Source organism: Cupressus sempervirens, chromosome 2 (assembly GCF_028749045.1).
Source record: "Cupressus sempervirens isolate cs-2001-9-10 chromosome 2, ASM2874904v1, whole genome shotgun sequence".
Classification (NCBI taxonomy): domain Eukaryota; kingdom Viridiplantae; phylum Streptophyta; class Pinopsida; order Cupressales; family Cupressaceae; genus Cupressus; species Cupressus sempervirens.
In genome coordinates, this window is record NC_143119.1 from 479,970,160 (window position 1) to 480,042,248 (window position 72,089).

A 72,089-nucleotide genomic window follows, 5' to 3' on the forward strand; every position below is an offset into this window, starting at 1 on the left:
ATTTCAAGATCACTCAATATCTATTGATATTTCCATCACTTAGTAGCTACTATGAACTCAACATCAACTAGATAGTTTTCAGCTTGGCATCAACTAGTATTCCACTTAGCACACATAGGAAACATGTCATGCTTGGCAACAACATAAAAAACTTAAAGGTTTAACTTGAATTTTCAATAACATCTTGCATCTTTATTTATGCTAATGTAGTATTTTTTGTACTATCTCATTTGGAATTGATGTATAATATAACACTTGAATATCAATCCCACATACCTCTTGATTTCCTAGTTTGATGAGGTGTGATCACCTGACCCATTGGGTGAAGAGATGCCTTCTCCATTTGATGTGTTGCAATCATCTTTCTTTTTCCATGTCTTGTTCATCTCATCTTTGATGTGTTCAACATCCCCCTTGCCTTTGTCTTTATCAAATTCACAACCTAGTGCCTTTGAACTAGTTGGACAATGCCTACTCATATGACCAGTCTTTAAATAGTTAAAACATGTGGTTTGACGCAGCCACCTTTTGTAGTTACCACTGAAGTGTGTCCTAATACAATTCTTAGGAACATGTCCAAATTTTTGACAATAATGATAGCTATATCTTGTATTTTAATCCCAATTATAAAAGTTCCCATAGCTTCTTACCTTTGCTGACTTGTTTGATGACCACATGGATTTGGATCTACATTCAAAAGTTTTATGTCCATACTTTTGATAGTTGTAGCAATATCCTTCAAATATTTGTTTATGCATGGTCCTAGTTTTGCATTCATGTGCCTCATGGCATTGCTTGTTGCACTTATGAGTCATGCTATTAGGCTTGACATTTTGATTTGTATTCTTGCTCCTACACATATTAGTAGTATTTCCTTTCTTACCACAATTATGACATGTAGGTTTGAAGTTCTTACCTTTGATGTTCCTTTCTTCAAAAAATTTAGATGATTATCCTTCTTTAGTGCTTGTGTAACCCAATCCTAATGTATCATTCTTGGATCTAGTGGATTTAATTAATTTCTCAAAGTATTTGATGGCTTCATTGACTTGTTGAAACTTTTAGCAAACTCTTTTCTCTTTTTAGGTCACTCCATAATTTTTCATTTTGTAACTTCAATGTAGTTATCTCAATGTCCTTGACATTCAGTTCATAATTGGCATTCATCGTTTGACTTAGAGTATCCAATTAAATGTTGGAAATCTTGGTCAATTCTATTGACTTCTCTTCTATTCTATTAGCCAAAACTCTTTTTTCTTCTTCAATCATGGCTTTGTCTTCCATGGATTTCTTCTTCTATTCAACCACTTCACATACCAATATAGCTTGTGATTCTTGTTCTAACTTGAGATTTCTAATTTCCTCAGCTTGGATTCTATTATTTTCCATTAGATCTACAACTACTTCATCAAATTCATTTGAGTTTCCATCTACAAGTAGCTTAATAGTATCTATCTCTTTGTATTGTGTGTCATTCTCTACAATATAAATTTATTTCCTTCTCTTCAAGGATTTCTTTAGTTCCTCTCTTGCCTTATTCAATTGATTTAGTACGAGATGTATTTCAATCTCTTGGCTTTCAATAGTCTTTCCCAACTTGTAGACTTCCATTTCAAGATCATTCCTCAAAGCTGCAAAGCTTCTCTTTCAGAGAACTAGGCTCTAATACCAATTGTTGGAATTACAAGTAGAAAGAGTAAACTTCTGGGGGGGGTGATCAGTGGTTTAAACTTGGACCCATAAAACTATCACCATTCACTCATCATATGCATTCAATATGTAAATAAGATGTAAATCATATACATCTAAATCATGTAAGCAAGCACACACATAACGCTGTATATGATTATCCAAAAACCCTCCAAGTGAGAAGGTAAAACTAGGGCGGGGATGACACCCATAAATCTTCACTACTATAGTTGTAAAGTGTATCCAATTAAGGTTATAATTTTTTGACCATGAGTCATGGTCTACCCTATGAAAGGTCTACCTTGTTAAAGGCTTACAAAGACAATTAGGTCTCATCTTGTTAGAAGACTTCAACTTACAACTAAGTAAGCACCCTATTAAAGGATTTCATAAAACCTATTAGGACTACTCTACTTAAGAGATTTGACTGAAATCACCTGTTAAAATGTCTTAGCATAGATTCTACAATTGACACTTGCTTTCTTGATGATAGATCACCTCCACACAATGTCTAATTGATCCTTCATGATCAGATGTCTCAATGTTGTATCATTCTCTTTATCCTTTGTTATTCTCTAATTGATTCTACAATTCACTCTTGATTCTTAGTCACCTTCAATGCTCTACAAACTATCTTGTTTGCTCCTCCAATTTGACTACTCATCCATCCATTAAGAGTTTAAGGCTTTGTCCTCCTTAAGAAGACTTAGAAGGCTTAGGGTTAGGTATTAATCTACATATGAGATTCATCCATTTTTTTGCTTAAGCCTTCTCTTTTTCTGAATGGTTGCATACAATTGCATAGGGAATCCAAATATATATTTTTCCTTATCTCCAAAAGATTATAATCTATCCTTAAGTCATCTTTAAAAAAATTTACATAGTTTTTTGTGCCATTACAAACAAATATGTCAAAGCTATCTCACTCAGCTTATGAAGTCACTAATGCTTGGTGTTGGTGTTTGAAAATGCTGAACAGTTTTCAATTATCCCAATGAGAAATATGACACATCTAGGGGTAGGTAACTCCCATTTTCAACATGTCATTTCAAACACAAGGCCAACTATAAGGCATGACCCTTCTACTTCAGGCTCTGCTAAACCTAGGCAGGTAGACCTTGGATTCAATTGATACCATACCAGTGCAAAAACATATCCATGAATCTATTAAGCAGATGAAAAGCCCTCATTTCTCATAATGACTCATGTAATAATCACAGATCTACGGTAGCTAGGTGCAAATCTATGAAATTCATAAGCTGAGTGAGGGCATCACATTTAGGTTCTTCAACATGAAAGGGAAAGAACATTTGATTAATAATATTGAATTCAGAAAAACCCCTAATATGCAACAACAAAAGTGACCTTATAGCTGATCAATGCCTTAACCATTGGGAAAATCCGTGAATCAAATGCATACATATGGGTATCTAATACTTATTTATATATTCAGATATACAATCTATCTATTTACCTTGTAAATAAACATCTGTGCTCAATTTGAACCTCATTCTTACATGATATCCCCCTTAGTAAACTTGCAACCCTGTTGAATTCTCTGAAGCATTTACATAACCCCTTGGGTTATAAGAAACAATGAAACAACATACAGCCTTAAGGGACTGCAACTATGACCTAGGCTCTTTGTTCAAAGACCATAAAACATTGGAAATTCACTAAGACAATAGACGAGACTCAGAATGAAACTAATGAAATTCTTGTTCATTTGTATTCATTTCCTTTTAATAATACAACCAAATGCATGAAATGAAAACATGAAAACACCTAAAAGATCTAAACTATCTATATTATCCTTCATATTATTGTTCATACAAGAGAGAATATGCTGAAGAAAATGGTTTCACAATAAAACATTGGAACCCTGCTGGTATTACCTAGAGCAAATTGCCAACCCTTACAAAGAATAAAAAATAGAAAGATATAGGAGAAGATGAATTCCTAGATCTGATATGCAACTAACATCAGTCCACTTGGAATTCCATCCCTTGTAATTGAATAACCTCTTTCATCTTTCTACCCCTTTGATCAGATTTTTGTTTTCATCATTATTTGTAACTAATTCGCAAAATATCTCTTGTTCAATTATGAAAACCCTTTTGAGTCACCAAAATTTGATCTTCCTTGTGAAATGTTGGTAAAATCCTAATTCAATTAACTTGAAACTAGTTACATTCGGCCCCAAACTGCATTTTCACTATCTATTACTGATCTTGTAACTACATTTTCAATTTTGGCTCATTCCACTAAGAAGGCCCCAAATTTCACATTTCTAGATATAACTTGAACCCATGAATTCCTATGCACAAATGAACTCCATAATTGGAAAGTTTATCTTTTCACAATTCTAGCGATATATAATATCACATATGTAGCCTTCTAGAAACCCTCTAAATTTTAGTTTGAAAAATACTCCTCTACTATGAAACACAAGTCTGCACATCTTTTGAATTTTGAAATTTCAAAAATTTAAAAAGTTCTAAAGTTAAAACTTTAGAAAAATATCTTTTTGAATTTAAACTCTGAATGTATAACATTTGAGAAAATAATAAAATGACAATTTCAAAATCATTTTATTCTTTTTTTACCCACCCCCTTCAATTTTGGGGTCAACTAGGTTTGACTAGCCTTTTCCCTCTGATTGGCCTGCCAAGCCATCACATCATCACTGGGATAGGACCTACTTTGTCATCACCTAAGCGGGGCCTACTGACATGTGTCAGCATCCTGTAATCCCACATTTCTTAATTGGTGCGCATCTCCATTTTGCAAAATTGTGCTCATCATCAGATCTGCCATGTGGTAGCATCCTATGCTTCATCTTTGATCACACACTTGACTGCCACATCATCACATGAGGGACCCACTTTTCCACGTGTCATGTTCCTACATGCTTGCAATTCTTAACTATCCTAGAACTTCTTGAAGCGGGAATGCACCTATTGTTGATTGTGCCACTTGTCAGCATCTTAAACCTTCATATCGTTTGGTGCCACATCATCACATCTACGCATTCATTTAAAATTATCTTCAAGTTGTGCACCAGCTGGACATCCAATTCAGGCCCCACACTTAAGCCTTGCCTTTCCAAAAGGCTCTTTCTTTAACACATTGTATGTATTGAGCACTTTTCTATTTAAACATATAAAGTGTTGTTTGTTTTGCAAATGTGGGATAAACATTTGTAATCGATTTAACTTTTTTGTCTTTTACTCTGTGGCCCCCTTTTTTATTCTCCATTTTTTTTTTTTCTTGACTAAGACTCCCTCTCCAAGTAGATAATCAAAAAATCCACTCATCTGATCCCAAAACTGAATCAATTCTTTTTATTTTTGCTCCTATTGTTTAGCGCAGAAACTCTACCTTCAGCATGCCTCCTTTTGACTGTGTTCTCTCCACAAGCCACCATCCTCTATTATGCTACATTTGAAAGTCCCTTTAACCTGCATGGGCTCCTCTTTAAGCTCTGAATATTTAATGTGTGGGAATCTCTTCAATCCAACCTTTATGTGCAGGGTGTTCGATTATTTATCTTGGACTGCCTCTAACTGCAGATTGCTTCAATCTGATGTGAGTTTTCTTCATGTGCAGGAGTGGATCCTTGTTCAACTGTGCCTACCTTTTCCCTTAAGAAATGTGTTGGTTACTATTTAGGCATATGGCTTTCTTCATTCTTCTTAACATGCATCCTCTGTCTCACATCAGGCATAGGCTATGGCCATGATGTTTGCCTACAAGTTCTTCTATGTTTGGCTGTAGCTTCTATTTGCTAGACATTTTTAGTTTGACGTAGGAACTCTGCATACTTAGCATGGCTCTACTTTTGACCACTAGTTGTAGCTTCTATTTGGCATGGGCTATCTTCTTTCTTTAGGCATGAGATTCCTCTGGTCAGCTGCAACATTCTTCTTTTTTTAGTTATGCTTTTCCATGGTGTCTCCAAGTGGAGCTCCTCCCTTATATGCCGCATTTTTTATTTAGCCCATTTTCTTTCAAATGCATTGGGATCTATCTTACTTTGGTGCCTTCTTTTGATTTCAAGTTTGTGAATGAGAGGGTTTTGCCCCTTGTGTGAGCTTCCTCTTCACACAAGACACGCTCTTACTGAATCGACTCCTCTGTTCATGCACTTTAATCTGAACTTATCATGTAGAACATTGATATCTATGATACAAAATGCATTCCTTCTTGGCTAGATTCTCTCATTGTCCTTGAATTCAAAAGCTCAAAAATTCCCTTGAACATTTCCCTGAGGAATCCCCATGGGCAAGCTTCTAAATAAACATTGCAAAGACATCTAAATTTACCTTCCCATTGAAATATATGTTGTGCGTGGACTGCTTCACTTCACATTGCCTTTGACACCTAAATCTATCCAAATCATGTGAAAGTTGTGATTCTTTTTCTTTTATTTACTGTTCCTCATCAATAATGATATATTTTTAGTTCACCCTTGAAAACTTTTCTCAATCTCTCATAATGAACTCATATGTTATGACAAGCACATTAGACTTCATTGCACAAACCCCTTTCAAATAGAGTCACACTTGTTGATCTTTGCTGCCACATAATAAATGTAGGACAATGTAGGAAGCCAATTGTGCATTTCACTATTCCATTTGACCATAACTGCATTGGGAACAATTATGGGATGCAAACCATAATTCTCCTTGTACTCTATAAGATAAGCTATTTGATGCTTCAACCTTCAAAATGAGTATGGACATTGATATTTGATTCTCTTTGTTTTTTATATAATGACACATCATTTGATATTGAATAACCATGTTCCCATACCAATCAATTATAATAACTTTTAAACTAACTACAATCCTGAATACTTTATCAGCTTGCTAAATTTAGTCAAACCCCAAAGTGGGTTCGACTAAAAAAAAATTCATTTTTGGACCACTGAAATGTTGAATTGATCTATTTATCATCTTGAACTGATTGAAATTAATTTTGAGTATTAATTTGATCATTAAAAACTCATTTAACCACTTTTTGAAAACTATGAATTTGGTGCCAGGAGGTCCTTTGTTTGGCTTTGAAAATTGACCAAAACAGCTGACCGGGCTCTAAAAATTGACCAACTATTTTTTTCTCTACACACTTTCATCTCGTCAAATTTTGTCTCATGATGAATTTGAGGTCAAAAGATATTTTCTGTCAAAGTTGACCTCTCAGAACTATCTATAAGAAAACATGTCAGAAAATACTAAATTGCATTCGAATTTGGCTTTGAAAACTGGGTAAACTGACACTTGAGAAGATAAAAATTGGTGCATTGGTTCACTATCATGAGGTGAGTATAAATCTGGGATTTGGGCACATGAAAAATAATAGGACGCAAATGGAAATTAGTCAAAGTAGGCTACTTGGAATTGCTGATTGGAAACAATGAAAGAAAAGTGATTTTTGCAAATGGAATTGACCTAGAAAAGTGTGCATATGGATTCATTAAGATTTGAAAATTGACACACTTAAAGTATTTTTAGAGTACAACATAGCAGTACAATTCATTTAATCTCACCAATCATGGATCTCAAGTTATGACATCACAAACAGGGGTTCTAACAAATCTACAAATGCTGACACCAATAAAAAGTTATAAATTGCATTTCAAATCGTATTTGAAAACTGATCAAATAGATTTTTCATAAGCTGAAACTTGAAACATAAAAAGTCTCTAACCTCTACAATGCAACACAAGAGGAAATTTCTCATTTTGGTTAACTGGTCAAAAGTTATAACTCATCAAACAAGGCTTCCTAGAATTTTGAACCATTTGCAAATGCATGACATTGATAAACAACCAACTTTGAGGGATTCAAAACCTGGTCAAACGGACTCAAAATGACTCAAAATCTGACACATAGGTTCTTGGATATGGACACTAGACACTCCCAAAGTGATGAATCACAAAACATTTATGGGTGCAAGATATTCAGTTGCAAACACAACCTCTTGTTGCTATTTGACACTTAGGTGAAAATGCAGATACTAGCTCAAAACAAGACTTCATGAAATGGCTCGAAATGTCAGTTTATCATCATGGAACACTTAAATGCACTGAATGGAGGGTGTTAGAAATATTAAACACCTTAGGGGCCTCAAAGGTACAATTGGGTACAAATGCATTTAAAAGCGTTTATAGGGTTCAAATTGATTCAAAATTTCAAATAGATGCTCAAAATGAGAATGCAATTTTGAGTCCCAACACTTGGCATGTATTGCATTTCTACTCTTGACTCCACACCTACACTACTTGACATCCACTATTTACTTGGCTCCTAAATCACTCGGCAAGGTCTATCTGCTTGGCACTTAAGTGACTCGACACTCATTGCAACTTGGCATGGTCTAATATTTATATGTTGTGCTCGACATGTATTACTAGTTCAACATGAACTAAGTAAATGGCTTAAGTGTGTTAACACTCACTTATCAAAACCAATCTAAGATAATAAAAAAAAACTATAGAAGACCTTTGTTAGGTAGTGAATAAACCTAACAAATCCAAAAAAAATTGCTAAAGACTCAAAAATTGATCAAAGAAACTAAACAATAGTCAATTCTAGATAGGGTGATATTTTTTTGTTGACAGAGTATCATATGATACTTTTTAGTATATAGAGGCGATATTTTTCCTCTATGTAATGCTCCTCACAAATCCCATGTGATAGACTTTACAATACTGGTGTGACACTTTTCTAAATAGTCATGTGTTACTTTAACTAGTAAAGTATCATACTATAGTATTGGAAAATATTGCACAATACTAATAAAGTATCGCACAATAATTTTGTTTGCAGAGAAAAAGATGACTAGATGCAGCTAGAGAGTCAAGATACATGTGTTCCACACCATGATGGGTGCCCAAAATGTACACTAAGAAAGTGCACTCCTCTAAACCATTACATCCAAGGTATTAATCCATGGGTTGGAAAGCTTGAATTGTGGCTTAGAGCTCCCTAGTCATGGAGTGCAAAGGCATATAATACAAGCAATATGATAGCTCTTAGCTGAGCCTTAGAAATGTAGCCCTTGCTAGTAAACCATGAAATGGGAGATTCTTTACACAAGATCAAGAGTGCTACTATTACAAAACTCTCAAGTATGCAATGCAAAGATGAAACTATGCTAGAATGAGATGCACAATGCAACTATGCTAATAACATGAAAGTATTACCAAGCTATCCTAATTATAATAGGTGAACTATGCTATTGCAAAGGAAACTAATATAATGCAAATGAGGCTACACTAAAATGAGGATGCAAAAATGAGACAAGAAAATAAAAGTTCTCCACAAAATGCTTCAAGGAAACTTGTAAGTAAACCTGTAGCATAACAATAGCTCAAAATCATGATCCTTAGAGAAGGAGAGAGGTCTCCCTTTTAAAGATGTACATATAGTTCAGATTAAGATCAAGAAATGAGTGATCAAGGGTGGGAGTTGACTATTGGCATGATCCATGTGCAACATCATTTCCACCAATAGAAATGAGTTGACTTTTCATGCGAGACAAAGTCTTTTCTTTTAATTTGTAAATAGGAAAAAGGCTTATGTGTGCACATTAGAGTGGGTTGGAATAATGGGGTATTTTATTTAATTAAAATGGGACATGTTATTTTAATCAAATATGGACTTAGGATATTATAGTCAAACTATAGGTTAAAATCAAATAAATTGATTTTTAGAAATTTGGCCTAGGAAAATATTTGTATAATTTAGCCAAAATGCTAAGAAGAGGGCTAATAGTCTAGATGACCATTTTGAGGTGATTATAGTAGAGTATTTATTAATAGATATGGAATTTAGTTGAGTGGGCTTGGATATTGGTTGGAGACATGTTTGTGATGGTGATTTAGAGGTAGTATAATCTCAGGATCACTTGGTGAAGGTTGTTGAAGGATAATATGTGATTTATTCACTATCAGCCAACTTTTTGGTTGTATTATTTTGAGGTGTGTAAATGTAATGTAACATGTATTTTAATATCTTAATAAAATTCTATATTACTTATTTTACATTAAGGAAGCCTTAAGGCTGACTCAATTAGTTATTAGGACAAGGTATAAAGGAAAGGATATTTCCCTTGGTTGTATGAGTCATTTGTAATTTATGTATTGTTGATGATGATACACTTTTTATGAGATTAAAGAAGAAGATGATGATGAGAATGTATTGAGAACTTAAAAGGATTTTTATTGGAAAATGAATGTTCTTTATTGATCAGTTCACCCTTGGATATTTTATCTAAGAGCTTTGTTTAATTGTGGAATAATTCTAAAGAAATTTGGATAGTGCATTCAATCGACATCCTATCACCTCCTAATATAGTTGAAATCTTCTAGAAGGGATTCAAAGTATTCTAATAGGGACTCACGTGTATTGATTATATGTAATTGGCTCCTAACAAAGTTACATACTTTCACAATGAATTTTAATAAGAGCTAAAAATAGATGCAATGATAATAAATCAATCTAATGTATAAGATCTAAATATAGCACTGTCTTTCCTTGTAGATCTCTATTGTGTATCATCAAAGATGCACCAATCTCCTTGTTAACTTGGTGATCCCTTCACTCTCACCTCTTCCCTTGGTTGTTCCAATTAGCATATCATTATATCTCCTTTCTCTGTAATTTCTTCTCTCTCTAACTTGCACTTTGAATAACTCTATGTGTTATTTCACACACATTTCTCTTTCTCTTCTCCTTCTTCACTCAGAAAATTTCTTTCTTGGAACTCCTTTTCTATGTAATCTAAGCACTTATATCCATTATGCAATTTTAGAGCCCAAATACCCATGACAAAATTATCCCACTCGATTTAAAATTTAAAATTTAAATTCCATGTCTAGTTTGTTTATAGGAAACCTATGAACCCTACAATAGGGTCTAGATTAGAATCCTTACCAGTGTGTCTATGAACCTATATGTATCCTTTATCCTTACCTTCTTCAACCATTTCTCTCTTTTATTTTTTCACATCCATTCTAATCATTCTTATCTCTTGTCACATCCATGATGACTCACTCTGTTGATCTAGATCAATTATCCTTCACTCTTGTCTGTTGGTAGTGGTGTAAAATATATGTGCATATCAGTTTACTCTTCTACTAGTGACCATGTTACCTAGTAACTTCTTCTTCCTTCAACTAGTTTCCAATCAATGACATAACCCTTTATATTTTATAATCTGCATGCCAATGAGACTTGTCGGATGAATAAATAAAATCTTTGGCATCCAATAATTGATGCATAATGTCCCTCAAAAGTTCCATGAATAGAACATATGAGGGAGAGTATTCATAAGTATAATAGTGACTATTAGAAAGCTTTAAGATTGATATTTTTGGGTTGATGGTTTTTCATCATATGTTGTCATTACACTACTACATTTGACCTCATTTTTCTACCAAAATTTTCAACCATCAACTAAAAAAATTTAGGTTGGTTAGAATGTAGAAGGCAAAAATTTATTTTTCTTATATCTAAGCCCTGTGTTGGTCAAAATTTTGACCAACACGGGCTTAGATGTAAAAAAAAAAAAAAACATTTCCGTGGGTGTGGGTTCATTTGCATTTTGTTGGTTTTGATCGCAACAGGCATTGAGGGAATGGATATTGTTGATACAAATGTGTTTTCTACTGTCTAGGTAAGTGCAAACTTATCTGATCTAAACAACTTTACATGCATGATCTGAACAACTTGTTATAGACAAAATTGTGAGTTTCGATCCATACCTACAAAGTTAATATGTAGGTTCATGTGTTTATTAGCAGTTTTAAATCGAGGGTTTATTATTTTTGTTTTACCTATGTGTAATCTCACTGCAATACATTTTAAATTGGAGGTACAATCCCTAACTCTGTGAAGGAGTTTGAATAGCATGGGTTTTCTTACGTCCATAGTGGCACTCATGTTGGTGAATGAGATCTACAAACAAGTGCCATCTATTCTTATTGAAGTGATACATGTCAAAAAAATCCTTTGACACCCATGAGCTCTACCTTTTTCCCCAATGCATACAATCTTTGAAGACTTTTGAGGTAAACCCCTTCACATTTTATTTCAATTTGTTTAATTTTAATCTTGGCATGGTACGAGTCTAATTTTTCCCTACATTTACCACACCATAAATGGTGAAATTTTTTCTCCTCATCCATGAAGATCTTCTAGTCTTAAAACTATAGAGATTTTTCCATTTTTGCTTGTCATTTTCTGAATATTTGGCTTCTTTGTCTCTCAAATCACAAAACTATCAAATCATAACTATTTTGGCTTTTTTGGTTTCTGATCTGTAGGTTTGTCTTCATAATAAAATGCATATAGTAATGCCAATGAAACTTTATATAGATTATGTATACATGTAATTACTATTTTGTGATTTTAGAAAATTAAAAATTCAACATATTATTCTAAAAATCATGCAGAGTGATCTCTATTAGAATATATCCCTTAGGTACTATTTTGATTTTCTTTTCCTAAGAATCATTGAAATGACATGAATTAATTCTCTAGTGTTCCCATCAAGAATACTATGTAATGCAACATCGTGAGTATACAAGTTTTCTTAGTTTTGTATATTGCTTATCTTTGAAGTTTTGTATACTGCTATACTCTTCATTTAAAGTTGTATACTGCGTATATTTGAAGTTTTCTTTCAAATCCAAAATGAACTTGCATTACAAATGGATTGTGGAAATCTAATATTGTTAATTTTTCATGCATGTCTACTATGACTCATGTTGAACTTAAGGAGAAAGACCCCACCATAAACATCCAACTTGTTTAACACAAGTTCTTATCTTTAGTCTAGCAATGCTTTGATGCCCACTTCATATCTTCTTCTAGCTATATAAGTAAGAAGATCATTTGTGTCACTTTAAATAAGTTTTAATGGGTTGTTAAAGCATAGTTTCTCTGAAAGCATTATAATAATTGTGCTTGGGATCTTGTAATGGGTTTGAAGTCATGTTGCTACCATAGGAAGGATCTTTGGTGTTCCAGCTATGGATATTGGAGAGCAATTCCTCATCTTAACTTGGTTGGTAAGTAAAACTATCTTTTGTCAGACATAAATTTCACCCATTTTTTATGGTCTCTATATAAGCTTATTAATAGTTATGGTTTTGATATTTCTTCTTTTATGTTGTTTCATTTATGTGGTAAATATTTCACTTAATTTTTAGCTCTTTATATGTTAAGATTCTTAGATTTAACATTTATTAATATTTATCAGAGAAGAGGTTCAGATTCCATAATCTATCATCAGAATGATATCAAGTTAGAAAATAGAATGGTCTCAAACATTTTACTTTATTTTTAGTTCTTATAATGTTAAGATTCTTACATTTGTAAAATATTAGCTCATACTTCATAATCTATTATCACGTGAGTTTGAGTTTGAGTAAAGAATCAAATTTTATAATGTATCATCTGATTGAGATTAAGCTGAAGAAAATAATTGATCCTAAACATAATTCTTCTTGACAAATTTCTAATAAAATTTTGAAGTTTTATGTTAATCTATTTTGTGAGAGACATTATATAAAATTTATTATCTCAATAATCAATACCTCAGATGAAGTTTCTTATTGTATTATAAGAATAAAATGAAACTGGAAAAAAGATAACAAAATCTTGATATCTATAAATATTACAAAATTAGAATCTAGAAATCTTAGCATAATAATATTATAGAATTTCATAATACCAATGTTTTTCTCTTTTATAATTTGAGAGGTTTCTTTCAACTATTCTATTCTAGTCTTATTGACCTTGATTAGTTAACAGACATAATTTTTTTTTTGAAAACCTTGTGTGAACTTAAGAGTTTGCTTCCTATTCAAAGCTTTAGAAATGTGGAAAAAAATGTAGGAACTACTTGAAACCATGTCTGAAATGAGGTGCATCCTCCCTTCCTCAGCAAAACCACATCTTCAAAGTACCCTCAATAGTTAAAAATAGGTAGCTTTTTTAGTGTTCTTGAAATCTTAATTCCATACATGTATTCAAGTTTATGTGAAATGTAATACATTTTATATATTAATTAAACAAGTGATCCATGAAAGCCAAGCTACTTCCTGGTAGAATAGACAATACGATTGGAAAAATGATTTGGAACTCTTGTGTGAAGAAGAAACAAAATCAAATGGGCATTAATCAGAACAATCATACATCCAATAATTCATCAATTGCTTTGTAGATCAGAGGAAAAGAATCATCTTACACTAAGAGTAATATTGAAGATTGTTCTACTAATTCTGTGAAGGAGATGGACTTTCAAATAGAAAGAAATGGTTCTTATGATCTGAATATTTTACTAGAGTCAACACAAGATTTGAGTTGACTTAGAAATTACCAAAAGAAAAACTTCCATGGAATCCATATATAGATTTGATTCAGAAATTACCTTGTTAATTATTTAAGAAAGTATGTACACATTGTAATTGATTTCAATTGGGTGAATGATTAACTCAAAATTTGATTTTCCTTTAGAAGTAGTCTAAACTGATCAATAATGTTATATCCACATATTATCAGTTTACTCCATGACTAAACATTTTGTAAGTTCTATCTTATCATTTTATATCCACATATTATCAAAATTTTGGGAGTCAACTCTTAGTAAAAAGATAAACACTTTCTTTAAAAGGACAATATTATGTAAACATGAAGAAATTTCAATGTTTTTTGTTTTTCATACATTTTTCAGTCAATAAAATGTTGGTTATCAATTTTTCCTATACAGTATTGAAGTGGCCCATTTCTGCTTTTTATTAGCTCAGTCAAATGAAACATAAAAAAGAGGTTACAAGGTCAATTTTCATTGGTTCTTTAAAGTTTAGAATGATTTCCTTCATAATGTAGTGGTGACCTGAAATAGGAACACTTTTATCTGTCGCTCTTTATTACTAAATGAGTGCTAGTGTTTAGATGAAATTGAATAATTTGATAAAATATTTCTGAGTGGAGATTCATTGTATGTGTTTTAGGGATCAGGGAGAGTTCATTAATATAAGAACAAGGCACTGCCAAGTTGAAACAAAGAAAATGTGCCTTGCATTGATCTTCACTCTCGTCACTCTATAGAAAAAATTGGTTGTTAGTTAGATAGGCCTACATATAGCTTATGTGGGAGCTTTGCTTTCCAATTTTACAAATTTTGGTTGAAAATTTGTTACCCACATGCTTGAAAATTTATTTCTAAATAACTATTTTTTAGTTATTTTAGATTTTTTCTAAATTTGATTTTAATTTCTTTCTACTCTAATTTTCTCTTTCTCTAATTTTCCCCTCATCCTGTGTAATACATTTCCTTTGAACTAATTTTTTTCCTTCCCCATCGTGCTTTCTCCTTTGTACGATAGCTTGCATATAAGTCTCATAAGGTATGTCGAGTTTCAACAACTAAAAGGAGCTATTAAACTTGTCGCCAATTATTCTCAATACAAGTTGGTGTCGAGTTTCCTTTTTATTATTTTGCAGATCTATTGCTATTTATTTAATGTGCAATTGTGGAGAAATTTTTAGATCATTGAATTTTGTGTTTCTCAGGTTTTCTTACAAGTAAGAAACATTACTTGATTAAAAAATTCACAATGTCTTTAAGAATCCTATCAGTCTTCTTGATATGAACATTCCATCTGGTTTGACTTTCCTTTTAGCAAGTTGTTAATTGCAAGCTGTGATAAGGTGGCAAAGATCTTTGAATTGTATTAACTTGAATATTTTAGTTTTTTGGGTCAAAATATCTAGATCAAGACCCCATAATTCCACACATGAACTTCTTGGAGGGTGTCATACTAGTGACATATAGTGGTAACTAGAAAAAGAAATCTATACAGTAACAGGCATTCACTTTGAGTGTAATTATTCTAAATTCTCTTGTAGGATCACAATGTGCTATTTTTATAACATTTTGATCTATTGAAATAAGTTAAACTAAGTTTTTTTACATACAATTATGGTCATATAAATCATTTTCATTAACCTTTCCTTTTGTGATCTATGTGTATAGATACACATAACTGGATTGGCCTGTTTATAATAAAGACAAGAACAAGAAATTGTCCATTGCTTTCATTGAATCAATGAGGGAAGTCATTTAGAATGTTAGGCAGGTGACATGTTAGGAAAAAACTAATTATGTTAGATTAGTTTTTTTAGATGAACCATAGCCCTAGGAATTTGAGAGGTTGCAAGTTTTGAAAAAAGCACACAAGTATTGCATATGCTGGTGGATTAAGGTGGTTTTATTATGCTTTTCTCTGTTGGCACTTGTAGCTACTTTCATCATCTAGGGAATGCCAATTCTAATTGACCAAGTTTTGAAATGTTTTAACTCCTTGTGCTTTTCTTTGGAGATCTATAAAATTGACTTTTCATTTTCTTTTCATCATTGATAAATTTGGTATACCATCCAGCTTAATTGAGATGACATTATTTTTTGAGTACGTGTTATGATAGTTTTTTGACTTATCCACTGCAATTGACAATTTTTATTGACATAATTTAGATTTATATGGAAAATAATATGAGAATAAGCCAGAGGGAGGGAAGCATTGACATTTCTCTATGTGTGTTAATGGGATTGCACATTCATGTATGTTTGTAGTTGTTTCTGCCTATTTGGCTAAAAATGATTGTGAGTCACTATCATTTTCCAGGTGGTCTGTATATATTTGAAAGTTTTGGAGAAGTAGATGGAGGAGCAAGATATCTATAGTTTAGAATGATCCACATCTTTTGCTAGATTTTATGATCATTTATTTGTGACTAGCTAGACTAGAATTAATTTTGTTCTTGCATTAGTGTTAGAAGATAAATTACATGGATGTTACCTTTCTTTGCTCTAAAAAAGAAAAATTCTTCTCATAAAAGTCTTATCTTTTTCCTTATGGTAGGTGATTATACCAATCTTGGATTGGGAAGCAACAACTTTTAGTGTGAAAGCACTTGCATTTGTGCTTATTGGGTCAATGGGTTTGTTTCATATTTTTCTACTACATTTTGCACCTTCAATGTGGCTAGCTAGAATGACATTTGGATACAACATTGGATTCCTGATAATAATGGTAGGAACTAGTATTGGCATGTCCTTGCCTTACTTCATTGTGTCTTGTTGTGGTATTCACAACACACACCCCATTTCTCACCAGGAATGGGGACCCCCTACCTTTTTTTGACTCTCAAATTCACATTTCGAGAGTCAAAAAAGAGAAAATTTAGTTTATAAGTTGCATCAAAAATTTGAAAAAAAAAAAACCTCACCTCACCCATGCGCACATGCATTGAGGCATGTCACACTTTTTGTCATACTTTCATTGTTATTGCATTTTAATTTTTTTAATAATTTTAAAATCCAAAAAAATATATAAATTATAAAATGTAAATTTTTTTTTTTTTAAAATAATAATAATAATTTTTTTAAAAAATAATAATAATGTATTTTAGATAAAAAATGAATATATCCCCAAGGTGGACTTTTTATTTTCTCTCGCTTACATTTTTATTGTTATCCAATAACTAATCATGTTTTCTTTTTCTCGTGATGTGCAGGTAACATAATCAGATGGCATCCACATCCAAATTAACAGTGAAACTGGTTGTTTACAAGTTCCAAGGTGTAACCCCAAAATCAAGATTACATGATGAGTATGCTGAGATCAAAGATACTAACCTTAGACACATAGACTTAGGAGAATTCCTAAGAGTATGCAACAATTCAACACAAAGGTCAACCTTGGTGTCCGCATTGATCCAATCCAAATTAGTGAATGCGGTGTCACATCCTGTCTCGTTATACTCAGCTAAGTTGATCATGACCCTATCTCGGAATTTTGTTCTTGATGAGAGGGTAGTTAAGAGTGTCACTAGAGAAGTGGTCTTAGATTTTCAACCTAAAAAAATTGAGAGAGTTTTTCATCTTCCCAGAGCCGATTAGTTCATTAGACTTTCCTATGAAGCATCTAAAAGATGGTATAAAGATCATCACCAAGAAGCCATCGACATCATACATTCCTTGTACTTCATTGAGAAGCCCCCTTAGGGAAAGACAATTAGCAAAGTGGATATGACATGGGGGTACATGAAGGATGACATTCAATACTCTATTATTCTCCTAAGAAAAGTCATGGGCTTGCCTACAATAGGTTATCTTGCTCCTTTCGTCGTCAACTTCATTGAGACCATCAAAACATGCGAAGATACCACTCAATTCGGCCACTACACTTAGTGAAAATTTTTGTGAGTAGTTGAGGATGGTAAAGGACAAGAAGAAGTTCTATATGACTTCTTATTTGGTTTACCTACTTGCAGCGAGGGCAACAAGCTATCCTAAGTTTTACAAGAAAGATAGTATGTAGGACCCCAATGCATGGTCATACATAGTCTATCCTTAGTTGGTGAAGAAGAAGCTCTCACCACAGAGCAAAGAGTATAGGATTGTAAATGATGCCTTCATCTTTGCCATCATTTGATTCATAGAGGGGGGCTATGGGAAGAGATTGTCCAAGGAAGCCAAGGCACACATCACAACTCTCAGAGCATATTTCATCTAGTTCAGGATATTTACATACATTCGAGTAGGTGGTGCATCTAGCAATCCAAAGAAACTCACAAGGTACCCAAGTGACAAGTTGGTCCTAATGGAAATATCCTAGTAGATTGAGTCAGCTTATGAGAGGATCAAAAGACAATGGAGACCTTGTTGGAATTGGCCTTTTGTAGTAGGAGCATATCAGGTGAAGAGAAAGCAGGATATCCTAACTTTCAAGTGGGAATGGGAGAACTACCCTCTTGAAGAGTATAACTCTCCTTGGCCATTCTTTGAAAATGTTGGTAAAGTGGAAAACTTGGCAAGAAAGGAGTTCTATCATGAGGATGCCATTGAAGATCATTGAATGAACACCACAAATGACTATGATGTCCACACCAGAGACTATTGTAGGATGACTTTGTATCTAGTAGAAAAGGCTCTCCATTTGACCATCCCTGATGAGATAAGGCTACAAGACTCCAAGGAACTATTGGATCCCCTATTCAATATAGATAAAGTTGGTTAGAGATCCATTCTGAATGCAAAATTTGATAGAGAGGAAGGAGATGATATTAATCATCATTTGAATAACAAAGAGTTGGATTAAGAAACCCTTTCCACTTGATCCAATTCTAGATATAGTGATCTTCCAGGCACATGCTCACCCAGAAAGGGGTAAGGGAAGGAAAGTCATAGTTCCTATCTTTGCACTCTAGTCTCCTATTAGGCCAGAGACAGTCTACCAGCTTGATCGCCCAGTCGGATATTATCCCCCTCCTAAAAGGAAGGGAAAGAGGAAGAGAACCTCTCCTTAGAGGATTTAGATAGAACAGGTTATAGAACATGTGTCTTCTTGGTAGCATGAATAGAGCTCGCAAGAATCCAAAGGTATTGAAGCCTCTCAAATCCAAGATGAACCTCAGTTGCCTCCTATTTTGCCAAGCCAACCTGAAGAGGGAGAAATTCTAGAGACCTCTATTCCTCCTGTGCAGGAAGAGTTTGCTTCTCTAGTGGTTTTGAAGAGACAAAAGAGGATCAAGGTTAGGATGAACAAGAGGCAAAGAGTCTACAAGAGATTAGTACCTAATCCATCAGTTCCCAAAACCATTCTGGAGGAAGAAATAGATGAGGAAGAAATGGAATTAGATGAGGAGGAGGAACAAGTTCCTCTACAAAGGAGAACTCAGTTGGCAAAAGCCATAGAATTGGAGAGAAGGAAGAAGGCCATGAATACCCCACCACCCACCCAAGTAGAACCTATAGGACTCTCTTCTTCAGAGGATGAAGTGTAGCAATGGGTGAATGAGCAAAGGGAGCAAGGTGAAGATGTTCTCTCCATCCCAAATTTTGATTTCATGCCTATGAGTATGAAGTTAGTTTGGGATAAGATCAGAGACACCCCTACAGGTGAACTCCAATAGCAAGACTAGACACAGATGCCACTAGAGACACAGGGTCCTCATTTCACTCCTCCATCTCCACCACAGGTCACGATGGTAGATAAGGGTTCAATCGCTCCTCCACCTCCAAGTTCAGAAGAGGAACATGTTCAAAAGGAGCCATCATTACAAGAGCAACCTGAACCAAGGGCTACTGATGAAGCATCAAAAGAGGCACACATAGTATAATGTGTACAACAACCTTCTTATGAAGTTGAAGATCAAACTATAAGATCTACAGAGAGCGAGACTATAGAACAAGAGTCCTCACAACAAGAGACTCTGAGCAAGAGTGATAAAGGGAAGGAGGTAGTTGAATACATCCCTTCATCATCTACATCCAAGGTTGTAGAGAGACATATCCCAAGATGGTTTCAGAAAGAAATAATGAGAAGTGTCAAACATCAATTCTATGCTTTAGAGGATGACATTTGTGATATTGCAAAGATCTTGAATAAGCCTGAGTCTCCATTACATGATGCAATGCCATTTTTATTTGTCACTTCCATACAAAACCAAGACTTATTTGCACAAGTGGCTCACCCTCCTGAAGGTATAGATGCAAAAATTGTTAGTCTCGAGGACTATGAAGTGAAAAATATTATGTTGGGAAAGCCTACACAAGATACATCCTGACAGTTGATGACTATGGGAGTCAAAGAGGTTCTCAGTATCATTTAATAGGATGAGATTGAAATCAGAACACTTCATAGGCAAATTGAGATCTTAAAGGGATATCTAGCCAAAGTTATTGGTCCTCTTGGTCTTGAACACCCCGAGGAGACTTTAAATACCATTCTTAGAGAAGGGGAAAGTGTATGGCTCAATCCATTTTTGAAAGCTTGCTAGGAATGGTGGGATAGCCTTGAGGATAAAGGTGTCACTATAATTATAGGAAGTTTGAAGTTTTTGCATGCTATGTAAGAGAATGTGGATAAGATCATGGAAATTTTGAGGTAGGGCTTCAGTATCATGGATGAGGTACGGGCATGGAACAAAGATTTGCAAACTCTACAAGCCATAAAAGGGAAAAGGTACCGCATTCTAATTGATGTATATACCAAAGAAGAGTTAGACATGATAGATGATTGGATAGAGAAGATTGTGAATGGAAATAAAGTGATGGAAACATTGCATGATGAGATACATATACTCAAGGACCAAGCTTGAGAACAAATTTTGGAAGCAGAAAAGTTGTACAGTGATGCATGCTTGGACATCTTTGAGGATGAAGAATGAGAAAACTTGTTGCCAATTGAAATAGTAGTGGAGAATATCAAGAAGACTTTAGAGGAAGCATCCAGTGATGAAGATATTAGACAAGCCTTCAGGATAGAGGAAGCAATGTTAGAGTTGGACACCAAACTCAGAGATTTTGCAGAGACTTAAATTGAGGTGGACAACTATAGACAGAAGGTCAAGGAAAAGTATGATGCTTTAGATCTTCTAGATGCTGGTAAGATTACTAATATGATAGAGAAATTCAAGGGAAAATATCTAAACATAGTTTTGGGATGAAGATGAACAAAACCCAGAGCTAGAATTTCAATTTTGACAATTAGTAAAATTTTGAGATTTTGACACAATCAAGGTCCGCAACTCTGTAGGTCTGTAGCTTTGCAATTTAGAGGTGCACTAACAGTTGACTACTAGTTCCAAAAATAACACTTTTCATGTATCAGGAGCACATTTTGATGGCAAGCTAACTCTGACACACGCCTAGTGAAGGGCTAGCTTCTATTTTTGGCACCTCCATGCACTTCCACTTCGATTGATGGCTTCCTCCTACTTTCTCTCTCATGCTTTCATTTTTTTTCACATGTAAAGGGCTCATGCATCTAATTAATGAATAAAATATGGATGGAGTCCCTCTAAGCACTTGTTAGATTGTTAGTTTGTATATATTTAGTTTGTTTTAATGTTTTAAAAAGCATTTTATTGCATCAAGATATCTCTCACTCTCAACTCAAATTGAGGAGATGATTTCTTATAAATACCCCATTGTAAAATGTAACAAGGTCCACCATTATTATGCAATAAAATTATACTTTTGGTGCTCACATTTGGAGTGTAGTCATTCTTGCCTGAATGTGTCATTGTTTTGTGGATTTTATTCATGAGAGGGTGATTGAGCCAAAGGTTTATTGTGTTGTTTCTGGTAGTGCAATCTTTTAGTTCTAGTGTTTGCTATAGATATAAAAAAAAATATTGATGTAATGAGCTTGAGAAAAGATCACTTGATTGTGTCTACATAGCCTTTTGTCTTGCATGAGGGCACTTTTTGTGGCCTTGTGATTTGATGAGAGGTGAAATATCATATGATTATTAAAGTTTCTCACTGACAATTGCATCAGTGGATTCTAGGAAGTGTTGCTCCTGTTTTCATTGGTTTCCTACTGATTTCTTCAAAGGTTTAACTCGTAGTGTGTTGTGTTATGTATCTTATGTCCATTAAGGAATTTCAATTGAATCAAGTTATTTCAATTTCATGTTATTTGGTTTCAGTTTCATTATTTTCTTTACTAACCCCCTATTAGAATAGGACCTCATAGTAGCTACATTATTAGAGTTGCATTAATTGAAAAATAAGAAAATACAAAAATATTGTTCTCTTTTGGTGTGATATTTTGAGACAGCAAACATAATTACTTTGATTCTAAGGCAAAAGAGTTTTTAGAACCAGGAAAGGCCTCCTTGTGAACACTCACATTTATCTTTTACTGAGAAGATTTTGATATGTCGCAAGACAAATACTAAACCTTAGAGTGGATCCTTAAAAATATTTTCTTTTCAAGAGAGGAATTACGCAATGGATTCCAATCGTTGACCTTGTATAAAATGAACGCCCAACAGGTCTACCTTTTGCAACCAAATACATGTAAATTTATGCCCATCATCTTGTGGTTCCATGTTGAAAAAATTTAGTTGATAAAATATTTAAGATATTTTATAATGGTCAATATCTCTTTTCTAACATAGAAATGGCTTGAAAGGTGGCTTTAGAAATCTACATTAATCAAGCTAGTAGGAGAAGGAAACTGGTTCCATCAGTTTCAAACTGTTGCTCTTTTGAGAATCTCACCATTTCCTTGAATTATTTTTAACTATGCTAGTGTTGCTACAAATGTCAAGTATAGTCCATTCATAATTGGCTCATTTGTTGGAATTGTTCTTGAAGTGTTTGTTACAATCTATAGGTTAGAGGTCTTCATCATATGACATTAAATTTGATATTTAAGCATGCCTTTCTTGATCATTAGACTCATTCATGTAAAATCTTGCCTCGAGGTTTTGTAATTTCTTGTTTAAGTAATTTCTTATTTAAGTAAAACCCTAGTGGCTTCTTTGACATTCTAAAAAATTGAACTATGGTCTTTTTGAATTAAATGATTAGGGACATCCTAGATGCTATCTTTGGAGAGTTACTGAAGTTGAATTTTGATGTAGGAAAACCTTTGTTTGTCTAGATGGAGCTTTTGTTTTATTGTGCTAAATGTAGTATGCCAAAGGCAGTTCTTTCTTCCTTTGGACTAGGTCCAACAATGAAGGGGAGCTACAGGTGGTGTTAGAGGTTCTTAAGATAGAAACCTAGTTAGGCTATAAGATTGGAAGTTACATGGTATCATGTCTGAGGCTTTTCTTGTGGGTAAATGTTTTGAAGAAATTGCTTCTCTTCACTAGAATTGGGAGTCTAATAAAGCAGTAAATCATTCAGAAAATATGCAAATTATCTTGTTGCCCTTCTCCATGAGGATAAACTCTACAAGGATCACTAATAATTTGAAGGAATGAGATTGTCTCTCTTCCAATCTCTTAACAATTTATTTACCCCATGTCAAAAATTGTACCCCTAATTTTTGCTCCACCCTCATATTCATCCACCAATAATTTACAATGATCCAAAAATTCTTTTGGGCAAGTTGGAGGATTTCATAATTATTATAGAGTTTCTAAATGGCTTTTTTTCTCGTGTCACATTTATATTAAAGTGCCTTTAGTGTGTGAGATAGGTGGCTGCTCCAACTTGGAGTGTGTGAGTGGCTTTTTTGGAGGTGAGGCTTGTCTCTTGCTCTAGAATGTTTGAGCTACATTTTTGTGGTTTGATGATTCGGCCCTTTCAAAATGTTGATCCTCACATAATGGATGTCCTATTTGAAATCACCATCTATGAATACTTTTTTCATCCCCAATCAGCACACTCATAGGTTTGGTTAAGCTGGTCCTTGGACAAGATGGATTTGGTAGTGTGGGATTGTGTTGGACTAGAGCTTCTACCTAATTGGAGGCTAGGGTTCTAGATGCTAATGTGAATAAGCATATGCAAAATTATAATCGAGGTACTATTGGGAGTGGAAAATGTGTTCCTTTGTGTTAAGTATGAGGAAGCTTTAGTGGGTGCAAAGTTTGAGGTTTTCAATTGGCACCTCTGTGTAGGGAGTTTTGATCATATGCTCCCAAAATGAGGAGCTTGACTCTATTTCCATGATCTGGACAAGAATATTGATAGCTTGAGAGTTTAAAGAGTATCTTGAGGAAGGGATTCTTGGAAGTGGGGAGCCTTTTCATCTTGTCAACATCCTCCAGGAATAAGGTTACTCATATATGCTAAGAACTGGACCCTAATGGAGCCGAGTGTCTAGAGAAGGTTGGAGTATGGTTACAACGGTGATGTAGTTGTGCGTGCAGAGGATAGTCCTTTAGATTTTTGTAGTTTGTTAGTTATGTTGACTATTTTTGGATGCATGTGTGCATGGGTTTCTTAAAGTGGAAGGATTCATTGGCATTATAGTTTTAACTTTCTTGTCTAAAGTAGGTTGGTTCTGGTGTAATTTTACCATGTAGTGTTGGAATAAGATTATGTATTGGTAATTGACAAATTGTTAGCATTGAAAACTTTGCATGGGTTTCTAGGATAACCAATTTTTTATTGTAAAGTTATCTTTTATATTGTTGATGAGGGCCCAAATAGAACCCTCAATTTACTGATAAAAAACATTATTTACCTTAATTTATTATCTTGACTATTATAGATCTAAGATATCTAGGCATAGCTGATATATGGCTCCATTTCATTCTTGTGGAGAAACTTAAACCATTACTGTATGGTTCCCTTTCACCTTCCATTTAGTCATATGTTTAACTGTGCTTTATGAACTTTTATCTCCTCCACATTTGGTGGGAAATATTTTCTTTTCCTGTCATGTTCTTTATGATGGTAACCATCCCCTCATCACATCCTTTATTATAGTAACTATCTCCTAGGCTGCAAGCAGTTGCAATTCATGGATAATGTTATAAAAGTATGCTCCATTGCTTCCATATCTTCATCATCAAGCTTGAAATAACTATATTGGACACATTTGGTCTGATGGAAATGCTTGTTTTGACAATTTCAAGCATGTGAACCTATGCTTGCTGAAGTCTCCCACTAGTGCCCTTAAAGTTTCATTAGAACATTTTGGACTATTTATCTCAGCTAGATCAAAGGGTTTTGGGATTAGCAACTAGAGAGACCTGACTAGCAAGGAAAAATAATTTCTTCTTCTACACCTATTTCCTCTTCTTGAACCTTGCCAACTTCCCCTTACTAATGCTTCAATGTATGCACAATGATTCAATCTAGTGAAAGTTTGTTGGACTTAGCTATGTTATATGGTAGGGAATAATATGATGGCCTTTAGGTGGGATCAGACTATAGTTATTGACAATACAAACTAACATTTTAACTATCTCTCCTCCCTTATCTCTTTCTCCAAGCTTCCTAGGAATAAAGTCATGTACAAATAAGGTTTAGACTTTAGAGCTTATAAAGGGGAGTTAGTTTACCGACATTGTTGTAATTGTTTACACTTCATTCTATAACTCACGTATGGTAATTATTGACACTTCATTCTATATTTCTAGTTCATGTGATGTTGAATTGGCTCTGAGGGTGAAGCTTGTCTGAGGTAAGTCAATTGTATGCTTCTACTCATTTTCATCTTTAGCTTTGCCTTGAGATGTTTTATGTGCTACTACCATCATGAAAACCTTCTCTCCAAATGAAATAGTTGAGCGAGACCTATTAGAAACTAAAACAAGAAATAGGTATTTTTTTTTGCAACAAATAGATGCATTGCCAAATCACTTGAAATTGGGGATGGATATAGATCTATGTTTAAGAAAAACCCACAAAGAAGAAAGTGCAAGGCTAGAAGAAGCAACCAACAACCTATTTCCTCCTAGGGTTGTACATGTAGTAGTTAAAGAGGATATAATGCTACCCCTAATTGGACATTGAAAAATTTCCCAGTCCATTGCACTTAAATAAACAATGTTGACCAAGTTGAGATTAGAAATATTATTCAACACACTTTCACTTATTTTTCTGCTTCGGCTTCTACATTAGCACTCACATTGGGGATAGGATCCCACAACAAAGATGAAGATTGTTAGTCTATGGTGCAAGTTAATCGGTGATGAAGTGGACAATGAAGAAGTGCCCTCTCCACAGCCCTTACAACCACAATGTTGATCTCGTGGAGATTATAAACCTTATATTAATTGGTGGCTTTGACCCCAAAAATTTTGGTCATCTACATCACTCACATAGTTGATGGTGCCCTATGCATAAATATCCATTTGTTCCATGTTGTATCAAGCAATTGTTTCTTATCCAAGCCATTTAATTTGCAACCTTTTAAATCTCTACAAAGGCAAAGTTGGAGTAGGAAAAGTTTTCTTCTCAAAGGTGTCCTCTGATTGTAAAGTGTCCATTCCATTATCTATTGAACTAGATATGTCTTGTTTTTTGAACTGATAATAGAATGGATGCTTTATAATCAGAGGACACCTTTGAAAAGAAAATTTTTTCTGCTCCAACTTTATCTTTGTAGAGATTTAAAAGGTTGCAAATTAAATGGCTTGGACAAGAAGAAATTGCTTGATATAGCATAAAAAAAAATTCAACCAATGCTTGTTAGTTTTCTACCAAGCATTGGTCAAAATTTCCACCAACTAAAAAAAAATTGACCAACCATTGGTGGAAACTTCCACCAATGCTAAAAAAAATTGACCAAACATTGGTGGAAATTTCGACCAATGCCTATTAGTTTTCTACCAAGCATTGGTCAAAATTTCCACCAATCAAAAAATATTGATGAATGGATTGGTTGAAATTTTGACCAATCAAAAAAAAATTCAACAAATGGATTGGTTGAAATTTCAACCAACATTGACAAATTAGGACCACCAAAAATTAAAAAATTTCAATGAATGTATTGGTTGAAATTTTGAACAACCTATAGGTTGGTCAAAATTTTGACTAGAAAAACTTCAACGAACATCTTGGTCAAAATTTTGACCAACCTGGGTGGAAATTTTGACCAAAATTGGTCAAAAATTGAGTTCAAATTTACTACTGTTAATGCCAAAGGTGGAGATTGTTAGAATGAATTTTGAAGGTATTACAAAGGGGGATATTATTAGTATGTTTGGATAGATGATTGAGTGGTTGGAACATGGATTGATTTCTTATGTGTTTCATTTATGACTTAGTTTGTCATTGATGTCAACATATAGGTTTTCGAGTTAAGGCAGTCAAAGTTGCAAAGGCATATTTTTTCAGCAATGCCAAAGTATGCAGAGTTATGTTATGGGCTTATAATAATTATTTTTGATATGCCTAGATGCTATATCTATGTCCAAAGAAATGTATTTGAATTATTGCATGAGTTTCAATTGGATATGTGAAGAGTGATCAAAGGGTAGAATGTAGAAAATGGTTTACAAGTAAATCAATTGTATCTATTAAGTGAGATGGAATTTAGTTGAGCAAGCTTGGATATTGGTTAGAGACATGGTTGTGGTGATGATTTAGAGGTAGAAAATTCTAGAGTTCATTTTGTGAGGGTCATTGAAGGATAATGTGTGATTTATTTACCAGTTAGTTATCTTTTTGGTTGTATGATTTTGGGATATATAAATTTAATGTAATGTGTATTGTAATATTTAATAAGGTCCTATATTACTCATTGTACATTGAGGAAGCCTCAAGGATGACTCAATTAGTTATTAGGAAAAGGTATAAAGGAAAGGATGTTTTCCTTAGTTGTATGAATCCTTTGTGCAATTTCCATTTTTAATTGATGTATTGATGATTAGGATATGAATTTGATGAGATTAGAGTAGAAGATGATGATGAGAATTTGTTGAGAATTTCAAAGAAATTATATTGGCAAACAAGTTTCTATACTAGTTAGTTCACCCTTGGATGTGTTATCCTATAGATCTATTTTGAGGAACAGTTCTAAAAAAAATTGAATAGTGGATTCAATTGACTTCTTATAGCCCTAATAAGGTTGGAACAACTCCTAATAGGATTGGAATCTTCTAGAAGGAATTCAAAGTCTCCTAAAAAGGACTCAAATGTATTGATTGTATGTAATTGGAGTCACATACTTTCACAAGAAATTTTATATCAGTACAACATCTTCTGGGTACCATCCCCACCCCCACTAGGGTTTTCCCTCCATTAAAGGTGTCCCTAGTTTGTAAATCTTGTGTTATTATCTATGATTCTTATCTTGCAATTGTTGCATATATTGATTATTTAATTTGGATTTGATAAAATTAATTTAATTTGTGTAAGAGCACAACTGATTCATCCCCCACCCCACCCTTTCTTAGTTGTGTTGGTGGACCTTACTTTCTAACACAAAGGTCATAAATAATTAGGGGATACTAGATTATAGAGTAAAATTTATTGTAAAGTAAAGACAACAAACAAAGGCCATAAATGGTAACTCAGGGTCTATGTGATGAGAAAAAGAATGATTGGAGGAATAATAGAGGATAATTCTTATTGTGTGTACAAAAATGTGTTACACTTCTATAAACCATTAATCTTTACAATTCCCATGAAAGAGAGCATCTCAAGAGGTGGCTTATAGTTTCCTATATATTATATGCAAGAGCTATGAGATGGTGGCTCTTAAATGAACCTAGCTTATGAAAACCCTTGTGAAGTGCACCATAGAATGGAAGATTCAAAGAGTAGAGGCAAGAGTGCCAATATCCAAGAATCTAAAATTAAATTAAATGAAAATGCAAGCTATTCTAAATGAAATACAAGAGCTAAAAGAAAGAACTAAGCTAAAGCATAAATGAAACTAATCTAAGAAGTATGTCATAATGCAAGTAAAATGAGAGCTAAGATAAAATGTCAAAATGAAAGAATGCTCCAAGTCTCCAAGAGCTCCAAAACAACCTAGAAATATTGCAACATAACATTAGCATGAAAGACTAAGAATTTTAGAATGAGGAGAGAGACCTCATTTTTAAAGAAAAATGGACAGTTGGGATTAAAAGACAAGAGAGGCATATCAAGGGAGGAGAATGCCTCTTGAGTGATCCATGTTCACAAGTATCTCCACTAATCACAATCAATAGTTAACTTTTGAGAGGGAAAGAAATGTGTGGAGGAGAATTAAAGTTATTTAAAAAATAAAAGATTCCTCTTACATAAAAAATTGTGCATTCATGTATAGACAAAAATGTATTTTCTTTTATTTTTATAATAGGAATAATGCTTTATGTGTGCACACTTAGGATAAGTGGGAAGTGGTGCTTTTTATTTAATTCAAAGGGAGTAAGTTCTTTTAATTAAATAGGAACTTAGGATAAAGTGTTCAAAACATAGTTTATAATTGAATAAATAGATTTTTGATGATTTCATCAAAATAAGTGATTTGATAAATTTAGCAAAAATACCAGAAAGGGGGCTAATAGTCTAGGTGATCATTTTTAGGTCATTACATTTGCCCCTCTTTGACTAATGTGTGATCAATCTAGGAATGCATTATGTTAGAGAATGAAAAAGTCTAGCAAGCAACATAAATTGACTTCAAAGAATGAAGTGAAAAGAGACAACAAAACCTAAATGCATAGCCTAGTAGAGATATTACTAAACACTATGAGAGATATTTGATATCAACACTTGAGAAGAGGATTAACATGTCGAGAAAAGAAGAAAGATCAAGAGAAAATGAAAGGGTCAAGCATATACTCTTGAGAAATAGATAGCCATAAAAAACAAGCAATTTGTAGAGGTGATAGAATATTCCTGCCTCCTTAGGATCAAAATCAAAATGAGGTTGAGGAGATGCAAAAATGAGTAAAACAAGATCAAATTAAGTTAAAGCAAGGTCCACGATGATAGATAAGTGATTAAAACCCAAGAGTGATCATTAAGAAGTGATGTAATGCCCCAATTTAACAAAGTCTAACTAGTAAGATAAAGCATCAGAAGGAGGTCAAAGCAAGATTAAGGATGAAATGAAATGAATAAGAAGAGAGAATGAGAGTAGAAATGATGATAAGTGTCACAAAAATGTGTGTAAAAAATGTGTCACATTTCTATAAACTATTATTCTTGAGAATGCCCATGAAAAAGTGCATCTCAAGAGGTGGCTTATAGCTCTCTATCTATGATGTGCAAAGACTATGATATGGTGGCTCTCAAGTGAACCAAGAAATGTAACCCTTGCAAGGTGCACCATAGAATGAGAGATTCAAAGAGTAGAGGCAAGAATGTCAATATATAAGATTCCTCAAATTAGTATGCAATAAAAATGCAAAGTAAACTAAATGAGATGCAAAATGCAAGCAAACAAGCAAGATGAGAGTATTACAAGTCCTTCCTACTTAAACTATGTGATCTAAGCTATAGCACAAAAGAAAGCTAAGAAAATAATGTCATAATGCATGCAGAATGAGAACTAACCTAAAATGCCAAAATGAAAGAATGATCCATGTCTTTAAATCTCCAAAAGCACATAGAAATCCTACAACATTATGTTAGCATGAATGAGTAATAATTTTAGAATGAGGAGATAGACCTCCTTTTCAAATAAAAATGGATGGTTGAGATTAAAAGACAAGAGAGGCATATCAAGGGAGGAGAATGTCTCTTGATTGATTCATGTGCACAAGAATCTTACCAATCACAATCGATAGTTGACTTCTGAGAGGGAAAGAAATGTGTGGAGGAGAATTAAAGTTATTTTAAAAATAAAAGATTCCTCTCACATAGAAAATTGTGCATTCATGTGTAGACAAAAATGTCTTTTCATTTATTTTTAAAATAGGAATAATGCTTTATGTGTGTACACATAGGCTAAGTGGGAAGTGAGGATTTTTATTTAATTAAACGGGACCAAGTTATTTTAATTAAATAAGAACTTAGGATAAAGTGGTAAAACCATAGGTTATAACCAAATAAATAGATTTTTATCAAGATAAATGATTTATGGTCTAGCATTAGAATAATTTTAAAAGAGAAAAAGGGGTCTTATAATTAACTAAACCATTTTTGGGTGATTACATTTTCCCCCTGTTGTCTAATGTTTGATCAATCTAGGAACACACTACGTCAAAGAATGATGATTTTAAAGCAACAAAAAAAGAATAATGTTGTATGTGTGCACACTTAGGATAAGTGGGAAGTGGGGATTTTTATTTAATTAAAAGGGGGAAATTTATTTTAATTAAATAGGATCTTAGGATAAAGCGGTCAAACCATAGGTTATAATTAAATAAACAAATTTTTGATGATTTTAACAAAATAAGTGATTTGATGAATTTAGCAAAAATGCTAGAAAAGGGGGATGATAGTCTAGGTGATCTTTTTTAGGTTATTAGATTTTCCCTTCTTTGACTAATAAGTGATCAAAATTGGAACACAGAGAGAGAGAGAGAGAGAGAGAGAGAGAGAGAGAGAGAGAGAGAGAGAGAGAGAGAGAGAGAGAGAGAGAGAGAGAGAGAGAGAGAGAGAGGAGTGATATCAACATTCAAGAAGAGGAATAACATGTTGAGAAAAGTAGAAAGATCAAGAGAAAATGAAAAGGTCAAGCATATGCTCTTGAGAAATAGATAGCCATCCCATTAGGATCTAAATTGAAATGAGATTGAGGAGATGCAAAAATGACTGAAACAAGATCCAATCGAGATAAAGAAAGGTCCATGATGACAAATAAGTGATTAAAACCCAAGAGTGACCATTAAGATGTTAAAGAATGCCCCAGTTTGATAGAGTTTGACCAGTAAGATAAAGGATCAAAAGGAGGTCAAAGCAATAATAAGGATGAAATAAAATTAATAAGAAGAGAGAATGAGATTAAAAATGATGATAAGTGTCATAAAAATGTGTATACAAAAAGTGTCACGCTTCTATAAACCATTATTCTTGAGAATGCCCATGAAAAAGAGAATATCAAGAGGTGGCTTATAGCTCTCTATTTATGACATGTAAAGACTATGAGATGGTGACTCGCAAATAAACCAAGCTATGCAACCGTTGCAAGGTACACCATAGAATGAGAGATTCAAAGAGTAGAGGAAAGAGTGTCAATAACCAAGAGTCCTCAAATGGGTATGCAATGCAAATGAAAAGTAAACTAAATGAGATGCAAAATGCAAGCTAACAAGCAACATAATGTTGGGTGATCATTATGTACAAGGTCAATGGCAAGAATCCATTGCACAATTCATCTCTTGAAAAGCTAATCTTTTTTATGATCAACTCCAAGGTTCAGTATTTGTCTTGCAATGTACCAAAATCTTCTTAGTTGAAGATAAATGTGATTGTTCATGAGGAGGCCTTTGTTGGTTCTATTATGATCTCAAAATGAAGTAAATTTGTTCATTGTCTCAAAATAATACACAAAAGAACAATTTTTTTGAATTTTCTAGTTTTTCAATGAATGCAATCTAACAATGCAACTAAAATGAGTTCCTATTCTAGCAAGGGTTAGCAAAGAAAATAATGAAACTGAAAGCAAATAACATGAAATTGAAATAACTTGAAATTGAAATCCTAAATGCACATAAGCTATAGAAAACAACATGCTATGAGTTAGGCTTTCAAATAAATCAATAAGAAACCAATAAAAATAGGAGCAATGCTTCCTAGAATTCACTAATGTAATCATCGGTGAGAAACTTTAACAATCATATGATATTTCACTTTCATCAAATTGAAAGGCCACAAAAATTGTGCTCATGTGAGACAAAAAGTTATATAGGCACAATTTGATGATTTCTTCTCAAGCTTGTTACGTTAGGAGAATTCATAAATCTATAGCAAACAACAAAACTAAAAGATTGCACAACCAGAAACAATGCAATAAACCTTTGGCTCAATCACAACCTCATGAACAATATTCACAAAAATATGACACATTCAGGAAAGAATCACTTCACTCCAAATGTGAGCACCAAAAGCATAATTTTATTGCATAATAATGATTTCCCTTGTTACATATTACAATGGGATATTTATAAGAAATCATCTCCTCAATTTGTGTTGAGAGTGAGAGATATATTCATGCACCAAAATGCTTTTAAACATTAAAGAAACTAAATATATACAAACTAACCATCAATTTGGTGCTTAGAGGGACTCCATCCATATCGTATTCATTAATTGGATGTGTGAGCCCTTTGCATGTCAAAAACAAAGAAAACATGATAGAGAAAGTAGGAGGAAGCCTTCAATTGAAGTAAGAGTGTTTGGACATGCCAAAAATAGAAGCTAGTCCTTTACTAGGCATGTGTCAAAGTTAAATTGCTGTCAGAATGTGTTTTTGATGCATGGAAAGCATTATTTTTGAAAAAAGTAGTTAATTGTCAGAGCAGCTCTAAATTGTAGAGCTGTAGACCTACGTACTTGCAGACCTATGCACCTACAAAGCTATAGAGCTATAGACCTCAATAGGGTCAAAATCTCAAAATTTTACCAAGTGTCAAAATTGAAATTCTAACATTTGAGTTTTGTTCTTCTTCATCCCAAAGCTATGTTTGGATATTTTCCCTTGAATTTCTCCATCATCTTAGTAATCTTAGCCGCATCTAAAAGATCTAAAGCCTCATACTTGTCCTTTACCTTCTATCTATAATTGTATACCTCAATCCAGGTGTCAACAAAATCCTTGATTTTGGTATCCAATTCTAACGAGGCTTCTTCTATCTTGAAGGCTTGTTGGATGTCCTCATCATCAACAACCTCCACAAAAATCTTCTTGAAATTTTCCACTACTATCTCTATAGGTAACAACTTTTCTCATTCCTCATCTTAACAAATATCAGAGCAAGCATCACTATAGTGTCTCTCTGCTTCCAAAATTCATTCTTGAACTTGGTCCTTGAGCCAATGAATCTCCGCATGTAATATCTCCATTACTTTATTGTTATATGTTACCTTTTCTATCCAATCATCAATCATATCTAATTCTTCTCTAGTATATACATTAATCAAAACCCAGTATCTTTGGCCTTTTATGGCTTGTAAAGTCTGCAAATCCTTACTCCAGGCTCACACCTCATCCATGATACTGAAGTCCTACTTCAAAATTGCTATGATCTTATTCATGTTCTCCTATGTAGCATGCAATAACTTCAAATTCCCTATGATAATTGTAAGACCTTTCTCCTCAAAAATTTCTCACCACACTTGACAAGCCTTCAAAAATAGGTGAAGTTGCACACCTCCCCCTTCTCTAAGTATAGTGTTTAGAGTTTTCTCAAGGTTTTTAGGATCTAGAGGACCAACTACTTCGGCCAAATATCCCTTTAGGATCTCAACTTTCCTTTGAAGTGCTTGGAGTTCAATCTCATCTTGTTCCATGTGCTTAAGAACCTCTTTGACTCCCATAGTCATCATTTGTTAGGCTAAATCCTATGTAGGCCTTCCCAACATAACATCCTTCAACTCATAATCCTTGAGGCTAAGGCCTTTTGCATCTATGCCTTTAGGAGGGAGAGCCACTTGTGAAAATAAATCTTGGTTCCATATGTTGGTGACAAATGCCAATGGAGTTTCCTCATGTAATGGAGACTCAAATTTGTTTAGGATCTCTACAATATCACAAATTTCTTCCTCTAAAGCATGGAATTGAGGCTTAGTAGTCCTCATTATTTCCTTTTAGATCAATCTAGGGATATGTCTGATTGAGGACTTAGCTCTTGATGATGAAGGAGTATGTTCTAGAATTTCCTTCCCTTTGTCACTCCTACTCAGAGTTATATCTTATTGAGAGGGCTCTTCTTCTATAGCCTCACTCTCAGTAGACCTTGTAACCTAAACCTCAGTGTCCTGGGAAGGTGGTTGAGAATATTCCACCATTTGTCCCTCCTTTGATACTTGATCAATCACCATTTATTCTGGTTGCTCCTCTAATGAAGGCTCCTTCTAAACCTGTTCTTCCTCAGAACTTTGAGGTGGAGAACTCACTGAGCCCTATTCTACCATTGTAACTCATGGTGGAGATGGAGGAGTAAGATTAGAACCCTATGTATCTGGCAACATTTGCATCTAGTCTTCTTGTTGAGGTTCACCTATACGGGTGTCCCTAATCTTATCCCCAATCAACTCTATACCTATGGGCATGAAATCAAAAATTGACATTGAAAAAAATCATCACTTTCTTCACTCTACTCATCCACCCATTGTTGTACTTCATCTTTCAAAGAAGAGAGTTCTAAGGGTTCTACTTGAGTGGATGGTAAGGTACCCATTGCACTCTTTCTTCTTTGCAACTCTATGGCTCTAGCTAGCTGAGTTCTTCCCTATAGGGGCACTTGTTCCTCTTCCTCTTCTGATTCATTCTTCTTCCTCCTCTTCATCTCCTTCTAAAATGCATTCAGGAATAGATTGATTAGGCACTAATCTTCTACTAATCCTTTACCTTTTCTTCATTCAAATCTTAATCATTTTCTTATGTTTCTTAGAAGTAGAAGGAGAAGCTGGCTCATCTTGCACAAGAGGAATGGAAACTTGTGGAATCTCTCCCTCTTTTGGTTGGCTAGACACAATGGGAGGCAACTACAGTTCATCCTAGGCTTGGGTAGCTCTAGTATATTGGGACCCTTGTGGACTCTATTCCTACTGCTAGGGAGGTGCCTGTTCTATCTAAATCCTTTAAGGAGAAGTCCTCTTTCTTTTATTCTTTTGTTTCCTTTTAGGAGGCTAATAATATCCAACCAAGTGATCAAGCTGGTACACTATTCATTATTCATTTGTGACATAGTCTTCTTCATTTGACCAACTTTTGAAATAAGGTTATTGTTTGTTTCAATGGGAACCATGGCCTTCTATTCAAAGAAAGCTTTTTTGGAGGCTCATACCCTGGATATGTTATCGCATGATTCTGTGGAGAGGGTGCCTACTATAATGGAACTGGATTCATAGGTATGAGCTAGCTAGGAACTATGGGTGCTCCCACGGGGTATATTGGTTTTTTACTGATTGCTTGCATTGGAAGCATCATTCCTCCTCCATTAGGATTGGCTTTCTTTGTGAAGGTGATTGCTTCTACAAAGACTTTATCCAATGTGTCAATATTTGTTGCAGGAAGTCTTCTTAGAAAAATTGCAATAAGATGGTCCATAGCATTTAGATAAATATAGATAGCAGCTTCAATCGGTATAATGTATGGTGTCTCCAGCTTGCGGTATGCCATATGAAAGTGATGATGGAAACACAAAACTATCTTACTAGGTCCCTTTTGATTGATATGAACTTTTGATGTATCACAGCTAGCTTGATTAATGTTTTGAATTGTTCCAAGAACATTTTTTCAAATGTATCCCAATCTCCAATACATCCAGGTGGCAGATTGACATACCAATTGAAATAAATTTTCCCCAAAGATTAGGGGAATAAACAAAGAACCACCTCCTCATTAGAAACTTTCTTTTGGTTGCAAATTGAAAAATTTTACATGATCTTCAGCAGTTCGTGTTTCACTATAGATGAATCTAGGGCAAATTTTTTTGGGGTTCTTAGGGAAGTCATGGAGTGCACCTCTCAAGTTTATTGGTGAGTCCATAGCATTTGTGAAAAAGGCCATTGGAGGGTTTGGCAAACCTAGTAGTTGTGGTTGAGGAGTAGCTATTGGAATATGTGGTGGTCTGCTAGGTGGTTGAAGTGGGGTGGAGTTGAAGAAGATGATGAAAGTTCGAATGGAAGTGGTTCAATTCAAGATGTTCCCTTGTCATTATGTGATTTACGAAAGTGGGTAAGCTCAAGAAACTTGTGTGCAATTGGTGTAGACCTTAATGCTCATTGAAATGGGGATTTTAGATCAATATCCTCCAGCTTGTATCAATCTTGGAAAAAGTGCACATATGCAAAAGTACACTTTCTCACCTCTCTAAATTTTGTGCACCATAGAGTTTTGCGCACCTGCGCACTTACAAAGTTGTGGATCTGTAGACCTGTGGATCTACAGACCTATGTAGTTGTGAAGTTGTGGAGTTGTGGACTTGAATTTCTAAAAGAAAAAACTTAGAAATTTTTTTGAACTTGTGCAAAGTGCAGATTTTTGTAGAAATGAAAATTTTTGAAACTTTGACAATTTTTTTCCTTTTTGGGAGTCTAAATGGCCCTCCTTCTAGCACCACTTCTGTTGGGCAGTCATTATGCATGAGGTCAATAGTAGGAATCTATTGCACAATTCCTCTCTTGAAAAGCTAATCTTTTGGGATCAACTCCAAGGTTCAACATTTGTCTTGTGACATACCAAAATTTGCTCAGTTGAAGATAAATGTGATGTTTCACAAGAAGGCCTTTGCTAGTTCTATTATGATCTTGGAATGAAGTAAATTTGTTCGTTGTATCAAAATAATACACAAAAGAGCAATATTTTTGTATTTTTTAGTTTTTCAATGAATGCAATCTTACAATGCAACTAAAATGAGTTCCTACTCTAGCAAGGGGTTAGAAAAGCAAATAACAGAACTGAAATAAAATAACATGAAATTGAAATCCTAAATTGACATAAGCTATAGAAACTAACATGTTGCAAGTAAAACTTTCAAATAAATCAGTAGGAAACCAATAGAAATAGAAGCATCACTTCCTAGAATCCATTGATGCAATCATTGGTGAGAAACTTTGACAATTGTATGATATTTCACCTTTCATCAAATTGCAAGGACATAGAAAGTGCACTCACGTGAGATGAAAACTTATGCAAGCACAATTTGATGATCTCTTCTCAAGCTTGTTACATCAATGAAATTCATAAATTTGTAGCAAACACTAGAACTAAAAGATCACACAACTAGAAACAACACAATAAACTTTTGGTTCAATCACAATCTCATGAACAATATTCACAAAAATATGACACACTCAGGCAAGAATCACTACACTCCAAATGTAAGTAGAAAAAGTATAATTTTATTGCATAATAATGGAAGCCCTTGTTACATATTAAAATGGGGGTATTTATAAGAAATCATCTCCTCAATTTGTGTTGAGAGTGAGAGATATCTTCATGCAACAAAATGCTTTTAAACATTAAAAAAACTAAATATATACAAATTAACCATCAATCTAGTGCTTAGAGGGACTGCATCCATATTTTATTCATTAATTGGATGCATGAGCCCTTTACATATCAAAAACAAAGAAAACATGATAGAGAAAGTAGGAGGAAGCCTTTAGTCAAAATAGGAGTGTCTAGAGGTGCCAAAAATAGAAGTTGGTCCTTTACTAGGTGAGTGTTGAAGTTAAACTGCCATCAGAATGCATTTTTGATGCATGGAAAGCATTATTTTTGGAACAAATAGTTAACTATAAATGCACCTATGAATTAAAGAGCTATGGACCTATGTACCTATGGACTTGTGCACCTACAAAGCTATGGAGGTGCAGAGCTACAAACCTCGACATGGTCAAAATCTCAAAATTTTACCGAGTGTCAAAATTGAAATTCTGGCATCTAAGTTTTTTTCTTCTTCATCCCAAAGCTATGTTTAGATGTTTGCCCTTGAATTTCTCTATCATCTTAGAAATCTTAGCTACATCTAGAAGATCTAAAGCCTCATACTTGTCTTTTACCTTCTATCTATAATTGTCTACCTCAATCAAGGTGTTAGTAAAATCTTCAAGTTTGGTATCCAATTCTAACAAGGCTTCTTCTATCCTAAAGGCTTGTCAGATGTCCTCATCATCAACAACCTCCACAAAAATCTTCCTCAAATTTTCCACTATTGTCTCTATAGGTAACAACTTTTCTTGTTCCTCATCTTCACAAATATCCAAGCAAGCATCATTGTAGTGTCTCTCTGCTTCCAAAATTCACTCTTGGGCTTGGTCCTTGAGCTGATGAATCTCTTCATGTAATGTCTCCATTACTTTATTGCTATCTGATATCTTTTCTATCCAATCATCAATCATATCTAATTCTTCTCCAGTATATACATCAATCAAAACCCAATATATTTGGCCCTTTATGGCTTGTAGAGTCTGCAAATCCTTACTTCAGGCCTGTACCTCATCTATGATACTGAAATCCTGCTTCAAAATTGCTACGATCTTATTCACATTATCTTATGTAGTATGTAGTAACTTCAAATTCCTTGTGATAATTGTAACACCTTTTGCCTCAAAACATTCTTTCCACCCCTACCAAGCCTTCAAAAATGGGTCAAGTTGCATACCTCCCCCTTCTCTAAGTACAGTGTTCAGAGTTTGCTCAGGGTGTTTAGGATCTAGAGGACCAACTACTTCAGCCAAATATCCCTTTAGGATCTCAACTTGCCTTTGAAGTGCTTGGAGTTCAATCTCATCTTGTTTCATGTGCTTAAGAACCTCTTTAACTCCCATAGTCATCATTTGTTAGGTTGAATCCTATGTAGGCCTTCCCAACATAACATTCATAATCCTCAAGGCTAAAGCCTTTTGCATCTGTGCCTTTAGGAGGGAGAGCCACTTGTGAAAATAAATCCTAGTTCTATATGTTGGTGACAAATGCCAATGGAGTTGCCTCATGTAATGGATACTCAGGTTTATTCAGGATCTCTACAATATCACAAATGTCTTCCTCTAAAGCATGAAATTTAGGCTTAGTACTCCTCATTATTTCCTTTTGGATCCATCTAGGGATGTGTCCTACTAAGGACATGGCTCTTGATGATGAAGGAGTATGTTCTAGAATTTCCTTCCCTTTGTCGCTCCTACTCAGAGTTGTATCCTATTGAGAGTGCTCTTCTTCTATAGCCTCACTCTTAGTAGACCCAGTAGCTTGAACCTCACGTGTCTTGGGAAGGTAGTTGAGAATATTCCAACATTTGTCCCTCCTTTGATACTTCATCGATTTCCATTTGTTCCAGTTACTCCTTTAATGAAGGCTCCTTCTAAACCTGTTCTTCCTTAGAACTTTGAGTTGGAGAAGTCACTGAACCCTATTCTACCATTGTAACTCCTGGTGGAGATGGAGGAGTAAGACCAGGACCCTATGTATCTGGTGGCATTTGTGTCCATTATTCTTGTTGAGGTTCACCTATAGGGGTGTCCCTAATCTTATCCCCAATCAACTTTGTACCTACAGGCATGAAATCAAAATATGACATTGAAAAAACATCATCACTCTACTCATCCACCCATTTCTATACTTCATCTTCTAAAAAAGAGAGTTCTAAGGGTTCTACTTGAGTGGATGGAAGAATACCCATGGAACTCTTTCTTCTTTGCAACTCTGTGGCTCTAATTAGTTGAGTTCCTCCCTGTACAGGCACTTCTTCCTCTTCCTCTTCTAATTCTTCTTCTTCCTCCTCTTCATCTCCTTCTAGAATGCTTTTAGGAATAGATGGATTAGGGACTAATCTTCTACTAATCCTTTGCCTTTTCTTCATTCGAATCTTAATCCTTTTCTTATGTTTCTTGGAAGTAGAAGGAGAAGTTAGCCCATCTTGCATAGGAGGAATTAAGACTTGTGGAATCTCTCCCTCTTCTAGTTGGCTAGACACAATGGGAGGCAATTGTAGTTCATCCTAGACTTGGGTAGCTTCGATATCTTAGGACCCTTATGGACTCTATTAATGCTACTGGGGAGGCATCTATTCTATCTGAATCCTCTAAGGAGAGGTCCTCTTTCTTTTTTTATTTCCTTTCCTTTTAGGAGGGTGGTAATATCCAACCAGGCAATCAAGCTGGTACATTGTCTCTGGCCTGATAGGAGACTAGGTTGTAAAGGTAGGAATTGTCACTTTCTTCCCTCTACCTCTTTCTAGGTGGGCATGTGCATGAAAGATCACTATATTAAGAATTGGATCAAGTGGAAAAGGTTTCTTGATCCAATCCTTTGTCATTCTGATGACATGCCTCACTTGATGATTAATATCATCAACCTCCTCCCTATCAACCTCAGCATTCATAACGGGTCTTTCACCAATTTTCTCAACATTGAACAAGGGGTCTAGTAACTCTTTTAAATCCAGTTGCTTTATTTCCTCCAGGATGTTTAACTGGAGAGCCTTTTCTGCTAGATATAGAGTCATCCTACAGTAGTCCCTAATGTGGACATCATAGTCATTTGTTGCATTCATCTAGTGATCATCAACAATATCCTCATGATGGAAGTCCTTTCCTACTAGAGTCTCCACTCTTTTGACATTATCAAAATTGGGTCAGGAAGAGTTGTATTCTTCTAGAGGATAATTCTCCCACTCCCATTCAAATGATAGAATATCCTATTTCCTCTTCACCTGATATGGTCCAATGACCAATGGCCATGCCCAGCAAGGTCTTCATTGTCTCTTTATTTTCTCATAGGCTGACTCAATTTGTCAGGATATCTCCAATAGCACCAGTTTGTCACTTGTATATCTCAAGAGTTTCTTAGGATTGATAAAGACACCAGCTACCTATAGATATGTGAATGTCTTGAACTAGATGGAGTAGGCTTTGAGACCTATAACTTGCACTTTGGCTTCATCAGATAACCTCTTCCCATAGTCTCCTTCAATGAATTGAATGATCGCAAAGATGAAAACATCATTCACAATTATATATTCCTTTCTCTGCACTAAGAGTTTCTTCTTCACCAACTAAGGGTAGACTATGTATGGTCAGGCATTGGGATCCTACATACTGCCTCTCTTGTACAAACTAGGATAGTTTGTTGCCCTTGCTGCACGTAGGTACACCATGTGAGAAGTCATGTAAAACCTCTTCTTATCTTTTACTGTCCTTAGTTTCTCACACAAGTTTTTACTTAGTGTGGTGGCCCAATCCAATGGTATCTTCACCTAATTGATGGTCTCAATGAAGTTGACCATAAAAGTGTTGAGGTGGCCTGCTGCGAGTAAGCCCATGAATCTACTCAGGAGAATGATAGAGTACTTGATATCCTCCTTCATATATCCTTGGGTCATATCCACTTTGCCTGTTATCTTTCCCCTTAAAGGCTTCTAAATGAGATAAGAAGATTGTATGATGTCTATGGCCTGCTACTGGTGTTCCCTATACCATCTCTCAATTTCTTTGTATGAGAGCCTTATAAATTGATCTTCTCTCAAAATATGGAAGACCCTCTCAATGTTGTCGAGTCATAGGTCCAACACAACTTCCCCTATGACACTCTTAACCACTCTCTCATCAACAACAAAATGTTGCACCAATGTCATGATTAGTTTTGTTGACTACACTGACATTGAATGTGACGCTGTGTTCACTAAGCCAAAATGGATCAATGTAGATACTAGTGCAGATCTCTCTTTTGGCTTGTTACAAATTCTAAGGAAATCTCCTAGATCTATGTGCCCCAAATTAGTATCTTGAATTTCTACATGGTCATCATGAAATCTTGACTTTGAGGGTACACCTTGGAACTTGAACATGATGGGTTAGGGTGTCATTCTAGATGTGGATGCCATTTGGTCACTTGTACGTCATAAAAAAAAAGTTTATTAGTCCAAAGATAAAAATGAAAAACTCCAAATTCAAATAAGAAAAAAGAAAAATATATATTATTTTTTATTTTTATCATTTTTTAAAATCTAATAATTTTTATATTTTTAAAATTTTATATTTTATATTTATTTTTTAAACTTTTCAAAACACTAAAAAAATACGTAGTGACCCAATGGTTGTGCGGTGTGATGCGCTTGGAGGCGATCATAGTGGAGAGGTGCTCGGAGGCGTACTTGGTGAAGTAGCTCGGAGGCATGTAGTTGTGAAGTGGTGCCCAGAGGTGCATAGTCATGAAGCAACACCTGGAGCATAGATGGGAAAGTGGCACCCAAAGTTGCACACTCAAAGCGGTGCCTGAAGCACGTAGTCAAAGAGGCACCCACAGTGCATAGCCCGCACATTGTATGTAGCCTACGCGGTGTACAGAGGTGCTTGGCACCATGGTTTGTGACATGGGAGGGGGGGTGGGTGAGTGTTTATGATGCCCTGCTCCTTTGAAATGCACAAATGAAGGTTGAAAAAAATGTCAAGGTAGGGGAGGAGTTTTATAACCCTCCCCCCCCCCCCGCGCTTGGCAAGGTGCATGGCGCACACTTTGCCCTCATGCTTGTGTATTTTTTTATTTTTTGAATTTTTTAAAATATTTTTATTTTTTCTTTTTCTAATTTTCAATTTTTTTGTTTTTTTTTTTCTAATTTTTTTTTATTATATATTTTTTATTTTTTTCTAATTTTTTACGACTCTAACACTTTCAACTTTTAAAATTTTCTCTTGACTCTTGAACCATGAGTTTGGGAGTTTTGAAAAAAGTAGGGGGCCCCCATTCGTGAGTAGGAATGGGGCGTGTGTTGTGACCACAGCAGATGAGAGTATTAAAAAGCCTTCCTACTTAAGCTATGTGATCTAATCTAGAGCATAAAAGAAAGCTAAGAAAATGATGTCATAATGCAAGTAGAATGAGAGCTAAGCTAAAATGTCAAAATGCAAGAATGATCCATGTATTCAAAGCTCCAAAGGCACCGAGAAATCCTATAGCATAATGTTAGCATGAATGACTAAGAATTTTAGAATGAGGAGAGAGACCTCATTTTTAAATGAAAATGGACAGTTGAGATTAAAAGACAAGAGAGGCATATCAAGGGAGGAGAATGCTTCTTGAGTGATCCATGTGCACAAGCATCTCCACCAATCACAATCAATAATTGACTTTTGAGAGAGAAAGAAATGTGTGGAGGAGAATTAAAGTTATTTTAAAAATAAAAGATTCATCTTACATAGAAAATTGTGCATTCATGTGTAAACAAAAATGTATTTTTTTAAATTTTAAAATAGGAATAATGTTTTATGTGTGTACACTTAGGATAAGTGGGAAGTGAGGCTTTTAATTAAATTAAAAGGGAGCAAGTTCTTTTAATTAAATAGGAAAATAGGATAAAGTGGTCAAACCATAGATTATAATCGAATAAATAGATTTTTGATGATTTTATCAAAATAAGTGATTTGATAAATCTAGCAAAAATGAAAAAAAGGGGGCTAGTAGTCTAGGTGACCATTTTTAGGTTATTACACTTATAAGGGCTTACCTTATTTTTGAATCAGTCTAGAAATATAAAGGACCTATATTTGAATTTAGGTGTCCATTTAGTGCCATATGAATTCCTATTATTGAGAAACTACTAAGAAGGGTTATAAATAGTCATAAAATTGTACTTCCATTAGGTTCTTACAATTTATGTTATTACAAAAATGTTGATAGAGAATTAGGTCTCCTTGAGCACCATTTAAGTTCTCCACTATTTGATAGGTAAGATAAATTCCCTAATAAAAGTAGCCCAATATTTGAGAAGAATTTCATGTCCTTATTGCTCTAATTCTTAGCTTAGTAACCTTGGAGGATATCAAAAGGATTCTCTCTATATTGAAGTTTCCTCCAAATCAACCTATCCATAGTAATTTTATATTTATGGATAATATTTTTATTAGTGACCTTATTTCTCATAATCTTTCACATCTTTCATTAATGTTTAAGAAAATTGGGTCCTGTAGGAGATAGTTAGAAAGGACATACTAGGATATCACAAAAAATGAGCCCCTTTATAATCATCTTGCTTTGGTATATAATATTATTCAAAATTCTTTTTCTTAACTTGTGGTGTTTAAATATGTAAGTTCTCAACATTCTATTTTATGGCCAACATGTTGTAACTAATTCTAGCCCTAATTTTGTAAGTGAAAAAGATTGTAGACAATGGCTTAGGGTTAGGGATTTTATTATGTGATGATGATTTAGTATCTTCTTGTAGTGGTATTGAGGTGTAAGGGAATTTAGTTTGTAATCAGGTTGTAATCACTAGGTAGTAAGAATATTAGACTCACTAATTTGGTGGGCATAGCCTAGGGATTGGGTGAACCACCTTAAATCTTTGTGTCTTGTGTTCTCTTTTGTGTGCTTTATTTATTTTTTGATATTACTTATATTTTCATGTAATTATTATTTATCTCTCTTTAATCCTAACACGTATGCATTTCCTTTCGAATAAACATATTGTTTGATTTACTAATCTTACCTTCAAATTTTCCTTTAAGCTACATAAACATTCTTTTAGGTAAGGGTTATTTGAAAAGGGTATTGCAAGATATATGACTTTTTTAGTTTGGTCCTCCTTTACTAAATCCATATTTGGGAAACCAAGAAGGATTCTCATTATTACAACTTAATCTAATAGATGTTCCTATAGACAACTTACCCCCTAAGGCTAGACAGAAGTTTTTGAGTTTAATCATTAGTGAAACCATATTTGCCTCATCCATTTTCATTAAAGGTTAATCTAATATAAAAATTGTAGATTAACCAGGTTTTCCTTACCTAGAGGGATAATTCCATGATTTTGGGGGTGAGGAATGAATTTCTTAGAAGATAATGGACATAATTCAATATAATGGCATAAATTAAAGGAGTTGTAGGGCTACCTTTTTTTATAAGACTTTCTAACTTCAAACTAACTAATTTGAAGCCGCTCACATCAAGATAAGCCTATGCATCTTTCAATAAATAATGAACTTAATTGATTGTTAGATTGTGGTGACTAATCAGGAAAGTACTATACATACTTCATAATTAGTGGGGTTCGGGGCATCACCCCGAAGAAAAAAAAAAATTGGTACTATTCGCCATTCGTAGATTTGCCACTAAAGTTATGGCTAATTATGGCCAACATGTTATAACCCTAAAGCAGTTTAATACTTGTAAAGAAGGATTTAGGGTTGGGTATTTTCATTATGTTGTGATACAAAATTGGTTCTTGCGGCGGTATTGAGCTGTAAGGGATTACGGATTGTAATCAGGTTGTAATCACTAGATTGTAATAAGATCAAACTTTCTATTTGGTGGATGTATCCTAGGGATTGGGTGAACCACGTTAAATCTTGGTGCCTTGTGTTCATCTTTGTGTGATCTTTTATTTTTTGTTATTGGTTATATTTGCATGTAGTTTTTATTTCTATCCATGATTTATCCTAACATTGATAGCATTTTCTAGGGAAGTCAAAGGCTTGAAGATCCAAAAGTAGGCTAGTAAATTCCACCATATTATAGGCATTCTCAAAATATAAAAGAAACATTCTAAAATTTTGATATCCATCTTTATCCAAATTAATAGCTTCTCATCTTGTTAATGGATTTAAAGAATGTATCTACCTTTAATAAAACCTATTTGGGTGTTATTGATAAACTTTGGAAGCATTTCTTCCAATTTGATAATCATAAAATTTTGCCAAAATTTTGTGTGATACATTTAGGATTTAAGAATTTTCCTAAGGAAAAGAATAAAGATGTGAAGATATAGAAGCTTAATTGCTAGCACAAGAGAGAAAAATGATATGATCCTCAATTTACTTGATTAATTGATGATAAATAATCAAAATTATAATGGTATATTCATATGTGTAAAATGTAGATATGACTCAACATATAGGGAATGCAAAATAACCAGGAGTGATGATAAAGATAAGCCATAAACCACACAAGGTATAATCACATGTCCATTAAAGGTGGATCATCCTCCATTGTGTAACAAAGTAAGTATATCACGTGCAACAATGAGGGGATGATAATGTGATAAAAACATGAAGGTGGAGCTCACAAACACCAAGCTATGATACAACAACTAAGTGAAAGTGGATTTCTTCTACGCCATGTCCTAAAATAAAATGAAAACTCCAAGTTTCTACATGAAAACTAATATGAAAATGTAGTTTCCTAAATAAACTTATGTGTAATTAGTAATATTTGATTACACCAACCTAGAAGAGTAATAGACTTCTATTTTTTTATAAGGGATGTTCCAAGACATCTCTAAGGAGAAGCTTAATGATTCCTCAATTAATGGTACATCCAAGAGACACTCTACTATCAACATCTCATATATTTGTTGCAAGTCCTTATTGTTGGAAAAAATTGATTAATTGTGTATTATCTTTGATGTTACACAAAATTTTATATTATTACCAATCAATGAATGCCAAGCTCACTTAGGCATTGAAGACAATTTTCTGTGTTTGTTGAGCATTCCAAAAAAAAATGAGTTCAGAAGACAGTGTCTACCGAGCTCACTCAGCTGACAAAGGAAAGCTTGCAAAAGTTGAGTGTTCATTGAGCTCACTTGGTTAATGAAGGAAATGTTGGATGGAACCAATGTTAACTGAGCTCATTTAGTTACCAAAGGAACTTTGTGAATATTTAGTGTTAACTTAGTTTACTTGGTTAACACAAGAAAATTGCTTTGAGTTAGTATCTACCGAGTAGGGTCGGTTAATGAAGGATTTCCTTGTTTTGGCATTTTAAGTTCAATTGAATTGTTTTTTGGTTCTAGCTAACTAAGGAGATGAATATTAATTATTCTAAGTTGTATTCAAGCTAACTTGAAAATATATAAAGTATAAGTATAAGGTCAAGTTGAGGACTCAATTTGTGGAACATAATTGAAGATTTGATGATGCTTAGAGGAAGCAAATTAGAAGGATGTGAAGAATATCCTTATTAAGTTGCAAATATACATTTAATCAGGAAGGATCAAGTATACAAGCTAGAATTGAGATTTTTTATCAGCAATTTAGTTGCATTAAAAATCAAGTCATCTCATTTTACCTTCTAACTATAATGCCCCGGTCAGGAACCCAAAGGAAATAAACCTAATATGTTACAAAGTTTATTGAACTAATTTTGTTTAAAATTTAAACAACATCAAAGTAACAATAATGCAAAAGAAATATATACATACACATCAAGAAAACGTAATCAATTATGAATACAATTTCAATTCCTCAAAGGTTCCTTCGCGTTGAGTCACATTTAAGAAAGTTTTATTAATAAGTTTAAGTTTCAATTACAATGTCCATAGTCATAAAATGAATGAACACATACATAATCATATAATTAAATGCATAAGTACAACTAATAATATGAAAGGACATCTAGTGAATAGCATCCACTGCACATATTACAAGGTATGTGAAATTAGATACAAGTACATCAATATACAATTATAATATCTTGTAGGATCTCAAAACACATGATACATAGATGCATCAATTGAATAGAAGTATTCAAGATAAGAGAAAGAATGATAATGGTACCACTATATCAAGGAGCATCCAACATCTATCAATCTAAGGGGGGCCCAAATGGTAAGAATACACTACCTCCTAACCATACGTTTAACTAATCAAGCTCCCACTCCTAGTGTGTAGGAGAGATAATGTACGATCCACACATAGATAATAAACTCATAAAATAATCCTAGGCAAGGAATCTTGATAGCCAAAACTACCAAAGGGTAACACAAACTACTCAAGAAGAAAAGATAACCAAAGTTGAAATAACACTCATCCAATACCAACACCACATACTAAGTCAACATCTAGATATCAAATATAAATCAAGTATCAAAACCCAAAAAAACACAAGCACATCCAAAACAATGTCAAGTGTCATAAGCACAATAACCAATAGATAATAAATGTCATCAATAAAAGTAAACCACCAATCACTAACTCCAACAATAAAAACACCACTAATGAATAACTGATCATTCATTAATAAAACTCAATTGTCAACAATAAATGACATCCAATCAATGAGTAACAACTTGCAATAAATACACCATCAAAAGTAATATCCAACAAGTACACCACTAGAGTCAAATATAGAAAAATCATGAAGGAGACTCAAGCTACGTACTATAGAGTTTCATCACATGAGCCAACTCTAAGGTTACCTTGACATTCTCTTAGGACCCTAGCCCCCTAGTGACTCTATGCTGAACCAAAACACCCTCTTGTGATGACAAGGAAACTAGTTATACCTCTCAAGGTATCATCTCCATCTCAACATTATTCTATACAAGCACTCAAGGAATGCATGAGGAAAAATCTCTAACTTATCTTTTTGATGTATCTCAAGGAAAAGGGCTAGGCAAGATATTGTATTTACTATGTTATCACTTGTTACATGACTTATAAAGAGTTACCCTGGCAACCACTTTGGGCCCCGGCCCCCATTCAAGCCACTCCCATAGATATACACCTAAACTACCTTCCAAAAAAATTGTAAACCACAATAGTGTCTCATACCACAAGAGTAATATTGATTGAATTTGGTTCCTTAACAGGAAACCCAAAAAAATAACATTGGTTCCCAAAACCCAAGTTCTCATAAATGATCAATAGCATAAATATCATAAAACACAAATATCAATTCAAATCATAAAGTTCATCATGACATCTAGTCAAATAATCATAAAAGAAATCTCAAAAAATTCCTCTAGTGCACATCCTAACTTGGCCAACTAAACATCCCACAAAGAAAAACTATCAAGAAAATAAATATCACAAGACTATAAATAGAATATTAGAAAATACATAGTTTTTAGCCACATGATTTAATTCCCCCAATTTCTCTTGTTTAGTTGGGTCATAAGTATACATAGTTTTTAGCCACATGATTTAATTCCCCCAATTTCTCTTGTTTAGTTTGGGTCATAAGTATGTGTTTAGAAATAAAGAATATATATGATAATATAAATTGTTATGCTAATATACTTATTTTAAATAATAAGTATTTAAATAACCAATGTTTTTGTGCATATCAACTATCATGCAATATTATCATGTTATTAATTTAAATAATCTTAAATCATAAATGATTTAATTAATAACATAAATGTCTATTATTAAATTAAATATTAATATCAATTTCATTTCTAAATTATTAATTTGACTTCTATTTAATTTTAATATTAATATTTACTTTTCCTTTAATTCATAATGCAACTAGAGATAAAATTATAAATTTAATTTAATTATTTATAATTTCTCTTATAAAGTCAAATAGTTATTAACTAAATTATTACAAAGTTAACTCTTCCACAACTTCTCTTAAAATATAATAAAATTCTAAATATTTATTTATTAACCACCCTCTTGCATTAATAAATATAAAATCATTTATATGAAACTAAGAATTTAATTAGACTTAAATAATCACTAATGCTAACATCCACTTTAGCTAAATCAATTATATTTATTTATTTTTTAAAATTCATAAATAAATTTTTTAAAATTTATTTTTAATTAGTTAATTCATTTTCTAAATAAATAAATCTCAAAATTAAATTATATTTTTATAAAATAAAAAATAAATATGCAATTAGTATTTTCAAATGTCTTTGATCTCTTAAATCATGCAACTATACTATACTTAGTTAATTTCTATTTTTAGCATATTTGTTTTCACATGCATGTAACCATAATATACTTAGCTTTCTATTTTTAGCATATTTATTTTCACATGCATCTAACCATATTATACTTAGCTTTCTTTTTTTAATTAATTTTTGAAACATTTTTAATAATACATTTATTAATTTAATTAATAACATTATTTAGAGTTTATTATTAAAATAAAATTCTTAAATAATTATCATTAAATTAAACAAATATAACTATGCCATAATTAGAACTATAACATTATTTTTAGATTTCATTCTTTTATATTTTATTTTCCTCCACTTTATTAATTAGTACAGGCACTAATTAAAGCATAGTGTATTATTTAAATTATTAATAATAATCAAAGCTCCTTGTTTAAATTCAATTCTAATTTAATTATTAATAAATAAATAATTATAATAAAGTAATATTAAATCTATAATATTTTAATATTTTAATTATCTCTTTGTCCAACTTCTGAAATTAGACTTTTAAATTAAATCTTTTAAATTGAAGTACATATTTAATTAATTAAATATCATCATATTCTAATTTGCCTTTAACTAATTTTCTAAATTAAGACTTTTAAATTCGAGTACATATTTAATTAGTTTTTCAATCAATTAAATATTTGCATATTTTAATATTTTTCTTTTTAATCAAATAATATTTAATTATATGATTAACCCAAATATTATAATTAAATCATTCACCAAATAAATCACATAGAAAAATTCATATAAAAGCAACATTACCAAAACAGACCAAAACTCAAAATCAAACAATACAGACAAAGATAAACTCATGGATTTAGAAAGGGTGGAAAGTATAATACATGTCCTCCTTCTCAAGAAAAGTAATTAGGCTATGGTTGGGATTGGACCTAAATATTATCTTCCTATTCTTACCATTGAGTTATTTGGATAGGAAATGCTCATACTGGCAATTCAGAGAAGTTGATGCCTGGTACCTACATTTTGCATAAAAGACGAGCATGTACATATGCATATATATATCTAAACTAAACAGACAATGGCAGGGAGTGGTATATCATGTAGATCTCGACAAGCAGGTGACTACAACTCCCTCCCCTAACCACATCAAACACATCAGATCGAAAAATAAAACAAACACGCACACCATACACATGCATGTATGGGGTGAGTACTATAATAAATCTTAAGTACAAATCATCACATATTCAAATATGGAAAACTCATCATTGTGGATATAAAATGCTCATCATTTGATATCGTCTAAAAAATAATCATATTTACTAACTAAGAACCATTAAAGCATCATCTAACATTGCTATAAAAAAAATTACATTTATTAACTACAAATCATTAAAGCATCATTAGTGCACCAGTAACCATAATCATTAAACAACAAATGAAATATAGGCAACTAAGTAATCATCGTTGATATATCTTTAGTCCAAGTTATGCAATAATATCCTTGAAACTAACACATCCATGAAATAGGTATAAAAGAGTTTGGTAAATATAATCGAAAAATAAACTATAGGTGGTCACTACACTAACCATAGTAGCAGTGATCTAAATCTCTTAACAAAATTGGCTTAATAGCTATTTATAAATCTTCTAAAAAGGTGGCATTTCTACTGAAGTGTCTAAAGACTTCTAACAAGACCACTCCTAATAGGGTGATTAAATCCTCTAACAACATCACACCTAACAGTGTGTTTTGTAACCTTTAACAAGGTTGGCTCCTAACAAGGCTCACTTCAGAAGAATGAAAATCAATAACTAGTTGCAACTGGTGGTTTTTCTCAAATTGGGTGTCCACATTAAATCTTGGTGTCAATTGTGTTCATGATATTTTCTTTTATGTGTTTTCAACTAAGTTAGAATTAAGGTTAATCACACTAAGATCAATACATTTAGTTATTGCCAAGTTAAAGATGATTTTCAATGTCTTTTAAGTTACAATAAAGTTCAGTTTAATTAGAGTTTTGATTTGTACTGACATCTAAGGGATTTGGGATTTATTTTTGTGGCAACTAATTCACCCCTCCCCTCTTAATTACTCCTCATATATTTTCAACAATTGGTATCAGAACTTTTGGTGTTTACATAGAAGGTTTCAAGGACCTAAGCTAAAGATCGGGATGTCTTATAGAAGAGAGATTCTCAAGTTGAACAGAGACAACTTTGCACCATGGCAAAGACTTATGAGGCCACATTTAGAAAATATCAATGATTCAGGTTGTAAATATCTTGATAGTGAATACAAGACTCCTATTGGAACATTATTAGTTGAAGAAATTGTTGAAAAGAAAAATTATAACATCATGATGATTGACATTGCTTCTTCTCTTAATTATGTTGAACTTGGTGAAGTCAAAAGTTGCACTACAACTTATGATATGTTGATCAAACTAAAATCCATCTATGGAGGAGATGATAGTGTAAAAAGAGCTAAATCCAAAAGTCTCATAGGACAGTTTGATCAGATGAAGATGAGAGAAGATGAAAACATTGCAAAATATGTTGAGTGAATTAAAGCAAGTATGAGCACAATCAAAGCATCTGAAGGAGACATTGATGACAAAATAGTTGTAAGAAAGTTACTCATAACCCTTCTTTTCATCTATGCAATTAGAGTGTCTGTTATTCAAGAGAGGATATGTGATCCAAATAGAAATATAATTTTGGATGCTCTAGTTGGAAGATTGACAACTTTTGAGTTGGATAACAATGATAGCTATGTCCCTAGTTCCAAAGGTATTGAGTCTGCATTTGAAGCCAAGATTTCACTCAAGAAAAGGGGTAAGAAATTAAAAGCCAATCAATCAGAAAGTGAAGAAGAGGAAAAAATTTCAAATAGTGATGTTGAAGTTGTTGAAGCCCTACTTGCAAGGAAATGTTTCAAAGGCAGAGGAAAGTACAAAGGTAAGATTCCTCTAATCTATTTTTTTTGTGAAGAAGTTGGTAACATCACTACAAAATGTTCCAAAAAAGAAAGTAGAGAAGAAAATAAAAGCAATAATTTCAAACGAAAGAAGGAATTCAAGAACTACAAGGACTACAAGGACAAATGTAATAAATCTTGTTTTATGGCTAAAGATGTTGATAACAGTGAAGATGAAATGGTATATATTATTGTAAAAGGTGAATCTAATGATGATGGAGATAAAATGGCAATTATCTCTCATGTTAGCAAAAATGATACATGGATTATAGATAGTGGCTTCTCACATCATATGACCGGTGATAAAAAAAGGTTTGAACACATGGAATATTATGATAGTGGTGGTGTGAGATTTGGAAATAATGAACCTTTTTGCATAAAGGGAAAAGGTTGTATCTCATCAACCAATGAACTTAGATAAGACAATGCTTATTAGGTTGAAGGACTAAAGTATAATCTACTGAGTGTGGCATAGTTGAATAACATTGGATTCAAGGTAGAATTCATGAATGGGAAGGCCAAATTGCTAGATGGGAAAGTCTAGTTGGGTTTGGCAAGTAAACAAAAGGTAATCTATTCTACCAAATCTCATTGAAAGTTTGTGTTTTATTGCTCAAGTAGAAGAAAGTTGGTTATGGCACAAAAGATTATGTCATCTGAGCTTTGATAATTTAGTCAAGATAATAAAAACAAAAGAGTAAGAGGTATTCCTAGCTTGAAGAAACCTAATATGGGTCTATGCAAAAATTATCAAATTGGTAGAATGGGAAAACTAGTTTCAAAAGAAAGAAATATCATTCTGAAGAAGTTTTAGAGCTTGTACATATAGACTTATGTGGACTTATTGGAATAACAAGTTATAATGGAGATAATTTTTTCACTCTTTTTGTGTTGATGATTATTCTAGAATGATAACTATAATGTATCTAAAAGAGAAGTTTGAAGCATTTCAAAAATTTAAGTGGTATCTAGCAAGAGTAGAGAAAGAATCTGGAAAGAAGATAAAATGTTTGAGAATGGACAGAGGTGGTGAATTCATTTTCAATGAGTTCAATGAATTCTGCATTGAAAAAGGAATTAAGAGACATGTATCAGCCCCTGGTACACTTCAGCAGAATGGTATAGCTGAAAGAAGGAACAAATCCATCATGGATTGTGCAAGAATATTGATGATAGAAAAGAATGTTGCAATCAAATACTATAAGGAAGCAATCAATACTACAATGCATACCTTGAATAGAGTAAAATTGAAGAAAGACTCAAATCAAACTCCTTATGAACTATGGTATGGCTACAAACCTATTGTAAGTTACTTGAAAATATTTAGTAGCAAATGTTATATCTTGAAAGAATCTAGGAAAGGTAAATTTGATGTCAAATTTTATGAAAGCATATTCCTAAGATACTCCTATAGAAGTAAAGCATACAAATGTTTGGATTTTTTAACTCATAACATCATAGGAAGTGCACATGTGAGAATTGATGAGTTTGTAGAAAAGAGTGAAGAAGAGAGCAACAAAGAACCTAAGGATTACAGAAGATTTGTTTATTATAAACCTAATACATTTCCAAATCTATGTGGAAGTTAGAAAGCTTCACCTCTCGAATCTCCAAAATCTCTAAAAGCTATCAAGTTGCAACCAGTGTAACCTGAGTCGTAGTTTGAAGGACCCCAGTCACAATTTGAAGCTATCAAGATATTGCTAGATTAAAACAAGTCTAATGGACCCAAGTCATAGATAGTGGACCTGAGCTTAATATAGAAGATCATGAAGAGGTCAATGGAACAAACTCAAAATCCAAAGTACCTATGTTAGCAAGATATGTTAGAGGGTATCATGCACCTGATAATATCATTGGAGACAAGTCAGATGGAATAATGACAAGAAACAAATTGGAAGGTACACATTTGCTTGTTGAATTTGAACCTATAAATGTTAAAGATGCTTTGGATAATAAAAGTTGGATTGAAGCTATGAATGAAGAAATAGAATAGATAGAGAAGAATAAGACTTAGACACTTGTTCCTAGACCCAATAATAAAAATGTAATTGGCACAAGTGGATCTTCAAAAATAAGCGAAATGAAGATGGAGAAGTTTCCAAAAACAAAGCAAAGTTAGTATGTAAAGGTTATTCTCAAGAAGAAGGTAATGATTATGGTGAAACTTTTTCTTCTATTGCAAGATTAGAAGGTGTTATAACTTTACTACCATATGAAACTTGTAGAGGATTTAAATTTTACCAAATGGATGTAAAATTTACATTCTTAAATGGAATTCTTGATGAGGAAGTCTACATAGAACAACTTGAAGGTTTTATAGATTCTAGTAAAAGAGATATGGTCTTCAAATTACACAAAGAATTGTATGGTCTGAAGAAAGCTCCTAAAGCTTGGTATGAAAGACTCCATAACTACTTGATAAAGATTGGTTTTCAGAGAACAAATGACAATAGCAGTCTATATATCAAAGAACCAGACAAGAAGATTGTGTTGGAAGAGATATTTGTGGATGACACTTTATTTATAGGAAATGATGACTTGTGCAAGGCATTTTCAGTAGAGATGAGTAAAGAATTTGAGATGTTTATGTTTGGAGAGATAAAATTCTTTGTTGGATTGTAGATATAGTAGAAGAAAGATGGTATCTACATTACTCAATCTAAATATATCAAGGAGTTGCTAAAGAAGTTTGGAATGGAATATTCAAGACCAGTTGGAACTCCTATGTCTACTAGATATAAGCTTTCCAAAAATGATGATTCCAAGGAGGTGGATCAGACCACATATAGATCAATGATTGAAAAATTGTAGTATGTAGTGCACACAAGGCTTGATATTACATTAGTAGTTGGTATGGTGGCAAGATTCTCAGCAAATTTCAAAGAAAATCACATGATGGTAATCAAGAGAATCATAAGATATCTTAAAGGTACTGAAGACTATGGATTATGGTACAAAAAGGAGGCAATTTGGACTTGAAAGCATTCATAGATGTTGATTAGATAGGAAGTGTTGATGATAGAAAGACTACCAATGGTGGAGCATTCTTTCTTGGTAAAAGACTAGTGTCTTGGATGAGAAAGAAACATAATTGTATTTCTCAGTCCACAACAGAGGAAGAATGTGTTGCAATAATAGTTAATTGTTCAAATATTGTTTGGTTCAAGAAATTGTTGGCAAGTATGAAGATAGAAATCAAGGATCTAGTGGTTATCTTCTATGATAACACCAATGCAATTAATATATCAAAGAATCTTGTGATGCATACCAAAACAAAACACATTGCCATAAAATATCATTTTTTTTAGAGAATTGGTATAAGATAAAGAGGTAAGATTGGAATATGTGAATACTAAAGAACAAATTGTAGATATATTCACTAAGCCATTACCTAAGGATGAATTTCTATATCTAAGAGGTAAGTTAGGGGTCATTCCCCTATTTGAATCTCACTGAAAGAAGTTCAGTGATGCATCAACCAGAGCATGTTGAAGATTAGCCAATTGATGTAGTATTGACAAGGGAACATTGCAAATGAATCAGTACATGAGGTACATTGATATTCACTAAATATTTTTTTTTGCATGAGATTTCAAAGATGGAGAGGTTTACTATCATATCTAATAGAAATTTTATTAAGATAAAGAGAAAGAGATGTCAAAGAGGGAGAATGAACTTGATAGAGTTTGCTATCAGAAGAAGATATTGAAGACAAAGTTTTTGTTGACAGAGGGAGAAACTGAAGGCAAAGGGACTTCACACTAATAGAGGTATTTCTCATGGATGAGAATTAGAAAGAAACTAAGGATATGTTCCTTATTTTATTCTTTCTCTAAAATTTTATTATATTATGACATGTTGTATTGCCATCAATTCCAAAGAGGAAGATTGTTGAAAATGATTGATTAATTATGTATTGTCTTTGATGTTACACAAAATGTTATATCATTTCTATTCAATGTATGCCGAGCTTAGTTAGGCATTGAAGATAGTTTCATGTGTCTATCGAGCATTCTAGAGGTTGCCTAGTTCATAAGTAAGTGTCTACCGAGTTCACGTAGGTGACAAAGGGAAGTTTGCAAAAGTTGAGTGTTAACTGAGCTTACTCGATTAATGAAGAAAATATTGGATGGAACCAATGTTAACCAAAATCACCTAGTTACTAAAGGAACTTTGTGAATATATAGTGTTAACCAAGTTCACTTGGTTAACATAGGAAAATTGATTTGAGTTAGTATCTACCGAACAGGGCTGGCTAACGAAGGAATTTTGTTGTTTTGGCATATTAAGTTTAATTTAATTGTTTTTTGGTTCTATCCAACTGAGGAGATGAATATTAATTATTCTAAGTTGTATTCTAGCCAACTTGACAATTTATAAAGTATAAATATAAGGTCAAGTTGAGGATTGAATGTGTGGAACATAATTAAAGATTTGATGATGCTTAGAGGAAGCAAATTAGAAGGATAAGAAGAATATCCTTATTGAGCTGCAAAGATACATTCGATTAGGAAAGATCAAGTATACAAGCCAGAATTGAGATCTATAATCAACATTTTTATTGTATCATAAATTAGGTCATCTCATTGCTACCTTTTAACTATTGTAGTAGTGATCTAAATCTCTTAACAGAGTTGGCTTAAGGGTAAAAGTACAAAGTTGTGTCAACTTTCAGGCTGACTTATCAGAATGACTAAATTTGAATTTTTCTATCTAAAAATAAATTTTGTTCAAACATATGATCTAGATAAATTCATTGTAGCTAATTTATATATGGTCTCAAACTTTTCCAATTGGAAATGTCTATTAAATGCATGTTTTATACTAGTTTGTATCCAATTACTAAAAAAATAAAAAAAATTCAAAAAACTGGCATTTCAATAATTCTTACTATTTTTTATGATATTTTTTTAATAACATATAAACACAATTTTATAGATCTCAAAGTCATAAATATTCTCATATAAATTTTATAGTGTTTTAATTAGATATACTATATTGTAATTAAAAAACTCTACAAGTGCATATTTTAACACTCGAAAAGATGTTAATTTTGAGAGAGAAAAAAATATTAAATCATATGCAAAAAATTAAAAATTATATGAAGTTATAGAGGAGGGATTCCTCTTCTAGAATGTATAATTTTTCTTCTAGTTAGAATAGATTTTTTTTTTAAATTATGGTGGGTGATGAAAACTATCAATTTTAGGTGAGTTGATATTTGAATCATTATAAAAGAGAAAATATAGGTCTAAAGTCAATATTAATTTTTTATTGTTCTGGCTACATATGTTATCTACAACATAGTCTAAGATCAAAGGGAAATAAGTTTATTTCCATATAGTTTTGTGGTGAGAACTAGACCCCTAATTTTTAGCATTTTTTAGCAGCAAAAATATTATCTATAAAAATAAGGAAAATCTATAAATTTGTATTCCAAATGATTATTAAAAATCATAATCCTAAACTTCATGCATTTCTACCATTTCATTTATTTACTTCATTTTCAAATTCAAAATAATAATACTAGTTTTATGCCATTGAAGGTGAGCAGTTATACTTTTGTTAGCCTTTTCCTTTAAAAAAGGGTGACACAAGTTTGTGCTTTCACCCTTAACAACTATTTGTAAATCCTCTAACAAGGTGGCATTTCTATTGAAGTGTCTAAAGACCTCTAACAAGGCCACTCCTAATATGGTGATTAAATCCTCTAATAGGGTCACATCTAATAGTGTATTTTGTAACCTTTAGTAGAGTTGGCTCCTAACAGGGCTCACCTCAGAAAAGTGAAAATCAATAACTAGTTACAATTGGTGTTTTTTCCTAAATTGGGTTTCCACATTAAATCTTGTTGTCAATTGTGTTCATGCTATTTTCATTTATGTGTTTGTAACTAAGTTAAAATTAAGCTTAATCACACTAAGATCACTACATTTAGTTATTGCCATGTTAAAGTTGTTTTTAGTGTTTACCGAGTTACAACAGAGTTTAGTTTAATTAGAGTTTTGATTTGTATTGACATCTAAGGGATCTAGGATTTTTTTTGTGGTAATTGATTCACCCCTCCCCTCTCAGTTACTCCTCTTATATTTGCAATAGTCCTTGCACACCCATTCTATGTTTTGTTTATAAAACTTTACAAGAATTTCATCAGTGATAAGAGTCTTATCATTTATATGTGTTTGAATAGACTCTTGATGTCCTTTAAATAGGTCCTTTTTTTAAAGGGATTTAACATTCTCCTTTGAAAAATTCTTTTAAATAAGGGACCTACAAAATTCTCTAGCTTCTAAGCCTTTCAAATCTAAGATCGTAACTATTAAAAAAATCTTATAACATTCTAGGAACATTTATTCAAATTCATTCTATTCTTGCACTATTGTGTTCTCCTCATAGATATCATTATTTCTTTGGTCTCTTTACTTTTTAGGATGTTAAAAAGAATTGAATAATCCTTTATCCCCTCTCTCAATCAAATTGAATTTTTTATGTAATTCTCATTCCTTGGTTTTTCTAATTTTGTAGTCTTCTTAGAGCATTTTTTTATTTTAACAATATTTTCATTGATAACTTATTTGGAAGTGTATTCTTACAACTATTTTTTTAGAATCAAGAAGCTTATCAGTCAACATAAACTAGCTTCTTGCTATCCATAGCCTTCCTTTTTATCAACAATAAAAATATATTTTTTCTGACTATTAACACTAATGTGCCATATTTTAATGGTGATTTTATCCTTTGCATCAATTGGTTAATATGTTAATCTAGAATTTCATTATAATAGTCTCTATCATTCAATAGATCTGGTTTTGTTTTGTTAGGTTGGGAACTTTATTTTTGATATAAAGTGAAGGATAATTAATGACTTGTTGTTAATGTGTTGTTTGAATATTTTATCCATGGTGATGTACTAAGGGCCAACCCCCTTGTTTTGGCTACTTTTAATATCAAAAACATTGAGTAAGAAGTTATTACAATTGGAGTAGTATACCCTTTAGCCCTTATAATGCATATAAAGGGTTGCCCAATTAAGAGCTACAATTGTCCTTTCTAGGAACACATCTTGTTAGGAATGTATATAACCTATTAGAGTTACAAAATCTTGTGAAAGCTACTTGGTTAGAGGATTTATATATCTCTTTCTAAGAGACATCTTGTTAAAGGATTTACAAAAGCTTTCTATGTTAAATGATTACAAATAGATGCAATGGTAAGAAAGAAATGAGTGTGTGATCTATAAATAGCACTATCTTGCCTTGTAGATATTTTTTGTGTATCCTTGAACATGCACTAGTCTTCTTCTTAAATATTCTTACTTCATGAGCCCTTTAGTGTCACTTATGTCTCATTGTTCAAAACAATCTATATGTTGTTGCATTCCCCTCTCTAACTATGTTCTTCACTATCTTGCACTTTGAATAACAATGCAAAGTATCTCTTGGAAATAGTATTAACTTCTCTATTTTCCAAAAAAAACTTCACACAAGTAGTATGATTTCCTATACACTCTTCAATGTTAGGGAATAGTTACCCAAACCAAAATATTTATTGTTTCCAAATTTTAATTATGCTCGAGTCATTTACAAAAAACTTGTGACCCCTACTCATAGGGTATAGAAAGGTAGCCTTTTCAGTCCATCTATGAGCCTATGTGTAGCCTCTCTTACTTCTATCACTTTTACCTTTACTCTTGTTACATCAACTTTGACTGACCTTGCATCTTATCACATCCATATTGACTCATCTCTTAGATGATTCGTGATTAACTAACATCTATTCTTATCTATCACTAGTGGCTTAGACTACATTACCATATGCTTGTATATTGCTACACCCTTCTATCAATGGTAGTATTACCTTGTAACATCTGCATCTTCCTTGACTAGTTACCAATCATTGATAACACCAATTTATAAACTTCATGCCAATGAGACTTTTAATTCCAACAATCTCCCCCTTTGGAATTGATGGAAAAACCTTTTGAACCATCCTTTTTTATACCAATCTTGTCTCTTTTGGTAGAATGCCTTTCTATCTACATTCATCCACCTATACTAGTAGAGAGCCTTACATATATATATGGACTTAGTCAAATTCAAATGATCCCTTCTTTTGTATCTTCCCCTATGGGTGTGTTACATTGATCATTCTTCCTTCTTATTTCCCCTTTCTATTCTCCTCCTTTTCTCTTGCATATCACTATTCTCCCCATTTGTACTTACAAGTTGGTTTTCTTTATTCTCCTTTTCAGTTTGTCTATTCTCCAATTCTAGCTTCTTCCTTTCATCTCCCATTACTACATTTTCTTTGATCTTCTCCTTATTTTTTATACTCTCCCTTGTTCTTACTTGTTTGTTCTTCCTCTTCAATATTCTCCCTTGTTACCTTGTTCATCTCCCCCTATCTACTTCATCCTCCCCCTTTTCTTATTCATCTCCCCATATTTCCATTCATCTCCCCTTTTTATGTATTATCCTTTATTCATCTCCCCCTTTTTGTCATCAATGAAAAAGGGTTTATGGGTTGTCAAATACATACTTGTATTGACTCTAGGTATTGGAAAGATGGGCTTCCCATGATGTCTTGATATTGGTGAGATCAATGGTCTCACTCATTATTTCTTCCAAGAGCTCTTCAAGTCCATCAAGTGTACAAACTGGTGCTCTAGTGATGAGCTCTTGTATATCTTTCATATGTCCTTGAATTATGCATGTTGGGGGTGATAGTATTTTTTGCACCTCTAGGAGTTGAACATTATTCTTCTCTTGTTATTCTTTGACCTGTTGAATTTAGTGCATTATTACCTATGTCTTAAATATATATTCTAATGTTGAATCAATTATTGCATTGAATGTGCTTTGGATTGATTAAAAGTCATATTAAGCTTGTTGTATTGTTTACTCTAAGTTATATGTGAATGAACTTGGATCAAACACCTTTTGTAATATCGGTGTAGTGGCCTTCAATTTCTCAATTATTTCATCTTTACTTCTTTTATTATGGCATTTTTGAGTTCTACTAGGTTTATAATATTATCCATTCTTCTTTCTTCCATCTTCTTCTCTACTAGGTCCTCAACATCTCCCATTTGTTCCTTGATATTGTCAACTAGAATAGTAAGTTGACTAATTAGATATCTATCTATATCATATGGTACATTTGAGGTTATTTGTGTAATGATGTCTCTTGTAATGACCGATGTTCTCACCCTTTTTTGTCATTTTCTCCCTTCACTAATTTTCCTCTATCTCTTCAAGATTTTTATACTTGCTTAGTTCTTCAAGATGCATATATTTTATTATTGGTTTCTCTTCAGCAATGATGATATCTAGAGTTTTCTTTTCTCCTTCTATATCTACATCCTTTTTTAAGAGTTCTCCTTCATCTTCAAAACTTGATGATGATGGTGGTGGTGGTGGTGACATCACATGTCTACATTTTTTTCTTCTCTTCCTGACTTGTTTGCCTTCTTCAATTCTAGAAGTGCTCCATATGTTGCACTACTAGGGATATAGTTTTCTCTACTTGAGTGGTACATTTTTTACCCTATTACCATCATTGAAAATCTCACTACTAGGTTTATGATCTCCTTGATTGTGCATACCCTTGTATCTTGGGTGAGACTCCCTTTTACAATTCATATTGCTTGTCTTGTTGATATTGCATTCATGGATAGATCAATAACTTTGAAATTTTTTAGGGATTATCCAACCTCATATATTGAACATGGACTTGGCTCAAAGAAAACCTTACCCATTATTGATGGAATAAATTGAGTATATCTAACACTCAGCTTTGGGTAGACATTTCTAGTTTTTTATGTTCATCTTTCAAGCCTCATTTTGAGCATAATGAGTTGTACAACTCATGAATTGCTTTATCTCCCAATTCTTATTTTTCAACATCTGAGTATACTCTTACATCCTTGATAATTAGAACATCATCATGTAGGGATGACAATCATGTTTCTTCTTCTACATCCTTTCATTTCAGTAGTATACCCTCATATCTAGGATGGTCCATTTCTTTGATATTGATCAATGCTACTTTGTTAACCTCTTCAGTCATTTTATTCTTGCATCTTAATTAATTTTTCATTACTCTATGTTCTATGACTCTCCTCTTGCACTTCACTATTTTCTTGTTCATGGTACTTTAGAAATTCACTTAGAAAGTTAGGATTTTGCAATCTTAAGAACATGAGTGATTTCAGTCTTTAAAAGTGACAAATGAGTTGGAATGCATCTATTTATATCTAGGAATTGTAATTCTAGGATTATAATAGTTATCAAAATATTTACCTACCACTAGAAATGAGTTAGTAATGCTCTTGATCTAACGTGCAATGATCTCTTTTCATCCTTCATATTTTGAGCTATAGGTTGTACTTACTTGGTGATGATTTAAACACTCAATATCATTAATCATATTTTCCTTTCTTTTCTAACCCCTTTAAGCTTTGGAAAGCTTAAATTTTTTGTAAGGTCTCACTAATGAATGGTGAGCTTACAAACTCATCAAGCTTGACTGTCTCTACTATGTCACTTTTCTTCATCCACATTTTGATGAAGTCCTTCTCATACTATTTTTTATTTACATCATTATTTCCCTTTACTAACAAGGGATTTGTTGCTTGATCTTCTACTACTTCTACAATCTCTTTCTAGCTGACCAATATTGTGATGCTTATGGCATGTCACTTGTTACCTCTCTATTGTCTAGTATTATTCATTTGGTTTATCCTTAACCTATAGTGAGTTCTTAGATGATAATTGTTTCCATAGGTTATGTAGATCAGTGTGGATAATTTTTCCCTTCTAATGGTACTCATTACTTTTGGAGATGAGTGGTTAGATCTTTCTCTTGATCTGTAGTCCTTAGCTTCATGCCCATACTTATTTTAATAATAGAAATACCAATCTATTCTTTTCTCATTGAAATTAAATATGAATTATTGTATTGTGTGGACATATAGATGACACTTATTGTAGTACCCATCAAAGTTACATTTCTTAACAGGTGTTATCTACTTAAACAAACACATGTTGGAAGTACATCCCTTCTTTCTACAATAATAACAAGGAGGTTTAGCACTTTTCTTTCTACAATAATGTCCTTTCTTTCTACAATAATGACAAGGAGGTTTAGAAATTTTCTTACCTTTTAGAGATGTGATTCCTGACCTTCATTTATTCATACTCTCTCCTTGTAAGGTCTTACCTTATCTAGTCTTGTTGTCACCTACATAGCCAATACTAGTGGTACTCTTATTTATTCTATGAGCTCATAGTTGTTCATCAATTTTTTTGAGCTCTTGTTGAACATTATCAACTTCTCATTCCTTTCATTTCTACTTTTTAGATTTTCACTTAGCTTGAGTACTTGTTTAGTCAACCACATGAATTACTCTATATGAGGAAGGATGTTCTCTCTCTTTTATACTAGTTGTGTGTCATTTCTTCTTATTGCCACTTCAGCTTCATCTCTAGCTAAGATGGAATTGTCTCATTCCTCTTGAGATTTTCTCACTTCTTTTATCAACTCTTCTTTCTCTCCCCTCATATATAGGACGGTTTCCAAAAAAAATTAATTTTTTAGTCATTAGATAAGATAGGGCTTCTTCAAACTCCTTATATCTAGTATGATCTTTTAGATTTTCTATGACCTCTTGGCTTTCACTCAACTTTTTCATTAGCTTCTTCCTTTTGGTTAAGTATTTTCTTAGTTTTTCCATCAAATCCTCAATAGTGTCAAGTGCTTCATTGAGCTACTTTTTTAATGTGTAGGCTACCATTAGATCTTCCCTCAAGTTTCTACTAGGTTTTGTGCTTTGATACTAATTTTTAGTCCTAACTAGTGTTTGGGGGGTGGGTGAATCAACACAAACTTTTCTATTAGTCAACCGATCTATCAAAGAGTGTGTTCTAAATACTAGTTGTCTTAATAGTAATTCTACAACAAAGAAGTTAAATAGAAGCATATAAACTCACACATAATTGCATAAATCAAGTGACATAATGATTTTTATGTGGAAACTCTTGATGAGAGGATGAAAACCAAGGTGGAAATAATATACCCAGTAGCCCTTATAATGCACGTTAAGGGTTGCTTAGTTAAGTGCTACAGTTGTTTCTTCTAGGAACACATTATGTTAGGAATATATATAACATGTTAGAGTTATAGATGCCTATGAAAGCTATCTGGAGGATTTATAGATCTCTTTCTTAGAGAGACATTGTTAAAGGATTTGGAAAATATTAGAACTAAATCTTTCCCTATTTAAGACTTCCAAATAGATGCAATGATGAGAAATCAATCTAACTATGTGATCTATGAATAGCACCATCTTACCTTGTAGCTATCTATTGTATATCCTCAAATATTCATTTATCTTCTTCTTAACTCTACTTTATTTGTGAGCCCTTTATTCTCACCTCTATCTAGTTGTTTACACCAACATGTATAATGTTACACTCCCCTCTACAATTGTGTTCCTCACTAGCTTATGCTTTGAACATCAACATCAAAACCCTCTTGGTAATAGAAATAACTTCTCTATTTTCCAACAACAACTTCACAAAAGAAGTATGAGTGCCTTTATACACTCTGTAATGTCACAACTTAGTTACCCCAACCAAAGTCTTTCTCATTTTCAAATTTGAATTCATGCCTAAGATGTTCACAAAAAACCCATGAGCCTTACTCATAGGGTCTAGACTAGTATCCTTATTAGTACATCTTTGATCTTATGTGTAGCTTTTGTCCTTGCTTACTTTCTTTACTTCAACCTTTACTTTTGTAACATCAACTCTGACTGACCTTACATCTTGTCACATTCATGATGACTCATCTCTTACATGATCAATTGTCAACTAACCTCCATGTTTGTCTATTGTGGTGGCTTAGACTACATTAACATATTCTTGTATATTGGTACACCCTTCTACCAATGATAGTGCTACCTTGTAACATCTATGTCTTCCTTAATTGGTTGTCAATCAATGACAACACCAATGTACAAACTTCATGATAATGATACTTGTAATTCAAATAGATTATGTCTATTATCACTACATGGGAGAATATTTCCATGATCTTATTATTTTTTGAAGGACTAAACAAGTCTTATAAGTTTGATCCTTTTTGGTAAAATCCAAACTATGTATTCTCTTAGTTCATTCAACAAGGAACACATCCAAAGAATCTTTGCTAAGATGTTTGGAGCCACTTGAGTCATCAAGAGTCCAATATTTACTTTCTTATCATAAGAAGAATATTAGAAATCCATACTTGAGTCTATATTAGGATAGGGGAGCTTACCTTTCCTAGCCTTGATTAACCATTGCAATATTGGGCCTAGATTTGGTTCCCCAAGGAAAGAAATATATCTTCAAAGGCTTATCATTCATATCTCCTTCAAGGAAGGTTTGAAAAACAAGGTTATTTTTATTGTTACCATCAAACATCAAGTTTTTATCTAGAATTGATTCATTGATTAGCTCATATATCTCAAAAGCATCAAAACTATTAGAAATAGATAAACCATTTGAAGGCTTTCAGGGAGTTAATTGAGAACCAAGAATGTTGCACAATTCCTTTTACTATTTTTTTGAAAAGATAAAAAGGATTTAGATGTAGGTTCCCATTAGTTATAGTGCTTCTCTTATTTCTATTCTACATGACATCTTGATGGATGTGCCTTTGAACTCGTGTATGCTTTTGTGTTGTTGGATGAGCTAATATTATGCTTTGATGGCTATATATGCATATATTGTTTGATCATGTTGGACCTATGAGAGTTTTTCACTATCCATATTGTGTTAGACTTGTGAACATCTCTATAGATTTAGAGCTCAACAATTATTGAAGAAGAGGTTTAATTTACATGTTGATTTATTGTGTTGTGAGATTTAATATGGATAATTTTATGTAGTTGGATTCTAATTATTCAGAAATGATTTAATTGATTTTTTAGGTTCAGCCAATAGTTATTTTAAATATTTAAGTAGCGAATTTTAAAAATAGCTTTTAAAAAAGTGTTTTTATGTTGAAAATTTATCTCTTTTCACTCACTTCTCATTGTTGTTTTTTTTATGAGAATTTGGGTTTTTCTCCAAACATGATTGGAGAAAATCATGGATTTTATCATTGTTCTTTATTGGGGTGTTAGACCTTTGTGAGAAGAGTCTTCTAATAATTGTGCCAACATTGTTCTACTTTTCCAAAGATTTCAAACTTTCATGTCGAGTGTGAAGAGTTTTTGTAGTGCCTACCCTCGTTCACATCTTTTTTGGACATTGTTGTTGTTATTATCAGACTATGATAGACTAGTTTTATGTTGATAGATTAGTGGTATTGTTTTGATACTATCAGACATTATGTTATGGATTCAGTGGTTATATGATGAGATCATTTAGACTTTACTTTCATGAATACATGATGATCATTATACTATTTTCAGTTATTATTGATGATTAGATGGATGGTTTATTATCTTATGTGTTTTATTATGGATGCTTACCTCATACTTGCATGTGTATGGTGTGTGTGTTTTCTTATTGTATGGCATTTCTGATGTGGTTAAGGAAGGGAGTCGTAGTCACCTACTTATTTGGGATCTACACGATGCACCACTTCCTGTCATTGTTTGTTTAGCTTAGCATTATATATTGTATGTACATGCATGGTTTTTCTATAGGTTGCAGGTACCAGGTATCGACTTCCCTAAATTTCCAAGATGAGCGTACCCTATTATACTATCTCAATGATAAGAGAAGGGAGATAAATTCTCAAGTCCAAATCCCAAACCTTTAAGCCAATTATCCTAGTGAGGTAGGACAAGTATCTAGATAATTTTACCCACCGAATGTGTTGGATGACATAATTCGTGATTTTTAACCCTTTAGACTGATTTTGAGTGATTTTCTCTATAATGGGTTTTCATATTTTATCTTGGAGGTCTATGGTGAATTTTCTATTAATTAAGTCTTAATAAATAGATTTAATTAATAAATTAATTATTTGAGGAAATTAATATTAAATATCATGTTATCTGATAATTTGATTGTAATTAATTAAATGTGAGTTATTGAGGAAAAATGAATTAAATGAAAGAAAATTAGAAATTAAAATTAATAATAATAATAAAATAATAATAAAGTAATAAATAAATAATAATAATAAAAGTTATAAAAATTAAAATAAAAGTTATAAATATTTAAATAGAAATTATATAAAAAGTAAATAGGAGTTATAAGCTTGCATGGGAATTAACGCACTTCTCTATTTCTCAAGTGTCAACAACACGGGGGTTAGTGCATCAATTAAACACATGGTGTCTACAACCCTCTGGCTCATCTTGAAGGTTGGAAAAGACCCATGCTTAGTTGGTGACACCTTCTAGCTATTTCTAGAAGCATTCTAGATGTTTCCTGAAAGATCTTTATATTCAGGCATTCATAGAAGCTTAGATATAGCATTGGGAGTGCAATTGGAGCATTGGAGGACTTGAGAATTCTGAAGAAGGGAGGAGCTTGCTCTACGGATTTTCTGAGGAAGAACGATTTAGCATTAGAATCTGGGTAGACTCTTGTGATTTTATTTATGCTATTTCCGCATCATGCATTCCCTGTCTTCTTCGTGTCTTCCATATGTCTTCTGAGAAGTTTCATATTTTTATGCATTCTCAATATGGGTAGATTAATTTATCGGAGAATTTTATATGCATAGATCTAAAAGATCACGGGGCTAGGGTTTAAATTTATAGCCAAATTCATTAGAAAATTAATTGAGTGAATCTATAATGCAAATATTTTATTCTTTGATTGTAGATATAATCTTTGTGGGAAAAAAAAAAACATACATGCCTATATATTCAGATCTGCATACATATACATATATATATATATATATGCATATGTATACATTTATTATGAATCTATTATAAAATTTGAATATATATATATACATACATATATATATATACTGATATATAAATACATACATATATATATATATATATACATATATATATATATATATATATAATGCACCGAATTGAACGATTGATAAATCGCTGTGGGGAAACTTAATAAATCACATTTCGATTCATCTCACATGGAAATAATGTTAAAAAATGTATATATTAAAATTTCGTGGGCACGATTTGTACCCCATTCCTGCGGAAGGTAGAGGCCTGCCGTCGCAGGTCTTCGGCGACAGGGGTACTATGTACCCGCTGTCGGCGCAGTGCCTGCGACCGCAAGTACTACGTACCACAGCAAGAGTTGGGGGGGGTTAAATAATGATAATTTTATACAAAAAAAAATGTTTATGTTTCAAAAAAACATTTATGTTAAAACGTTTATAAACAAACGTTATACGAAATCAATTCTCATTGTTATATAATATGGTGTCAATCGAAATTGTTAAATCGATTTTATGAAACGTAATAACTATTTATATATTTACATATGTATGTATGTATATATATATTTATATATATATATATATATATATATATGTATATATATGTATGTATGTATGTATATGTATATATGTAATATGTAAATATGTTATTAATAAATTTAAGTTAATATTATTTGATAAATGATTTATATTGAAGGTGACTCTTTAATAGCTTTCAACTATTTAATAATTTAATTGTTTTAAATTATTAAATAAAGAATTGATAGTTTGGTGGGGGATGTATCAAACAAATATTATAAATTGAAAAATGGATTTTTAGTTCTATTAAGGAAAACTTTTATCCAAAAACAATATATGTGTTCCTCCATTCATTCTTCAAACTTGGAAATTTAAATTGAGATCTCTACATTTAAATTCAAGTTGTAAATTTAGCAAAATCAAAACACGTGTTTACATTGTGTATTCCTTATGCTATTGTTTTGGGTTTTGGGTTGACTAGTATTGACCAGTATAGGATGTCTACCAAAGGCTTGGGAGTTATGTGATTGTGGCGACATGATGATGTTTTAATCTCGATCTTTATAAACCCAACCATAGTTATGTGATGGAATGCTCTATGTATTGTTTGTAATTACTAGTTGTTTTAATTGAGATTCTTTTGTATGAGACACTTGACTTAACCATTATTTTTGGTCATCGATCAGTTAACCTTGGTCATTTTCTAGTCACCATGATGGGACTGTGATGTGGATTTATTCTTGATGATGTCATGATGTGACATGTTTGACTCAACCATTTTTGGAGTCTTCGATCAGTATGATTGAGATATATATATATATATTTTTGGTTATTGAGAACCATTGAATACTTTGATTATCAGTGATACTCTAGTTGCCAATAGAGAGCTATTGTGATCATGATTTTCTATGGATGTTAGCTCATGGAGATTTGATGCTTTTATGCATATTTGATGATTTTATTATGGATTATCTTTTGTGATTTCAAGATTTATGATTCCATGAGCATTAGGGTAGGATATTTGCATGTAGTGATGGGAAGTGGCTTGCAATGGGGGTCGGGGCCCTAAGAGGCTGCCAGGGTAACTCATTGTAAGTTGGATTAATAAGTGATAACATTCACACCTAATACTAATTGAATGAACCTAAAAAGATAAGATTTTTGTTCTTTCCCATGCCTTGAGTGCTTGTACAGGCTAGGATGGGAGTAGTGAGATGCATGGTTGTGACCTTGCATTCCATAGTATGCCTCATCAGTATGAGAGGATACTAGTGGTCGCATGAAATCAGTATGGACCCATGGAGTTTAGCTAACTACCAAGGTAACTTGTACGTGATAATTGCGATGACACTTTCTCGCTTGCATAGTAGGTTCCTACATGTCATTGTGTGCCTCTGGGATTAGATGTCAAATTTTGTGTTTGGAACCTTTGAGTTAGTATAATTTTAGGATTCTTGGACTTATAGAGATTTGTGCTAGGTGAATTTGATAGCCTGTTTGGGACTTGAGAATATCTCCTTAGCATGGTGGGAGTGGACCACTTGGGTACCACGCAGTCAGGTGGTAATGTATTTTCCACTCTTATCATTTTGAGATTCATTGAGACATCGTGGTTGATGTGTCCTTCATGATGGTGGATATGTATCCTTTTTCATTGATGATTAGCATATGTTAGATGATGTTATCTTATGCTTTTATTTACATGTTAGATTACTTTCTACATATGATGTTGTATATATTAGGAGTGACATTCCTACTATGTAATACCGATGATCTCTTTGGTCATTTGGAATGTTACGCACGAAGGGATGGCTAGGATCCACGATGGTCTAATGATGCTATTAACGGTTGGGAGGAACCGTGCACTTAGTTTATTAAGTTTGATCTTTATGATGGATGTATATGTTTTCTATGATGATGTATCATGTGTATCATGTGATTATCTCTACTTTGATGTATCATGGATTAGAATAGGATGATGTACCTTATTCTATGTATGTATATTCTTTGAGCTTGTCATACCCTGTGACATGTAGAGTGGATGATTGATTATTTGAAATGTAATGTATAAACATTGGACTTATCATTATTATTTTATGTGGATGTTGTACTAGATGGATTCATGTATGTAATTCAACGTTAAGGGATCTTAAAGAATGTAATCTATTATGTATGTTATGTTTACTTTCAGATGGACATTGCTATTGCTTCCGTTATTGTGCATTAGTTATACATGGTGTTTACTTTCATATAAAAAATTAAAAAAAATTGCTACTAAACTTAGTGAAATTCTAGGTTAATTCTTTGGATCCCGTGGTGGGGCATTACATTTGGTATCAGAGCCCAAGTTTCTACATTGGGAGCTCTGGGTATTTTGGAACAACTAGAACTTTGAACTATTAAGTGTAACTTTCCAAACTTGATCTAGGTGAACTGAAGCAAAACTTGAATTGTTACTTGAATATTTTTCATACTTCAACACTTAGTTTCAAAACTAGAAA

The 72,089-nt window shown here is 33.0% G+C and overlaps 1 pseudogene; it reads left to right on the forward strand.

Moving 5' to 3' along the window:
- The first annotated feature begins 15,502 nt into the window (after positions 1-15,502).
- On the forward strand, positions 15,503-42,751 carry LOC149573119 (uncharacterized; annotated as a pseudogene).
- Positions 42,752-72,089: the final 29,338 nt, after the last annotated feature.